This window comes from Danio aesculapii, chromosome 11 (genome assembly GCF_903798145.1).
Source record: "Danio aesculapii chromosome 11, fDanAes4.1, whole genome shotgun sequence".
Taxonomy (NCBI): domain Eukaryota; kingdom Metazoa; phylum Chordata; class Actinopteri; order Cypriniformes; family Danionidae; genus Danio; species Danio aesculapii.
In genome coordinates, this window is record NC_079445.1 from 28924362 (window position 1) to 28996450 (window position 72089).

The 72089-nt window shown below is 35.6% G+C and overlaps 5 protein-coding genes across 7 annotated transcripts in view; 2 read left to right on the top strand and 3 right to left on the bottom strand.

Annotated features, from left to right (window-relative positions):
* Window positions 1-5978: 5978 nt before the first annotated feature.
* On the bottom strand, window positions 5979-23127 carry dhrs3b (dehydrogenase/reductase (SDR family) member 3b). The gene is made up of 6 exons (XM_056468625.1): window positions 22467-23127; window positions 12762-12905; window positions 10510-10629; window positions 9683-9921; window positions 7768-7893; window positions 5979-7669 (listed from the first exon to the last, which is right to left on the bottom strand). Exons 1-6 carry the CDS (start codon window positions 22659-22661, stop codon window positions 7585-7587), a joined length of 909 nt encoding a protein of 302 aa, XP_056324600.1. The 5' UTR covers window positions 22662-23127; the 3' UTR covers window positions 5979-7584.
* Window positions 23128-26669: 3542 nt separating this feature from the next.
* aadacl4 (arylacetamide deacetylase-like 4) lies at window positions 26670-29490 on the top strand. The gene is made up of 4 exons (XM_056468318.1): window positions 26670-26849; window positions 27367-27592; window positions 27671-27734; window positions 27826-29490. The coding sequence occupies exons 1-4, from the start codon at window positions 26685-26687 to the stop codon at window positions 28607-28609; spliced, it is 1239 nt and encodes a 412-aa protein (XP_056324293.1). The 5' UTR covers window positions 26670-26684; the 3' UTR covers window positions 28610-29490.
* Window positions 29491-32439: 2949 nt separating this feature from the next.
* cfap107 (cilia and flagella associated protein 107) lies at window positions 32440-45356 on the top strand. 2 transcript variants are annotated; one of them, XM_056468513.1, is made up of 4 exons: window positions 32440-32639; window positions 37238-37348; window positions 41267-41441; window positions 44374-45356. In XM_056468513.1, the coding sequence occupies exons 1-4, from the start codon at window positions 32529-32531 to the stop codon at window positions 44628-44630; spliced, it is 654 nt and encodes a 217-aa protein (XP_056324488.1). In that variant the 5' UTR covers window positions 32440-32528; the 3' UTR covers window positions 44631-45356. The 2 variants fall into 2 exon arrangements, with proteins under 2 accessions (XP_056324488.1, XP_056324489.1); XM_056468514.1 differs by lacking the exon at window positions 37238-37348.
* Window positions 45357-46284: 928 nt separating this feature from the next.
* Window positions 46285-50905, bottom strand: klhdc7a (kelch domain containing 7A). Its single transcript, XM_056468786.1, has one exon. The coding sequence runs from the start codon at window positions 50786-50788 to the stop codon at window positions 48506-48508; it is 2283 nt and encodes a 760-aa protein (XP_056324761.1). The 5' UTR covers window positions 50789-50905; the 3' UTR covers window positions 46285-48505.
* A 5998-nt stretch (window positions 50906-56903) lies between these two features.
* igsf21a (immunoglobin superfamily, member 21a) overlaps window positions 56904-72089 on the bottom strand; it is a 473697-nt gene continuing 458511 nt past the window's right edge. For both annotated transcript variants that reach the window (XM_056467746.1, XM_056467745.1), the window contains exons 9-10: window positions 66839-66877; window positions 56904-58221 (exon numbers count right to left, since the gene is read on the bottom strand). In XM_056467746.1, the coding sequence (XP_056323721.1) occupies window positions 58145-58221; window positions 66839-66877 (116 nt within the window). In that variant the 3' untranslated portion in view covers window positions 56904-58144. The remainder of the gene's footprint in view (window positions 58222-66838; window positions 66878-72089) is intronic.

Below are 72089 nucleotides of genomic sequence, written 5' to 3' on the forward strand. Positions count from 1 at the left end.
TCTCGCTGGAAGTCATCCGGGTACTTCTCACATATGGTTTTCGAATTCTCTGAATTCGGACTTACTACTTGGCTCGCATACTGTTTTTAGAGAACTATATAGTATGGAAGTATGCGATTTCAGATGCAGCTTGAATATTAAGTAGGAGGTGAGTCTTTCTTTTTTGCAAGCACAAGAGGGGCATGGTTAATATTGTGGCTAAACTGATTGTGGCTAATAAAGTTGTTAAACTGACATTAACAAAAGGAATTTGATTGAAGATTACCAAAACAAACATTTTTTTTTCCAGTGGATTAACTTGCACAGATTAATTGTTCACTAACAACAGTCATTTTTTTATTCACATGGTCTTTAGAATGTTGAAAGTTTTTAAAAGGTTTCAGTTTGCCTCTGTGGTTTGTGTGGTTTTCCCTTATTCCATCAACCATGACATTCCCCTTTCAAACCACATTTTTAGGATTTCTGTGGCTTTTAGAATTTCCTCACAAGCCTTTTTGATCCACGAGCCAGGAAATATGGATTCAAAGAAGAAAAAAATGGGTTTATAGACTAATATGGAAAACAGATTCAGCAGAATAAAGTATCGCCATCATAAATGCATAACCGCAGACCTGCAACATTAAGATTCCCACTGGTGAATCCGCAGGGATTGAGGAGATCGGAGACATCATGAAGCGTGTACCAAAGCTCTGAAGTGAATTATCGGCATTATTACTCTCACTGTGATGGTTTATGAGGCTTCTCCACATATGAGGAGTAATTAATAAGTAATGCGTTTTGTGAAGTATGCCTTGTCTGTGTTTGGGAATAATAAATTCAACTGCGGGTGGATGAAAAAGTCATTTTCTTTTGTGTTGCTTTGTTTTTCTGTTCCACATATGCCTTTTTTCCAGCTCACAGGGACCCTGATCAAAGTCTGATCACTGAGGATGGATTGCAAACATGGTTTAATGATTTCAAGCAGGCTTTGTTAAGTATGAATAGTCGTAACTGTCTATGATTTTTGTTGTGGTGTGATTTACCTTGTATTTTAGCATCCTTGTTCTCTTGCTCAGTTCCCAAATTTCACGACCCTCCGTTGACTCTTGCAGTATTTCAAAAGGCTCACTTCGGAGCAATGAAAACTAGTCGCCACAAGAGACTCCTAATTTTTTCCTCGAATGAAGCTTGTTCTAATTTATTTTCTACTCAAATCAGGATATGTGGCGTTGTTGCAATTGCAGAGGAAGGTGCTTGTGGTTCACTGTGATTCATATGAACGCTCATGTGGTTTATCTGGCAGCCAGAGGTCAGACAGATCCCACATATTTATTTATTTTTCATTGTAAAGACTCGCACAGAGTTGAACTTGGGTTTTAAGCTTCAGATGTGGGTGAGTTCATGTGCTGTCTTGTTAAAGTATGTATTGATGTTTGCACAGTACTTAAAATGTTAAGAGAAGAGCTGACAATCAAAGTGTTATTTTAGCATTCTTTATATTTAGAATTACCTGACACACACATTTTCATTTTTTAGTTTTAGAAATTTATGTGCTTTAGCCTTTTTATTTTAAAATAACTGCATATTTAAAGTCAAAATTTTTAGCCCTTCCAAGTTACAAGAAATTTAACACATTTGTAAACATATTTGATAACTAATTTGTTCTGCATTTGCCATGTTGACAATAAATAATAATAATATCTATTTTTTATTATTTTATTCTATTATTATTTTGTACTGGTATTAAGCTTAAAGTGCCATAGGCTTAACTAGGATAACTAGGCAACAGTTAACAGTTGTTTGTTCTGTAGCCAATTGGAAAAAAGAAGTTATACTTCTCGAATCTGATTGGCTGATAGCCGTGCAATATTCTGCAATAACAACACTTGTACAGCCTCCTCACCCTTCAGTATTACTCCGCCCACAGTGACAGCAGATCAATAAACTCATTACAGTTTGACAAATAATGCAGCTGTTGGACAACATAAAGTACTTTTGAGGCTCTTTTAGGCGAGAATGTTGTTTAGATTGCAACTATGCAGTTTATTTATTAAGACAGTAGCTGTTATAAGTTATAAAATATTTATTATTTCTGAGATTCACCGCATTGGCCTGGGGCAATTTTAGGGGGGCTCAGCTCCATATGAGGAAAAAAAATATATATAAAAAAATTATATATATATATATAAATATAAGACCCTAATATATTTATAAGTAATAATTTAATAGTAATTTAATACTGTAGTAGAAGCCACTTTATATGTTAAATTACAATTTTTGTTTCCATGTATTTAATAAATGAAACTGTCACTTTTCTAATTAAATGGCATATAAAAATATATATTTTTAACCTACAGGCTAATTCACATATTTCACGAACTGAATCACATTATTAAAATAGGAAATATTTTTAATACAAGACAGCACATGATGTTTCTATCTCTGTCAGTGACTCTGACAGTTAAAATGAGTACATTCACTAAGTGGTTCTGTCACTGTGGTATAGATAATGCCTCATGCACTGTAATGTGTTTTATTATTGTAGTTCATTTTGAAATAAAAATAGTAAAATGTTCGTTAAGAGTTACATTTTCGCTGGAGGAAACATCTGTGATTATGAGGTGAACACTGAGGAAACAGTAGATTGGAAACCCGATTGCTCCTATCTGACATTGGGGTACAAGTGATACAAGTGTATCCATAGCAAAAACTGCAAATAAGCATATTTTATAACAATTTATCAAAAAAACCCATGTTCTCTCACTCGGCACAGCTGTGGTTTGCTGATCAAATGAAAGTCAGGGAGGAGCCGAATTCTGCTGCCATCTTCATATCAAATTTAAACGGGACAGAGACGATAATTTGGTCTTCAGTTTATGATTTAATCTGAAAAGTTTTAGGGGGCTAAGTAGAAATATAGGGGGCTACAGCCCCCTCTAAAATAGGCCTAGCGACGCCCATGGCATTGGCGTCCATCAGCCTTTCTTACTTAAAAAGGAGACTTATGCTTGTTTTTCTTTTTTATGTATACGAATATGTTGTATAAACTTGTAGCAGTGCAATATAGCTGTATATCGTCTCTGGTGGGACACTAAGGCAATGCACGCCTCCCACCAGTGCTGATATACAGCCATATTGCACTGCTACTTGAGTGATATTGCTCATATATATTAAATATTTAATACTTAAATATTTTTTAAAAACTGCTTTTACTCCAGACTAACAGAACAGAAGACTTTCTGCAGAGATATAAATATGAAATAGGAAATACTGTGAAAATGTCCTTACTCTGTTATCAATCAACAAGATATAAAAAAAGATAGAAATTTCATGAGCGGTATTCATTTTGCCTTGTATTAACCTTTGTATTTGCATGTATTAACCATATATATTGTTAGATATAAAGATTTACACACACACACACACACACACACACACACACACACACACACACACACACACACACACACACACACACACACACACACACACACACACACAGATATTATAAACATATTTAAACATTTACTAAAAAAAATTTACTTTTTTGTTTTTTGCAAGGCACTTGTATTTTATGTATAACATAAGAGTAACTGTGGGATGGATCTGTGGTTAAATATTTCCAACTTTCCATAAAATAAATCACAGGAAAGCCTGGATTCCCCTGCTCTCCCTGTGTAACTGTTTTCAGAACAAAGTACTCACTTCTGAAAGCAATCGGGCCAAAACGTCACTTTAAAAGAGGTTAAAGAAGGTTTGCAGTAACTTGAGCCCCGCTCTTGAAAAGTAAACTGAGCTCACATCTTTGTTGTATCTTCTCAAAAGAGTCCAGACCAAAAAATATGACGTAAAGTAGATCCGGCTGATTTAATTTGGTGAATGTTTGTGATGGGAGAGCGAGTCTGCCCACATGCTGGAGCTTCAGGTCAGGTCTGTTGTGTTGGTGAGTAGAAGTGCTGATGAGGCATTTTACTGCTGTTGACCTCGTGATACAATCCAAATACAGCTTTACTCTGTTAGCCTAGAATTCGCTGATTGTAAGGGTGTTTTCACACGTGGTCCAATCGGCAGGTCTGAAAGCAAACTCCAGTTTTATCTGGTATTAAGATACGTTTTAGTCGATCAGATCACAAGTAGACATTGGAGACACATTTCTGTTTGAGTTTTTTATGTCTCATAACTCTTCTTTTAACCATTTTCTGGTGGGCAAGTGTATATGTATAGGCTTTTTCTAATCTTTCAGTCAAATGTTGAGATGCAGGTCTGCACAATTCAAATATTCTGTACATTTGGAAAGAATTTTTTTTTTTTCTGTAGATTTTTAGTGTAATTTAAGTAAAAATATGCTTTATTCTAAACTTATGTTTTTACTTCTATTCCTGTTGAGTTCCGTATACAGCTATCACAATTTAACATGTGAATACATTAGATTAATGAATAAAAATCAATCAGACATTTACCTCTAAAACACAACTGCATATTCATGATTTTCACATCAAATCAAACTTTCAATTTTTTTCAAATCTAATTTGTAGTCAAATAGTAATTTATCATCGTGAAAATAATTTCTTAACAAAATTAACTGTTGGATTATTATATTTTTAACCAAAAATTTTATTAAGGTTTTTGTAAAAATGTGTACTGGTAAGCAAACATCTTTTAAAACTGTTTCACCTTCAAACTAAACTTAAATTTATAGATGACAAATGTGAAATCCCATCCGACTAGTGCACTTCAACAAAGTTGTCATGAACTGTACCCCAGACCATCCGTTTTAGGCAAAAATATAATATAAATATAAAAATAAGATTGAAGGAGTGTTTATGCAAGGCAATCTTAAGGTGGCCTGGAAAGGGATTAAAAGTATAGCTAAAGTTAGTACACATGTAGCAAATCAATGATAGTGATAATTTGTGCTTGACTAATAAATATAGTGATAATTTTTTTCTCGATTTGATACATTTTCAACTGATGATGAGATCGGATTATTTAAAGATAGTTTAAGTATTCTTGATCATTTTAAATTGAACCCATTTAATATATTAAAGCAGCTGAAGGCCACACCATCCGATAAGGCCCCTGGACCTGATGGTATATGTGGCAACATTAAGTCATGTGCTGAACAGCTAAGTGGAGTTCTCCATTCACTTTTTCAATCATCCTTCGATCTAGGGGAGGTTTCAGAATTTTGGAAGAGCTCAATTATTGTACCAATGCCTAAAAAAGCTAAGCCAGAATCTTTAAATGATTACCGCCCTATTGCCTTGACCTCTTTGGTCATGAAGGCTCTTGAAAAACAGATAAAAAGTTACATAATGACGGTTGCTGGACCGCTTTTAGACGCAGTGCAGTTTGCATATCACGCCAAGAGAGGTGTAGAGGATGCAAAACTGTTTTTGTTGAGTGTTCTTTGTCACCATTTGGATAATAGTAAAGCTTTTGTGCGGCTTTGGTTTGTAGACTTCTCATCTGCTTTTAATTGTTTGCAACCTATTATTTTAGGGGAGAAACTTATCACTCAGTTTAATTTTATCCATAGTCTTATGGATTATGAATTTCTTAACATGTAGGAAACAAAGAGTTAGGGTAAATGGGGCACTATCGGACATCATTAATATTTCTATAGGCTCTCCACAAGGCTGCGTACCTTCTCCTGTTCTTTTTATATTATATATAAATGATTGTCAGAGTACACAGGAAAATAGGTATTTGGTTAAATATGCAGATGATACTGTGCTTTTACTCTTGCTTTCTCACTCAGACCAGGAATATGGTCCAGTCCTGCATGATTTTATTGCATGGTCCAATAAAATGAAACTAGAACTAAATGTCAAAAACCAAAGAAATGCTTATTAACTTTGGCAAAAAAACACCTGCTCTTCAAAGGGGGGTTATAAATGACACACATACCTAGGAACAATTATTGACAACAGGTTGAATCAAAACACACATACAATTATTAATAATGCTCATCAAAAGCTGTTTTTATTGTGGAAAATCAACTCTTTTAATGTAAAGAAAGTTATTCTCAAGACCTTTTACAATTCATTTATTGAAAGTATTTTGTCCTTTTCTTTTATTTGCTGGTTCTCTTCACTCTCTATAAAAAACAGGAATCGTCTTCAAGGCATTGCTAATTTGTGCTCAAATTTTAAGAGTTTCCCTGTGAAGTCTTGCATACTGTTACAAACTGCAGGTGTTGAGGATAGCACATAAAATACTAGGAGACAGCACACACCCCTTGAGCAAATATTTTGAGTGGATGCCCCTTGGGCGACGTCTAAGAACAATAAAATGTTCCATAAATCATTATAAATTTACTTTTGTGCCTGAATCAATTCGGTTACGTAATAAATGTAGTTAATTGATAGATTATTATTAGTTATTATTATCTACCATTGTTATTGATTTTTTTCTTTTTTTTTGGTGTGTGTACTTGATGGTAAGTGTTGGTGTTTTATGTGTTACATGTGTCATTTTTGTTAAATGTGAAGCACCACCATGTCAGAATGAATTGCCCCAAGGGGATTAATAAAGTTTTTAACTAAACTAAAATGGGGCGTTTTTAAAAAGATCTTGTTTTAGTTTGGAAAATGGTGCTCCATTTCAGTATAGACGAATTGAAATGCAAACATTTGAAAATGGAGGCATGGCTATCCACAATCACACTCTGGACTATCGTACATTGTTCCCTGACCTGTCAAGCCCATCTTATATGACCATTAAGCAACAGGTAGACAGCAAGTACTGATGCAGACAGTCTATGCCAGGGGTGACCAACCCTATTCCTGGAGATCTACCTTCGGGCATATATTAGTTGCGACCCATATCAAACACACCTGCATGTAATTATCAAGTGCTGTTCAGGTTTTAATTAATTGGTTCAGGTGTGTTTGATCAGGACTGGAGCTGAACTCTGCAGGCAGGTAGATCTCCAGGAACAGGGTTGAGTACCGCTGATCTATGTGGATGCTCAGTGAGCTAAATAGTCATGTAGAGTATCATGCATTTTAAGCTGTTTATTGTGGATGGTAACAGTTTTTCTGGAACACATTAAAAACTGGACGAGAAGTATTTTCATTCTAAAATGCATTTCTAAACTAAAATGTGGCCTTTAGCTTTTTCAAAATGTTTTTTTGCAGGTTGAAGATGCAAGGGTAGCTTGAAAGGCATGTGTAACACCAACAAAATATGCCTTTTAAATCGAAAACACAGTGTAAATGGCACCTAAAACCAAAGTGTTAGGCTGAAACCCCCCTAAAGACATCCAACTGGAAGGCTTTTTCCTTTAAAACACTTTTTTTCTTTTTAATTCAGATGCAGAATTTACAGTGACAGTAGTTAAAAGGTGATTGTTAAAAAACATTAAAGTACACATACAGTACAGCACAGCGATCGACTGAGGCTTCTTTTTTTCCTTCCATTCTGTGTTTGTCCAACAACGCAACACAAAGGTCAGTGCTGACCTGCAAACAGTCCTGGAAATGCGTTCTGGATCTCAATGCCCGTGGAAGAACAACTCCACAGCCGTTGTTTAATAAAAAAAAAAAACAGTCTGTTTAAAAATATGTAACACTTGAAACTCCTGTGTTATTCCTAAATTTCTCATGTCCGCCCCTTGAAAGTATTCATGCAGGTGTAGGTTCCTGAGAATCTGTGGATTTCCTCCAGTGCACTCTGTGGTAGCATGCTAAAGTAAAGCCAGAAAAGATCATGAATGAGAATTGCATATTTGCTGAAACATTTAGATCTGAAATGAAACTGTGTTTATAAATGATAACACTGTACCTTTTGAGGATAACGAGTGCGTTCATGGTCCAGGGTAAGTAAACAAAGGCTGTGTTTGTCCGAACAGCATCTACTGTTCTCTGTGCTACAACCTCTGGCTTTAGAGGAGGAAAAAGTTGCGGAAACCTGTAGAAAGATGTAATTGTTTAAAACTGCCTGTTGTTGCGCAATACCACAAGGCATTTAAGACTATTGCCGTCTATGGAGGATGAGAGAGCTCTTGGATTTCTCGGATTTTCAAGATGCATTCTGGTTGACCGTATGACAAATAGACAAAGAATACACATTCCTGTTTACACCTGCAGCTTTAATCTCTATTTTTTCCACTTTCTAGATTTCTTGCTAAGATTTTTGTACAGTTGAAGTCAGAAATATTAGCCCCTCTGTTTATTTTTTTCCTCAATTTCTGTTTAACGGAGAGAAGATTTTTTTCAACACATTTCTTAACATAATAGTTTTAATATCGGGTGGATGTTTACCCCATCTTTCTAATATTGCCAAATAAGCTCATCAATGTACATATGAATGTGCCAGAAGGTAACAAGAAGGTAAGCTTTTGCTTTGCTTCTAATAGCTACAAAACTTGGACAAATATTGTGTGTTTCAGTTAGAATCAGAAATGGTTAGAGAACATTGTGCATTTTGTGTTTTTTTTCCCCTTTTAAACCAAGCCTATGATTTCAGACAGCAAAGTTTAAGTGCTATTTGGCATGTGTGATTCACCAACACGACTCTAAGGTTTAAAAACATGGTCAGTAGGTGGAAAGGAGGCAGACTTTTGTGGTGGCTCGAATGCACCTAAACTTATCCATGTCATGTCAAGCAATCAGGTCAAATGTGTTTGCCATGTCTTCTGAAAAATGTGTCTTTATATCAGGTGTCAACAAGACAAATAAGAAAAATGCTTTTCAAAAATATACACATTTTTGGTTAAATATATTGCAGACCTTATAATATTTATGAATCGAAATACCTCCTCATAAGCCATAGAATCACACACACACACATATATAAATATATATATAGTGGCAAATTGGTCTTTTTTTGTAGCTATGTGTCTCAGGACTAATCCATTGACAATTGAATGGATCATGGAAGAATCGAGCCAGATCTAATATGAGTTTGCAAAAACAACTAGCTTATTAACAATCTGCTTATTGATTGATATTATACCAAAAAAAGAGTTTATTGATGCAAAGTGAGTGTGCGTTCTGATGAAATATTATGAGAAAATAGTTGCAATGTTGAGTCTGAATTATAGTTGAGCAGGAGCTACAAAATTGGATGAAATCACTGTATTTATATGGAATTTATATGATTTATGCAAAAAAAATGTCTTAGAATTTTTGTCTTGTTTCTAGTACAAATATCTACATTTCAAAGCGAAAACAAGATAATTTATCTATTTTTAACTTATTTCTAAAACTAATTTTGACTTATTTCTTCTGATGATGAAAACAATGCTTTATTTTTACTTGATCTAAGTGTTTTTTGATATTTGGACTAGAAACGAGACAAAACTAAGTAAGAAAATATATATATTTTTTTTGCATTGTGATTATTACACCTGAATACTGTTAGACTCCCTAGAAGACCATCAAATAGAGCGATTCAAAATACCTTGTGAAACTGCATTCATATCGCAATATTTATTCACAGAAAATTTTTACATCACAATATTAGATTTTTCCAAAATCATGCAGCTCTAATCTCAACCATGCATTAACAAAGCAGAGTCAATTTTAATCCCACACTGATATAATAGTCTTCATAATGATGTTCTAACTCAATGGAAACCGTTAATGTGACTTTCTTCCAATTGAAGCTGAATAATCAGGAAATCTAGAGTGGAATTTGATTTGGTCCTTATAGATATGTGTGTCTGTGTTTTCTAGGATTCAAAACATCATCTCACCTGACTCTCATGCCCTGAAACATTTCAGTGTTGGTGTGGAACGGGAGGACGGTGGTGCAGGCTACACCTGGACAGTCCAGCAGCCCCAGAGTGAGGCTCTCCATGAAGGCCAGTGAAGAAGCTTTAGATGTGCAGTAATCTATGGCACCAGGGATCGGGGACAAAGACAGGATGGAGTTGACACATACAACATGGCCGTTTTGCAGTTCCAGCATACGAGGCAGGAAGGCTTTCGTGGTCTGTGGATGAAAGGATTATTAAAAGGTGAGTTCAAGTAGGAATTAGGAACCTGGAAAGCAGATGATGAAAGTTAGTTATTTTATGTAATATTTGTAAAATATGTTTATAATACTATAAAATGTTTAATATTCTATATAAATGTTTTCTTGAGGTGCTTTTATATCATTGGATTGTTTTAGTGTACAAAAAGTCTGACTGTTTGTTTCAGCAAAAGCAGATTGGTAATGTATTTTATTTTTTAAATAATTTTATATATATTTTTATTAATATTATAATATTTTATTAATATATTTTTTCTTTTTTCTAGCAATGTTCTTAGAATTAACTCTATAACAATTTTAATAATAGTTATTATATAGTAATTATATAAAAATAAACTTAAAACTTATTTATATCAGTTAGTTGATAAGAAATATAAAATTTAAAATGAAATAACACAAGCTAAAACTAACAGAAAAAAAAGAAATACATAAAAAACTACAATAGTTAGTCAGTCATACCAAAAATTATATATATATATATATATATAATTTTTATTTTTATTTATTTATTTTTTTTTAACTGGAGCACCACATTTCTGTACTTACCCAAAACTGTCCCATTGTATTGATGTGTTGTGACTTGAGAAGAGCATCATCATCACTGTCCAGCAAACTCTTCCCATGCACCACTGCAGCATTATTCACCAGAATAGTCACATCTCCCACCTAGCATAAAAATCAAAGACCCACTGCTAGTTATTCTCCTTTCCATAACAGATTACTTGTTCTCTCTTTTTTTTATAGCCAGTCAGCGTCGCCATACTGCTGGGTCTTATCTAACCCAGACATTTTAAGTGAGCTATAATCTCTACCCAGGCTATGGGGGTGGAAGGCAAAACAGCTGTGATAAAGCCAGTGCTTGGGTTATTAGAGGTTAGAGCCAACTACATTATTTATAATAATGTGCACACTGATTTTGAAATTCGCATCCAACATTAGAACATTAGAAAATAAATATATATATCATATTGTCAATCACATTTACACACTGCCTCTGTCACCTTTATTCATTATTAAAAAATTAATTATCTGCGCTTTGAGCATTTTGAGAGGTGTTTTAACAATTGTCACCATTCAAGTGAATGCCAAAATCCAGATCTGATTTGATTCATTTTCCACCAAATACGTGATATATTTGTATATCTTCTGGATATATTCTTTCTCTTTTTTTTTTTTTTAGAAAAGAAAGGCCACCAAAAAGATCATCTACACTGATTGAAAACTCTTTATTATAATAACATAATTAATTCATATTCTTAGTGAGTGACACATTTTAGGAGGATATTTTAACATTTCATTTTTACAGAATGTTATTCAAGCTTTATTAATATGCAATTAATATATAATCTGTATTTATAAAGTCACTTTTCTAAATTTTATTTGATGCAAACACCAAATTTCCTAGTAGTAATTTTTTGGAGGATGGATACATACAGTTAAAGTAAGAATTATTAGCCCCCCTGAATTTTTAGCCCCCCTGTTTATTTTTCCCCCAATTTCTGTTTAATAGAGAGAAGATTTTTTCAACATATTTCTAAACATAATAGTTTTAATAACTCATTTCTAATAACTGATTTATTTTATCTTTGCCATGATGACAGTAAATAATATTTTACTTGTTATTTTTCAAGACACTTCTATACAGCTTAAAGTGACATTTAAAGCCTTAACTAGGTTAATTAGGTTAACTAGGCAGGTTAGGGTAATTAGGCAAGCTATTGCGATGGTTTGTTCGCAATAACTATAACCATGGTTTGCTCTATAGACTATCGAAAAAAAAAATAGCTTAAAGGGGCTAATAATTTTGACCTTAAAATGGTTCATAAAAAATTAAAAACTGCTTTTATTCTAGACGAAATAACAAATAAGACTTTCTCCAGAAGAAAGGATATTATCAGACATATTGTGAAAATTTCCTTGCTCTGTTAAACGTCATTTGGGAAATATTTAAAAAAGAAAAAAAAAACATGAAAAGGGGGGCTAATAATTCTGACTTCAACTGTATGTTACAAAGTGGGGCGCTGACAAAAGACTTGTGGATCCAAATGCAGTTTATCATGCCGAGGTCGTACAGGCAGAGGTCAAGAACAGGAGCAAAACAGAAGCACAGAGGTAATCCAAAAGACGGGATCAAAATACAGGCGAGAGGTCAGACTAGGCGGCAAAGGATCAAAACAGCAAACAAAGAGAGAGAACGCTTTGTAAAGTTCATGAAAGAAACGAGACTTGGCAATGTGTGAGTGAAGGTGAGGTGTTCTTATTGAGGATGTCCGGATCCAATCACGTAGTTTCAGACTCGATCGGAATTGGAAGTTTCCTTCCGATCAGGAATCAAATATATATATTCTTATGATTTTTTAACACGCCTATCGTTATGTGGAGGCACAGAGTTAGACCTCTGTCTTGACGCTCTTTTTTTCTTGATGCTATTGGTTAAAAGTAGAACACGGAAGCAGCTTGAAGCGGAAAGCGTGAGTATGTCTGCGGTCTGGAGGTATTATAAAGTTGATGACGACAACATTGCCATAGCAAACTGATGTTTGTTGAATGTAAGAGAGAGAGATACTATGAAGAATTTTGGTAATCAGTAGCCACATAAATACAAAAATAAATACTATACTACTAATACAGCCAACATTCCCTAAAATATCTTCTTTTGTTTTCAACAAAAGAAACTCAAACACGATTGTAACCATTTGAGGGAGAGTAAATGATAACATAATTCATTTTTATTTTGAGTGAACTATCACTTTAATCAGGTAACTCATCAGAGTATGATATTATGGCGCATACTGTACCTTTTCTCTGACAACCTTGGCTTGCTTGTAGACTTCTTCCCTGTTGGCCACATCGCAAACAAAATAATGGCACTCTGTCCCCATGAGGGTGATCTCCTCACACGTCTCCTTCAGACATTTTTCCGTCCGGCCCCACAGGATTAGCTGTTAAGAAACAAAATGGAACAAAATATAAAACTAGCCAGACAAAAATATAAAACCAGCCAGATATATGTAATACTTACTGGCCATACATCAACTTTCCAGAAAGCTAAAGCAAAATACGTCACCGTTCAAGTCTTTAGTCATAAATTAGAGTCTCAGAGTAGATTTAATTTGTCAGTTGTTGTGTTTTAACGGTCTTTGCTAATTTATTATGACTTGTATTCTTCATTGTAGGTGTTTACTTGTAAACACAAGAGACTACGTGACCTACAATTCATGCCAAATGTTTGACACGAAAAGAATGAGTCAGAAGATAATCTGTTTTCGCATTTTAGTATGTCCTTTTTAAATCGAAAACATTTGCTTGGAATGATATATGAACAGTTCTAATCCTTGATTACACAATCGGTTCGATTCAGTGTAAGTACCATGTTCATGAGATTATAACTTTTAAAAAGCGTCTAGGGCTGGCCGATAAATGATATTATATTGAATCGCGATAAAACTGATGTCAATAACAATAAGTTCTGGACTTTTTTTTTACTATAAATTGATCTAAGAGCCAATCACACTGCAGAAATGTGCAACAATGGGAATCTAAAAGTGTGTTAATATTAGAGATGTACCGAATTTTTGGCCACGGAAAATTTATCGGCTGAAAATGTTATACTATTTAATGGACCCTCTAATTTCTGTGGCTTCAGTCATTGCTGGGGTACTCTTTTAAATCTGGAAGCATAAACAACTTATATTCAACTTATAAAATATTAAATTATATCAAAATATATATCGTTATCATTCAATATGGACAATAATTATCGAGATTGCATTTTTGCCAGATCGCCCAGCCCTATTTGCATCCTTTTAGAACTAATTACAACTTATGAATGTGATTTTTGAACAAATACAGTACGACTTGTACCATGTGACCACTGCTTAGTCATATTTATTTAGGTGCTTGTTTACACTAATTCCTAGTTAATTCTAATTATTAGTCAATTCCAAACCACTCCAAAACAAACATAACAAATCCCATAATTTGAAAATGAATGTTAATTACAACATAAACAAAGTATTAATGCGTCAATGTGACTGTTTGGCTCCATTGTTTTTCAGTAAAATTAACTATTCATTATTTAATTAAGTCTTAGTAACTTCAAAGCTGTCCTAAATTTTTTATCATATGTTCAAAATTCACTGTAAACCACAGTGTGTTAGGTCTCATTGGTTTATTTTATGCCAGTTTAACAACACATATTCGTATGAAAACTAGTAGCAAGCATTGTAGGAACAGAAGCAAGAGTGAGGCTGTTTGTTAAGAGAGAAGGATTAAGAGAGATGACTGTGTGAATGGATTGGCTGGGACAGGGAACATGGGGGGCAGTGATTGGTCAATTAGATTTATCAGTCTGAGAGGTCAAAGAAAGGTAATGAAATCAGTGATGCTGCCTCATCATCTCTCGCAGACAAATTCTCATAGAGATTACACAGCCTGCTGGGCATACAGACCCAGCCATTTTCTGCTTCAACAACCTCATGATAATGTGTGTGTGTGTGTGTATGTGTGTGCGGGGATTCATTTGGCCGCAGAATTTAGCCTAATAGGAGAAAACCACCCTTTGAGATTGGAGAAAACATTCATAAATAGATTTGTATTTATTATTTTAGCTCAGTTATGGTTTGTTTACGCCAGTTTTATTTTGGTTGTATTAATGTATGGGTCAAAAATGATTTTTTTTTTAAGAATCACAACAATAAAAGAGTAATGCAGCTTTAAATTTAATGTTTTTTCCCACATACATTAGAACATATCCTGTTCACATGTTTAACATTATTGATTATATGACTATTACAGATTTTTGGAATGATTTACAGAATATATACGCTAAAAAGTACCTATACATTTAATGCCAAACATATCATCAAGCATATTTAAAACAAGAATCTGTTTAAAGTATTATTTAAAAAATATTTTGACATTTCATTTTCGCAAAAAACATTACACAATTTGCTAGCAATTAATAAGTAATCTATATTTATAAAGTCACATTTCTAAATTTCAGTTGATACAAGCACCAAATCTCCTAATTGTAATTTCATTTGACAATATATACTATTGCTAACTGTAATCATATAATTAATAAACTGATATAAAATGATTATTTTTATTATTATTAAATTATTATTTTATTATATTGTTCATATTCTGATTTCTAAAGTAAATATATGTCAAAATGTCAATCACAAACTAGTGAGAGCAAACATTTTAAGACTTTATAATTATGGCTAGGGATGCAACGATTAACCGATTTCACTATTAACCGCACTTTAAGTCATTACGCTTAATTAATCGTAAAGGCTTCTCAACACTGTGTTTCTGCATGGAACAAAACATTAAACAACGTTATGCCAACTATGCGCTGGTTTAAAGTTCCGAGATTGTACACCTAGGCAAATACCCACGCACACTGGATTAAAGGCTGATTTTAACTATGGCTAAGGCTATTAACTAAGGGCTGTTCACATATCGCGTGCAAGTTCATTATTTCCAATGAAGATGCACGGCTTGCGCACATACAATATTTTGTTTTGCTGCGATATGAAAACAATTTTACCAGATGGCTTGAATAGCTATATTTGTGAAAAATCATTCATTTAGATTGGTTGGGTTGATTTTGAAAACATGTGAATCATGTATAAAAATACAATTGCGAGAAAAATTACAATAGAGTAAAGAAAAAAAGTAAATAAACAATTCTTTATGGTTTTCTGGAGAGTCAAACAGTATTCAATGAAGAAATTTAGTAATGTAAAATACCACTGTATAGTCTTTATTGTTTTAATAAATCAGTAAAAAAAAATATATATTAAAGTTACAAATGTTTACGTTATTGTGCCTGCATGCTTTACACTTTCTTGAAATTGTGATATCCGTGCCGAACCGATATATTGTGCAGCCCTACTTTAAAGTTTAGGGACTTTCCATGTGATTTTCTAAACTAGTATTGTTTTGAAATGAATGAATGCATAATAATTGTGATAACCGTGATTATTCCTCAGACTATAATCAAACAATCAAATATTATAATCGTTGCATCACTAATTATGACCAGTGATAGCCATGTCCATAAAGCTGATTTATACTTCTGCATCAAGCGCACGCGTATGCTCCTACTCAGCCTATGCGTGGTCGCATAGCCCTCGCTGTGGCCGTCGGTGACTATGACGGTGACTATGACACGCACCTCTCAAAAAATGTAACTACATGTCGCAACAACGCGTAGCGTAAGCTCTGTGATTGGCTGGCTTGGTAACGTAGAATAACTATGTTCCATACACTTTCCGCTCTTCCACTCAAACACCACTCCTTCGTCATTAAAAGCCAGATAAACATGTTTTTGTGATCATTCTCTGGGTGAATACCTACTGCACAATACACATTTTGATTGATGTCTTTTGGACCGGTAGTTTTTGAGAAAAGAGGGGAAAAGTACCACCTCCACATGTGTACGGAAGATGACTACATAATTTAAAATAGAGTTCCGTACAGGAAGCACATCTTTAATTCACCGGCAAAAGAGGTTGCTTATTAAAAACTTATGTCAGAATACACTATTATTGTGTTTAACTTGAAGTTAATGTGATATTTTATATCTTTTTATGGAAGTTTGCAATGAAAGAATCTTACATACATTTAAGTTTCATGACTTGAGATCAAGATCATGCTTATTTTATTACAGCGTGGCAATATAAATATTAAAACATTAAATTCATGCAAGTTAACGCTAACTTAACTGACCTTTAATGAATATAAATATCATTAATGTACAAAAATGATGGGCAAATATCGTTTGAAGCCCGTCATTCTGGCTCTCTCTGGTGGAGTTGCGCCGTGGTTATCATCACTCACAAATGACTTTTAAATATGGCCATTGCAAAACATTTATTAAAGAAAAGGTAACTTACTTAACAATTTGTGATAACATGATATTCATTTCAAAAACACTCTAATACTGTAATATGCACAAATTAAATTCAAATGATCAATATTTTCCTTGCTCTAAATGTCTCCCCTCCCAAGCGACACTCGCACCTTAAGCTTGCCCACTGTTCATTTTCAAGTGCAATGGGTGGACGTAGCAAACTTACTGATTTTTTTCAGAAATATTTGGTAGGAGAGTCTCTGTTGTGATCGGGGATGGAAGAGTGAAATACAAAATTTACACAGATATATAGCTTGTCTATAACTCATAAGTATTTATTCTGAGATTGGTTTTAAAATGTAATCAGTAAGGAACATCGTTGTGTGCGGAATATGGTTAGTCTACGTTAGCGCTGACCAGTGTGGACGGAGAGCTATGTGATAGAGCGAGTGTTTACAAGTGTTGAGACCCGTGAAGGAGGTCCAGATGGAAACTGTTGTTTTGTTTTTACCTGATAATTAAAATTGTTGCACATCTGCCTCAAAATGAGCGAGTTTGAGCCACTTGTTCATTAAGGTAACATTCAGAAAAAACAAAACGCCCACAAAGAAACTCGACACAGAGGAACACAAAAATCTGCTGCCAGCTAGAGTTTCGGAAGTGCTATTGCAGAGCAACACAAACAGTGCGCAGAAGTATAAATGCACGGCTACGCATGCACCGTGGGTCACGCCGATCACTCAACAAAGTAGTATAAACCAGGCTTAAATGTTCAATTTTACTGAAGCAAACATGTTGTTAGGTAAATCCAGGGTCTGGTTTGAGATTTTAACTCTCACAAACCTTGAAAACGGACTGCAAAATACTCAAGTCCAGTAACCTTACTCAGATAGCTGAATGTTTGTCACTGAAGAATGGTTCACATTTATTGGCCATGGCTGCTTGTAATTGGTCCAATTACTTCTCTTTTTGGGAAAGGATTTGTGGAAATTTCCAGCCTCTGAGCAAGTGGTGTTTTCATTTTGTTAAGAATTCATTTCAGCCGACTTCATGGAAAAGTGGAGTCATTACTGGGGTCAGTCTGAAATGTGAAGAAACTTTACGCACCAAAAATTAAAGATGGTGGATTTCTGGTTAAATGCATTATGTCCAGATAAATATTTAAAGTGACCTATGTTAATTAACCTAAACCAATATATGCGTATATCCCTATCATTGAAGAATTAGGCAAAAGATGGTCTGATCTGCATGTGGTTTCACTTTGCAGGCCTAATGGATGCCTGTGTGTTTTAGTATGGGCTTGTTTTATATTCATGGCCCTTTGAGCTAATTACTGAGAAGGTCTTGATTAAGCTTATAATAGGATTTCACAACAATCTTGATATTTCTGTCAGAGAACAAGAGCTCACAAGGTGGTCTCCCATACAATCCCACTATGAGCTTCATCTGCACACATCACATTAGCAAGTCTTATCATTCAAGTCCTTAGAGTAGCAATGGCTGAGTGCACCGCATTAGCATACAATATGCGAAAATAAGGAGCAAACAAACCGTGCTTAATCCAGTCCTGTGAGGACGCACATTGTGTTTCCTTAAAGATAAACACACAAATAATCAGTGCTCTGTGTGTGAAGCTCTTATGACTAGCTTTGTAATCTGGGGCTTCATTTATAAAATGTTGCGCAGAAAACGTTTTAAATTTGTTCTTACATAATTTCGCAGAAGGGTGTAAGTGCGATTCAGAGAAAATGTACAAAAGCCTGTGAGTATGCCTCTTCTCCAGATGTGGCATTTATAAATAGAAAATGATCTTGAAATTGTGTGAAATTGACTGCTGTCAGATCTACATCTTGAAATGCCTCCCAATTAATGTCATTACCATATAAAAGACCACTCACCTATATCCGAAAGAGAAAAAAAATGTATTAGAAACTTTTTTGAGTTAGAAATTGTGGCAGAAATACAGGCTCCACATAGAACATTTTAGAAAGAAAATATGGACCTTTTATATAATAAAATCAATATTATTACCTGATTATGGTCACTGGTTTAAAAAAACTGCATGTGATTTGGCATTTCTTTATACTAAAGTTTACTAATGTTATAAGTTAAACAATTATTACATTATATAACAGTAGGTCAGCAAAAAGTGTTCAAATCAGTCCAGTCAATATTTAAGTTTTTCTTAAGTTTGATGGGGAAAAAATATTTTATTTTTTTGGAGAAACTGAGTGAACATAACAAAAATCTTGTATAGTTTGTAAGTTACTAAATAACAATTAGTTGCAGCTGTTTTTCAATATTGTTGCAAGACCTGCAGTATAATTTGCCTCATTGCACACAAAAGATACACTAGTGGTCAAAAGTTTGGGGTCAGTAGGATTTTTAAATGTTTTAAAATAAGCTTCTCCTGCTCGACAAGGCTGCATTTATTTCACCAAAAATACAGTACAAATTGTCACATGTTATTGCACTATAAAATAACAGTTAAAATGTAGTTTATAATTTAATTTAATAATTTATTGCAGTGATTTTAAAGATGAATTTTCAGCTTCATTACTCCAGTCTTCAGAATCACATGATCCTTTAGAAATCACTATAATATTAATTATTATTATTATTATTATTATTATTATTATTAATGGTAATAGTAATAAAAACAATAATGACTGGAGTAATAGTTTCATTTGAAACTATATACAAAAAGAAAGCAGTTATTTAAAAATGTTATAAATATTTAACAATTTAACTATGTTTTTTTTACGTTTAAAAAATGCCGCCTTGATTAACAGAATCATTTTCTTAAAAAAATAATTACATAAAAAAAAACTGACTCCAAACCATTGACCGGAAGTGTAGGTCTACATTAATGTGTATACATTTTAAAAATGGTCTTTGTCAATACACACATAGTTTTTCCAAACGCTTCTCATCCAACATGAAATATTCTAAAAAATGTTTTGCAAACTCCTTCACTTGGAACACAATTGCTGTCTTAGATCGTGTTGACACTTGCTGTTCAGCTGTTTTAGCATTCCCACTGTCATACTTAAGACTGAACCTAAATCTGAACTGATTTGAATGTGCTGGTTGTATGTGCACATACACACGATGGTATTTCTATTATCTGGGAACTCATGAAGAGGTTATAAAATGTGTAAATAGTCAAAACAGAGCTTGGAATTCCTCAAACAAAAAATTGGCTGCAATGAGGCAGCATTTCCTATGCCTGCAGTGCACCAAACTGTAAAAGGCAGCCTTTCTCCTATAATGATCAAGAATGATTGAGTATGCTTGATTAGTCAATTTTTACAGTTGCATCTTGTGAATTCACACCCTGTTTTGTCTGGTCGACATTCACATTTCGGTCAAAATGGACCAGTTTGTTTGGAGGTGGACCAAGACTCATCTTTTCAGAAGCATTGATCTGCTTTTTGGGTCCAAGTGTATTCACGCTTATTCTACTTGACAGCAGTAATCAAAATGAAGTTTGTTTTAATCAAACTAAACCTCTTTGTGCTCAAGTCTGAACACAATCTTAGTGTGGACAGTAGTCTTAAAACAGAGAGAAAAAGATAGCCTCTTCAAATATATCTAGATAAGTGTAAACGCAGCCCAAGTAATCCACTTTACTCCCTACTGAATGGGTCTGTATGTGGACGGGGGCGCAAGAAGTTCAGGAGGCAGTCGCCTGCCGCTGTCTAATTAGTGTGGAGACAGAAGGGTCAGTCACAGGGCACTGCCCAGCTGGGAGCTGTATGGTCCCTGCCACCCTCCCCCCAGCCCATACACATGCAGAAAGCAATTTACATAGGGCTCACTTCCTTCACACTTCCTTAAGCCATCAGCCATGAGACCACATGGATGGTCACAGGTGACGGTGCTTCTGTAACTTCCAGAAGTTCTTTTCTTGGTTCTTCAAATCACTGTTAAGGGTTTGGCTAGTGGTTAATGACACAACTCTTGCAAGATATTTCCAGTGTTAAATTGCCATGCAGAGAGGACTTGCTGACTTCTTTGACCCCATAATAACAGCCTGCTTTCTGTAAAATTACAACCTCCACTTAGAGGCGAGAGTGGTCAGGTTAACTCTGAGCCTGTGCATTTATGATTCATGGCTGTTTAGCATTCCTTAAGAATGGGCTAACTGTGAAGACAGCGACTGCAGGTGTCTCTTCCAAAGCTTTCACACCTTGACAATGGCTAACAATGGGGTGTTGACAAGCACGGTGGCTTCCTTTAACATACTGCTGCAAATCTGGTTCTTTCAAAGACCTTTGCCCCATGATGATGTAAAAGGTGAGTTGTGTCATTGAGCATTCAGGGATCTAAGGTCTGAGAGTGGTAAGGTTTGCGCTAAAACTTTTATGATGGGCTTTATTTAGTCTCGTACACGCAACCTTCTCAGGGGGAAAACGTTTGTAAATCAAAGTAAAGCCTTGGGTGTAATGCCGCCAAACACTGGGGCCCCTGTCACTGTGGTTACAGAAGTTATTAAGCCCTGTTTATTACAGTTGGGCCACTGGGTCTATTTATAATGCAATGTCTTGGGTGGGTGAGGCAGCTGAGACATTTCTTCCCAGCTCTTGACTTTCAGCACACAGTCGCGTTTCATTAGAATCTGACTGCTGAGACAAAAAATAAATAAATATATTACACCACTGCCAATGTGAGATTTAATATAGGCATTCAATACTCCAGATAATGTCTGCAATGGAATAAAGATTCATAAGGAAAGGCAGATGCCTAACATTCCAAAATATTTGCCAAGGTCAAAGTTTTTGGCATCATGAACTTCTTGGGCCACTGGTCCCTCTACAGGTTTTTCAACTGGATTACTGTAATAATTTGAACATAAGAGCTGTCAAAGTTTGAAAGATGGGTGTTTTCCATCAAATAGCTGTTTAAATGACCCAGTTGAACAAGACATTGGGTTCCAGGTCTACATTTTGATTGGTCTGTTGACCGTAGAGGTCATGACCTATGCACTGTTGAGACAATGGGTTTATGAACAGCACATGTAATGTCCCTAGGGAGAGGAATAGGGCATACAGGGTGATATTTTGCACAACAAAACAAACTCATCCATTATTATTGTTGATGTGGATTATCTTCCACAAATTACCACATCTATAACTTTGCAATTATAGATACCAATATCACAGTTGGTATTATTGCAAAAAAGACAGAGTCAACATGTTTTTATCATTGTTAAACTACTGTTTCCACTCATTCATTTGAAAATATTGGAAAGAAAATCATAAAAATAAAGCAATTGAGAAAATGCTATAAATTTGTAGCATTTAGGTTTTAAATGTTTACTTTTATGTCTACAATTTCAACAAGATTTGAAAGGATTTTCATACCAAATGTTTTTTTTCAAGAGTGGAAAAGATGCGTAACGTTTTAAGATAGCGACATTATTATGTGGCTAAATTATTGTTTACATTAATAACAGTTATTTACTTCTTTGGTATGTGCCAAAAAGAGCCATGAATGTGTTATTAAAGTTTAAGACTATGGGAACTATACTATAACTATTAGAACACCACATTGGCACGGTTTAAATAAAGTGCTTTTAAGCTTAAATATTATACATATAGAGGCATATGGCAAAGTAATTTTACAAAAGGCTTACCTTTTTAGCTCCACGCACGGCGAACTCCTTAGCCAGGTGACGGCCGATGCCCCGTCCGCCACCCGTGATAAGCACTACATCTCCGCTCAGATCTCTCCGCCTGCTCGGTAAGAACCAGCACACGGTCGCCTTGACAGTGTAGTAGAGTATCTGAATAGGTAAGAGCACTGCGCAGCCCAACGCCTTCAGATCCATTTCACTCCGTCTCAGTGTCCGCTTATCTCAGTTCTCGCCAGGAACAATTGCCGAACTAATTGAATCCTTGCTCGGAACGATCACCTTTACTCCTATTTATAGGAGTGAATAAGGCAATTCGCCTTATTTTGCAGAGCTGACGCACTCTTGATAGAGTGAAACGCAGTCCAAGGCAGTTCATGTGCACCTCTGAGGAATATCTGTCATTTTGCGCACCTTTATTCCGATATAAACTCTTGATCCACGGAGCTCTCGCTGCGACAAGTGTGCGCTGCTGTTTTCTACCGGAGACTGAGTCCTGTCGCTACTGACAGCGGCCAGAGTCCAGCTATGACGATACGTCTGGTCTGATAGGGGTTTTAAAGAGACTATTTATCTTGATTGACAGCTGGAGGACTGACAGAAGTATTGCTTTATCAACGGTTGGCGTGAGGGTTTCTTTATGACGGCTGAGTCTCCTCCCCCAGAAGTGGTGCCACAGGCAATTTCGCTGCCTTTCAACCTGTGCTTATCGTGCTGGCTAGAGTATTTTGATTCAATCCAGTGATTCGAATCTTTTGAATCAGTTCGCTATGATTTGTTTACATTACTGCAAAGTTGCAATGAGTCCTTGAATTAATGATCAGTCGACTTAAATGTGTACAAAACAAAATTATGAATGACTTTAACTTAGTTTTATTAAATAACAATACATAACAGACGTTTTACAACACAAATCAAGGCTATTTTTTTCCTCTATTTTCAACTTTTTTATTGTATATGGTCAGGCATTTAGATGCATTATTCTTTAACCGTCTTTCTTTCTTTTTTTTCTGTGAATTGGATTAAATTGATGTTAGTATGCTAAACTAAAAGATCATGCTTAAAATTTGTGTTTAAAAAAAAAGATTAATTCTAAAACAAAAGTCAAGTTTATCATTCCATCCAGCCTTCTTGCATGACGTTTTGTATTGGACTGACATTTTTTGGTTTATCAACCAAGTTGTGTAAATGCTTTATTCTTTTTTGACCAAATTTGTGAGAGCGAATCAGAATCTGCAGACTTTTTTTTTGCTATTTTTGCTTAGCATTTTGTAAAAAAAAAAATCTGCAGATTTACGTGGAATGATTTTAGGAATATCATAACTAAAAACCTCATATACGACATAAAAAATAATACATTATGCAACTTTTTTTTATGCTTTAAAATGCAAATCCAATTAGATCCATTTATTTGGTTAACAAAGCTAGTCTCCCATATAATGTAACATCTAAAAGACAGAAATATTACTTTACAAACTGTATTGTAAATAAATCATATGAACATTTTAATATTACTGTTATTATATCACAATAATATTAGTGAAATTCATTAAAAAACTGAATAAATATAAATTTACACAAGTCTAAATGATGGGCTAAAAATCTGTGGAAATATGCAGATTTCTAGCAATAAGCTACCAAGTAACTTGTGTCAATATTCATTATATCCATAGTCAATATTTTGTTGATATATATATATATATATATATATATATATATATATATATATATATATATATATATATATATATATATATATATATATATATATATATATATATATATATATATATATTGAACTGAGGTTAACACACTGTAACTTTTTGGCATTTTTTTTTCTGCCTCATTGCAAACTTCTAAATTTTACAATATATGCTCAGCACAACAACTACACCTCTCACAGACCTCTCTTATAAATTAATATATTCTATAGGATGCTTTACAATAATATACATGTGCATATACATTAGATCAGTCAGTACCAAAGCCAAAACTGGTTTCAATCTAACAAAAACAAACAAAAAATACTTAATATCAGAGTCTGGGTATGTTGGGGGAAAAATAATAAATAAAATGTTAATAAACTGCTTAAAAATATTAAATAAAATGTTGATACAAAGAAAAAAACGGAGAAAAAAAAAACAATTTAGTTGATTTATTTATTTATTTTTTTGTGTGTTTTTTGCAATAACTCATTTAAATTCGCATGTAAATTTATCTTTCTATTCGTGAAGATTTTAGGTGACCAAACTCTCATTTTAATATAGTGTGAGATTTGTCTAAATGAGCAAATTCTGTGTGTCCTAAATGTGGTTACTCTCCTTTTCCTGTTGCTTATGTCAGTCAATGCAAAGAAGTATTCCACCGCCAGAACATGCAGACCTTTGTAAATGACTCTTAAACTCACAGTAAACCCAGGAGCCGCTGTGGAGATTCCAGACTGTGATTTTTGGCCTGGCCTCTGCTTCTCCTGCTTAAAAGCTGAATGGAGGGCTGCTCAGACTGGACTGGGTCGAAATGCAGCCTCACAAAGACTGCATTGTGCTATGCTGTGCCTCTTAGTAATGGCCCAGCAACTCTCAGAGAAGGCTTAATGGTTGTCTGGTGGACTAAAAAGCATGTTCCACTTCAATTTACCCATTTCTGGATATGGTGATCAAACACAGACAATGAAACTTAATTTTTAGTATTTCAAAATAACATAAAGCCATTATCCTCTATTTTGTGTTCACTCGTGAGGCCTTTTCTATCTTCTTGTTTATGAAGCATAATGATGCTAAACACAAAGGATTTTTTTTCTTTCAGTTAGAGTGTCACTGCCATCTACAGATCAACAGTGAAATTTCACAAGCAGTGAAACAAATCAGACTTTTCAGTGATAGCCACTTCACAAACATTTACTGTCATGAAAGATAGCGTTAATGTGAATTTGCATAGTAATAGGATTAAAAGAACTAAGTTAATTTCCAACTAATGAATATGCAGAGTTTTGTCTTATAAAGCCATTCCACTATCAATTATCTCTATGTAAACATTCAACCATATTATCATGTGTGTTGTTATTATTGTTAATTAGATTTTAATTAGCTGTCTCGTTAGTTAGAATATACCGTAGCTTTTGATGATAAGCCATTTGTCAGGATTTCTTTCATTTGTATACTGATCAGGGCTGTAATTTGCTTTGATAGTAGGCTATAGGTGAATTATCTGTTTGTAAACATTCATGATGCGCACGCATCGAGGTTGCAGGAAAAAACGGGATCGCTAGCATTTGCAGCAAGGGAATGACATCCGATGCGGTACAGACAGAGTTTGTTGTTATATTAGAGATAAGGTATATTGACTGTACAAGGCCTGGGTAACAACAAGCAAAATAACTGCATTCTGATAGCGAACTGCACCTGTACGGCAGGGTATGTGAGCTTCCATTTTAACATTTCATTCTTAGCATTCAGTGTCCGCAGTTTAATTAATCATATTTATCAGTTTTTGCCGAAAACATTGCTTCAAAATGTATGATTTGTATGATCCAAGCGTGAACTTACCTGATATAAAATGAGAACTGCAGAGTCGAGCATTTTTAATTAGGTCCTCTCTCCATTCATCTCTTTTGATGGCTGTTAGCCAAAGATGTCTGCGGTTGGCATTAAAAGCAGTGTGGTGTATGGTAAAATTTAAGTTTTTATTTTTGATTTTGGCATCCTACTGCACAACACGACATGTTTGCTATTGCAACCGGTCTTTTTTAGCAACCGATATGCACGGTTGAATCCGTGTGACGTCACGTGTGACTTACAGGAGGTTCGTAATTCCCCTGTTGATAAGGACAGTGCCCTTATACGTTACTCTGAGCCTGTTACCCATAGTTACCATATTTCTGCTGACACTGTTTCATAAACTCACTGTATTGTAGTCATTTTCACCTCTAGCCTGCTATAGATAGTGCATAATAGTCTGTACTCCACCATATTTAGAATCAAATTAATAAACCAAGGTCTTTGAAAGGTAATTAGATGTTTTACTTTTGCTTATGTCTGTTTTAATCCATAGAGGGTGGGATTTTTATATACTTCAGCCTTCCACCAGGGTTTTTTAAAAGGTTTTGGATTTCTTGTCATGAGGTAACTGCCGAGTCACACATTGACCTTGCACCTGTATATAAGGGGTGGGAACATGTATTTTGAACTGTCATTGTGGTTTGTGCAGCAAGCTGAAGCAGTCATGAACACAGCAACTGCAATTCTTATCAGTGTATTTGCAGCACTTTTAGCTGCTTTTTGTTTATTGTTGTACTTTGAGCTGAGAAATTTACATATTCCTCATGGAGTTGACAGTCCTGCAAAACTGCGAGTGATTCATTTCACATTTGTGGGGATAAGTAGTGTGGTGAGTGTTCATGTTATTTGTGTGTATGCTTGTGTGCTTTTTTTCTGGCATATCCAATCCTTTAGGAAAATTTCTTGTTAATTTCTCATCTTCACTGCAGTCTAAAAATACTAAAGCTTGAATGTTTAATTTTCCAAATGTTTTCCAAATTGCAAGATGATAATGTCTCTTTTTTGGAGTGGTAAATTAAATTATATTCTGTGATTCAGAATGCTTAGGACAATAGCACTCAAAAGAGTTATTTAATAACCCTTCAGTGGTGCGCAATTTATTAAAAATGGGAATAAACCAGACATAGAGCGAGCACAGAGTGTTTTTCAACCACTTGATTCATATTCTCTCAAGGGCACAATATAAAGAGATTTGAGCTTTTCTGCTTATCTCAGAATATGACTACGGAATTCAAATGCCCAAGAAACTGCTTTACCCACTAAATGGCACATTTAATCACGACGTAAGTTTTATGAATTGGCCAATCATTGTCAATGAGTCTCTTTTGTATTCTAATCACCTTTAGGGCTATATTCTGGAGCGACTGGGCCTGTGCCATCAGTATAATTTTGTGCGATGGTGCAGATGTCATATCATGACCCGCAAAAGGTCAGTACCCCACGGGCTCCGTATTAAGGACTTGACCTTCAGTGCAGTTCCAGTGAGGGTGTATGAGCCTACAGCTGCCTCGGGAGAGAAAAAAAGGGGACTGGTTTACTTTCATGGTGGCGGATGGATGTTTGGCTGCATTGGTAATAAGCGCTCATTTAAACAGTGAACCACTTTTCTGTTGATACTTTAACTTGTCTTTATTGTTTCTTCCTCCGCAGATGATTATGATGAAGTGTGTCAGCATATATCACTGAAGAGTGACACCACAGTTGTGTCTGTTGGGTTAGCTGACTTTTGACATTCTCACTTTTACTGTTCAGTTCTAGCCTGTTTAGTTTGATGCTTTATTCCATCTCTGTTTCCCATTGTTTAGTTATCGCCTGGCCCCCGAGCACAGGTATCCTGCCCACCTGGATGACTGTGAGGTCGCGACTCGCCACTTTCTTTCAATAGCAGCGACTGATTTTGGAGTAGATCCACGCAGGGTGGCAGTTGGTGGCGACAGCGCAGGGGCGAACCTGGCAGCCGCTCTCTGCCAGAGGCTGTCGAAGACACAGGATGGTCATCTGCCATCTCCCTGTGCCCAGGTTCTCATCTACCCGGCACTGCAGATGGCAGATTTCCACCTGCCCTCATACCAGCAGAACCACTCTGTGCCCATATTGTTCAGAGGCCGAACGGTGTTTTATTTCCTGCAGTACCTCAACGGGAATACGTCCGTGAGCCAACAGATTCTGGAAGGCAGGCATGTTCCAACTGAGCTAAAACTTCGCTATAAGAAATGGCTGGATCCGAATAGTCTTCCACCTCAGTTCAAAAAACAAGCAAGATGTCGGCAGGTTGTCTCAAGCCATGATGCTGATGCATATCACATCATTAAACAAGGCCTTGATCCAGAGATCTCCCCGTTACTAGCTGAGGATGATGTTCTTCGTCTTGTGCCGCCCGCTTTTGTTTTGACCTGTGAGTTTGATGTGCTGAGAGATGATGGTTTTCTGTACCAGAAGCGACTGAGGGATTTAGGAGTGGACGTCACGTGGGAGCATCTACCTGAGGGCTTCCATGGGGTCATCAGCTTCTTCAACCAGGGCTGGTTGACATTTCAGTCATCCCAAAGGGGATTGGACGACATTGTAAGATATGTAAAGACTCTCTGATTGCGAAGGCAAAATATAGTAAAATTTTTCTAAATACAGAAGTCTGCCTGCATAAGTTAGATTTTTACATCATGTTACATTTTTAGAAAATATATATATGATTCTGTAAAGAAATATCAACCAATCAGAAAATGGGGTATATGCACATAGACTTTTATGTTCAGTCGGCCAGACCCAGGGCTTCTGGTTATTGTCATCCCACACAAAGTCGCTGCGTTTAAGATCTGATTTCTTTAAAAAACAGCGACCTTCACTGCCTGGCTGAGATACAATATAAAGTGGGTATCAGACCAAACAAGAAGCACTGCATTAAATTATATTTTTTTGCATTATGTCTTTAAAATATGGAAATAAATTTTATACCAGTGTTTTCAATGGAATTTCTGCGCTAGCCTGCTGCTAATGACGGCGCCTGCATTTAAATGGTCTTTCGTCTCTTTTTACACTTTAACAACCAAATGGATGCTTAAGTCTATTTAACTGATTATATTTTAATTACATTACAACATTAATGGTATAAAAGGATATGAAATGGTATAAATATGAAATTGAAAATAGTCACATTAAGCTTTCAACAGAAGTTCAACATTGGCTGAACAATACAAGCTGTGCATATAGCCCATTGCAACAAGTACACTTTTTCATGACAAGTAGGCATTGGAAAAATTTGTATATTTCTCAAATTTCACAATGACACAATTAAAGCGGACTGTACACAGTTTAAAAGCTATATTTTTGATTTTTTTGTATTAATTAATATTTCATTATAGACATGTTGGCAACATTTACCTTCACACAAAATATGGGTAAAATTACATATGTGTAGATTCTTACTGTGTGCAAAGCAGATGCTTACATCAGAGGGTTTCTTAACCCTTTAACTTCCACTACGATTAAAAAATATATATAAATAAATAAATATATATATATATATATATATATATATATATATATATATATATATATATATATATATATATATATATATATATAAATATCTTTGGTTAAATTGTGTTCCTTAAACCACTTTAAGCTATTTAGCATTTTTGTTTTGTTTTAATAATAAACTAACCTTGAAGAAATGATGCCAACCCTAACAGGAATTGAATAGATGATGCCAACTCTGTGAGGACTTTAAGGACAGTCTTAAGCAATACACAAACTGTTCTTATAAGATTTAATGATATTATATATGTATACACACATAGACAACCTTTAAAAAAAAAACATACCACACATTTGCAGGTTAACTATGTGTATATATATAGCCTATGGACAACATAACTTTTTGTAAAGCTGCTTGAATGAACATTATTGGGAAACAGACAGAGACAGAGAGAGAAGTGCCCAGCACGGCTTATCAACAATTTTGTAGTCAGAGTGCAGAGTGTATGTGTGAGTCCAATGCAGGAGTGCATTAAAGCAATGCAGTTAAACACCAGCATATTGCTCTTTTCTTTTTAATAATATTTTTTTCGGGGTTTTCACCTTTATTGTATATAGAGAGAATTGACAGGAAAGCATGGGGAGAAGAGAGAGGGGAAGGATCGGCATAGGACCGCGAGGCAGAATCAAACTCAGGTCACCATGAGCACTGGAGTGCATGTGTCGACGCACTAACCACTACACCACTGGCGCTTTATTCTTAACCATAAGTAAAAACAATGACACACATTCAGTATTAATCCACACAGTGGCAAAAGCTGAACTAATTTGAAACTTGAAGCTGACAGTGGCCATAGCAACGACAAATGGCAGTGGATAGCGAGCTCACAAACGCATTTAGATTTGTAAACAAAGCGGCATGCGTCATGTTTTCAACGTGGTTTTAGACACGATATGAGAATATAAAGAGTTAACCAGATACAGTACAAGCGGTTACAAGTAACAAAACATAATTTGCAAGCTAGAGAAAACAAGGCGGCAACCATTTTAATCGCACTTACTTAAACTTGTGAAATGGAGGAAGGAACTGATCCATGAACTGTGTATTGTAACGTTCCTGTCAAGCTCTGACAAAGTACATCAATAGTCTTTTCTGATCCTTCCTTTACCAAACAGCCGACAAATCCTCCGTTGTAAGTGTGTAGATTGCTGAAGCACTCATCAGTAAAATGGGAACACAGCACAAGGCTGGGGCTATAATGCTGAGGTATTTTTGCAGAAAAAACTTCAACCACTGACTCTTCACAGCCTAATCTTTGAGCAGGGAAAAAAACACTAACTTTCCCTCACACTTTAGAGCACAGCGTCTATGCGGCTTGATTCAGCCAGGATCTGCTTCAGTGTTTGTCTTCCTCTTTCTTTCTACAGTGTTTTTGGGCGGGGTTTTCAATTTTCCCAGGTCTGCACGTGCAACAACTGGGCGGGGCTTGAGTTCCATATTGAATTCACACCGACGCGTCTAAAGACACGTAAAGCTGTGGTCACACTGGGCTTTTCCTCCCATAGACTTCCATTCATACGCACGCGAATGCGTCAGACCGGAAACGCAGGGTCATGCTTTAAGTTTCGCATGTCGCTGCGGTGCAAAGTTCAAGCTTGGTGAACTCCGACCTGCGAAATCGCATCACTTGACTGCCTGAGACCAATCGAGGATCAAAACATGACCTCTCTGGACAGAAATTTAAAACATGGAGCAATCGCTCGCTTTTTTAATGTCTAATCATCTTGTTTAATCCCGCCCTTTTTCGCAGCGCCATACGACAGAATTTCGCGAACACAAAGCCCAGTGTGACCGTAGCTTTACAGCGGTGGTTCATTCAAACCACTATGAGTCGACTCTTTTATAGATGAATCAATAGTTTTAAACATGATGCACTTTTAATTTAAGCCTTAGCTGGATATTTCACTTCACTTAGAGCTGTTACACAGGCATGGAAGGTCATTTTCAAAAACCCATAACAGGGGCTCTTTAATATCATTATGAAAACAACATTTAAGTTATCAAAATTACTTATATCATGAAATACCTAATTGAGGACAAAACAAATACTTACAAATTATTTAAATGTTGTGTATTTATCTACTTTTTACACTCAAAAACATACTGAAATTAGCAGTGTAAGGGACATGTCAAAATCACATACTTCCAATGAAAGGAAATGGCATAAAATGAGAAAAACATATATCAAGAGACTCATCATTGTACTCTTATGTGTGTACGTCTGCCCGTTTCTATTAAGCCTTAGAATGTCATTATTTTGTTCATATATGACTGACTTAATCTTGTAGGAGCATCAAGGCCCTTTATAGTTATAATGACCTAGTTTGGTTGATTTGGTTCATGTTTTATAACACTTAAAGCCGTTTTAAAAAATCACATTGGAAAAAAATTAATAGAAAAATAACACCGGGAACCAAGCCTGCTAAAAATTAAGCAATGCTCTGCTGCAATCTATTGTAAAACCTTTTTTTTCTAATTCCTTTTAAGAATCATTGACACAGCAGTATTTAGTATTAGATTTACCAGGGATTGTGATTTCAACTATTTTTGATTGACTTTATAAGTTCCAAACTCTTTTGTTAGGTCCAAACAATGCTCAATTTGTCCACTGAATCATGAATGATATTTCAGAGTGCGATACATTAAAAATTCCTTCCACATCTCATGTCCTTTGTACAACCTCATTTGTATGAGACTGCAGTCTTTCCTTTGGTGCTACAAGTAAAGCTAATTATCATCATTCAGAGTGTAGTCAGCATTTGCATGGTGCGTTTAAAGGAATCTGATGAAACTTCTCTTGCTGCAGCTGCTCCATTGCGCCAGCACTAGTGTTTGTTGTGTCCATGGCAACAGAACTCTAGAATGTCTCCTGCTTTGACGGCTATAGAGAGCCGGTGACCTATATCATAAGTGTGTATCTGATCATGCAGGAGGTCTGCAGACTGTGAGGAGTTTGAACTATAACGATACAGCATGTACAAAATGCAAAACCCTTATGACAAGTGGAGCCAGCCTGGTTGGAAAATAGAGCAGAAGTATGGCAACAAAGTGCTCATTGGTAATTGGGTGGAGGAGAAATTACAAGTAGGTACACCATTGCTCTGGAGAATATACTTATATTATCGAAATTATATCACTGTGTGTTCATAATTTGCAGATTGAATTGTGATTGAACTAATACCAAATACATGGACTTGCATGCTATTTTTGCCATAGCAGAAAAAGCACAACTATGCTTTTCGTTTGTTTTAATAATTAAATTAAAACTTGAATTAAAGTTGATACAATTAAAAATGCCTGACAAACTAAGTGACCCAAATTGCATAGTTTTTTTCCGGCTTAAACCAAACTTTGAGTAATAGCAAAACAAAAGTTGTGTTTATTTATATATTGTGGCATATATCTGATAAAAATGGCAACCAATGTTATTATAGTTAACGAAACTAGAATTGAAGAAACATTTTTGTTAAGTGAAAAAAATTAAAAGTTTTTTTTTAAACTAGAACTAACTGAAACTGTTTTGTGTACATACAAATCTAATTGTTCTTTTCGTTTTTGTAAATGTATTTAATTCATACCTACTGTATGCCGTTTAGAAGTAAATCTATTTACTTCAGAGTAATCTATTTACTCAGAGTCTGTAATCCTGCGGACAGATCCAGTCGGTCCTCCTCCAGTCATCCTCGCTGTTGCTCCCGCGACAAAAACGATCGCTGGAAATGACAGCAGCACGGTGAAAACATTAAATACGACCCGAGCAGAATATAACAGATTTATGCCCAAAAATGTATTTTATTTCTGTATTAGTGATCGCGATCGCGAAGTAATCGTTCTTTTTAACCGGATCTTCTAAGTGAACCGGTTCTAGTGAATTAGTTCAACCAATCACCAAATCGAACAGAATCATTTGAAACGATTACATTGATAACGTTAATTACTTATCCCCAAATAACTTACTTTTAACATGCCCGATACCGCCCTCAGACTTGAAATAAACCAATATATACAAATTCATTCAGTTATTAAAACAGTAACGTTACAATGAGGTCAGATTTATGAAGCAGTATACTGCGCATGCGTGATTCAGCAGACGGTGAACCGAACACAAATAGTATGACAGCATGCTGTGACGGAACTGAACTTGAACAACTGCAGCGCGGGTAAACCGAGGGTCTGGCGAAACGTAAGTTTATTTCATAACAGAAAGTCGTGATGGAACTTAAATAAGGGAATCGTGCTTCAGTTGGGTTGCAAAACTTAATTGTAAGACACTTTTCAGATCATGGTGATGTTTTAACTGACTGAAATTATGATTGCTGACTACATATTTTTGATATGTTGAGTCCAAACCTGGGAATATTGTTTCAAAGGATCCGGTTCGAGTTAAAGATCCGAACTTCCCATCACTACTGTATTTAACCTCAGAAGCAGGCTGCTATCTTGTGGGCTGGTGTTGTATTTGAATTTGAGGAATGATAAATGTAGTGTTCTTGTGTCAAAAAAAGTAGCCTATCTTTGTTTGTTTTTTTAGACAATATTTATTCTGATGATTTTGAATCTTGCACAAATATCCCAATTTACAAAAAGAAAAAAACAAACAAACATAAAACTAACACTGAAACTAACAGAAACAATTCAACAATTTCAAAATATAAAAACTAATAAAAACGAGTAAATCTACCTCTGAAAACTAATTAAAGCTAACTGAATTTGAAAACAAAAAGTAAAAACTAAATAAAAATAAAAAACTAATGAAAAACAATGTATTTTTTTTTAAAATAACTATGTAAAACTTGTATTTTGGCATTGAACATTTATTGTATCATTGTTTAATTTCTGTGCTATTGTGGTTAGCTCAGTGGTTAGCACTGTTGCCTTTCAGCAAGAAGGTTGCCGGTTCAAGTCCCGGCCGGGTTAGTTGGCATTTCTGTGTGGAGTTTGCATGTTGGTGTGGGTTTCCTCCACAGTCCAAAGACATGTGGTACAGGTGAATTGAATGAACTAAATTGGCCGTAGTGTAGTGTACATGGAAGGGCATGTAAAACATATGCTGGATAAGTTGGCGGTTCATTCCACTGTGGTGACCCCAGATGAATAAAGGGACTAAGCTGAAGGTAAATGAATGAATGAAGTTGAGATAAAGTCTAGTTCAATTAAATTTTCATGATTAGTATACAGTTAAAGTCAGAATTATTAGCCCCCCCTGAATTGTTAGCCCTCTTGTTTATTTTTTCCCCCAATTTCTGTTTAACGGAGAGAAGATTTTTTTCAACACATTTCTAAACATAATAGTTTTAATAGCTCATTTATAATAAATGATTTGTTTTTTCATTGTCATGATGACAGTAAATAATATTTTACTAGATATTTGTCAAGACACGTCTATACAGCTTAAAGTGACATTTAAAGGCTTAACTAGGTTAAATAGGTTAACTAGGCAAGTTAGTGTAATTAGGCAAGTTATTGTATAATGATGGTTTGTTCTGTAGACAGTCGAAAAAAAATTGCTTAAAGGGGCTAATAATTTTGACCTTAAAATGGTTCATAAAAAAATAAAAAACTGCTTTTATTCTAGCCAAAATGAAACAAATAAGACTTTCTCCAGAAGAAAAAATATTTTCAGACATACTGTGAAAATGTCCTTGCTCTGTTAAACATCATTTGGGAAATATTTAAAAATAAAAATAAAATTCAAAGGGGGGGGGGGGGCTAATAATTCTGACCTTAACTGTACTTTATTCTTATTAAAATACTTAGAATGACTTAAAAATACAAATAATGAATATATTGTAACAAACATATATTTTCTTCATTTTTTTACCAATTTATCCATTTCTGTCATCTTCACCTTCCGCTGGTATATAAAATTCCTGATTCATGCATTTGAGAATGTGAGTTTGGATAACAAAAACAGTCATGTGTTAATATTTTGAAACTAAGATTAATCTGAAAGCTGAATAAATAAGCATTTGTTATGTTAAGATAGGACAATATTTGGCCAAGATTTAAATATCTGAGGGTTCAAAAAAGGTGAATATCACCTTAATATTGTCAAAATTTCAGTCTTAGCAATGCATACTACTAATCAATATTAAGTTATGCTAGATTTACAGAACAAATTTTAAAAATGTCTTTATGGAACACGATTTTTACTTAATATTCAAATGATTTTTGTAATAAAATAAAAATGATTTTATATATGAAATAAAATATACATAATATATTATTTGTTTTATTTCGGCTAGAATAAAAGCAGTTTAAAATTTTTTAAAACCATTTTAAGGTCAAAATTATTAGGCCCTTTCAGCTATATTTATTTCAGTAGTCTACAGAACAAACCACTGTAATAACCTAACCTAATTAACCCAGTTAAGCCTTTAAATGTCACTTTAAGCTGTATAGAAGTGTCTTGATAAATATCTAGTAAAATATTATTTACTGTCATCATGGCCAAGATAAAATAAATCAGTTATTAGAAATGAGTTATTAAAACTATTATGATTAGAAATGTGTTGAAAAAAAATCTTCTCTCCGTTATACAGAAATAAGGGGAAAAAAATAAACGGGGGCTAATAATTCAGGGGGCTAATAATTCTGACTTCAACTATATATATATATATATATATATATATATATATATATATATATATATATATATATATATATATATATATAATTTTGACATATTTTTGGTTATTCCCCCTAAAGGAATGGTTTTATGATCCAGGGTAATGTTTGCTTTTAACTCATTTACATATCAAAACAAATGATTTATCAAGTTTTCAAAGCTTTGCAAACCATTTTAGTTGTCCAAAGCATATCAAAGATCAACCCTCAATTTTTGTTTGCCACATACATCACCAATTTTTCATTATGCTTGCAAATAGTTTAGTAAATATGTAATAAAAACCATCGGCCAAGTCCAAAAAATACTGTACATTTGGGTTATCTAATCCATTCAAGTCAAACGCCACTGAATTCAAAACTGCGGATTATTCTATTTTCACTCACTCACTTTCCTTTGGCTTAGTCCCTGCTTTATCAGGAGTCGCCACAGCAGCATGAACCACCAATTATTCTGGCATATGTGTTTTTTTATGCGGTGGATGTCCTTGCAGCCGCAACCCAGCACTGAGAGTACACTAACTCATGAACCCCCAGTGCTGGGAAACACTCACTCACACACACTACACCCAGTTTAGTTGATCTAATTCATCTATACAGCATGCCTTTGGACTGTGGGGGGAAACTGGAGCACCTGGAGGAAACCCACTTCGGTCGCAGGCCACCCATTATTCTATATTTCATTAAAAAAAATAGTTTTTCATTTCTAACATGTGTCAGCAACTATTAATTCGAGTCAATTCCTAATTACTCTTGTTTGGAGTAGTTAACACACTACTTAAGCAGTTGTCAGTGTGCAATGTTTAAACCCTGAAAGGGCTTCAGTTGTTCAGAGAGTCCTCAGATCTATGCAAAAGCGATTAGCGCTGCTGATCAGCTTGGTCAGCACAGACTAGAGGCAGACAAATGGGATTGATGCAAGACATGCTGCAGTTCCCGAGTCAGGAACAGACCTGAGAGAGTACATCTGCGATCAATAGGGGACCGCAAGCTCTGCTGAGCGTGGGATTTGTTTGCTGAGTGTTTTTTGTCTTTCTTATGTGTGTGTGGTGAGACAGTTCGCTCGAGAGTGTAAGACAGCAAACAGCTCCAACAGGCTGGACTACATACCGCACATGTTGCACAGGCCTGATGTTGTCATGCGGCGAAAGGCTCTTCGCAGATCAGAGGTTTGGGACAAATCCATCAGTTCATGCATCATTTACCAAACATCACAAACACACCAGCGAGCAAATCATGTTCGGTTTTGATGACAGGCAGCAGGCATATATAGACGGGAAACATGTCATTAAACTCAACATGCTACTAAACTGCTTTGCAAAAAACAGTGGTGGTCCAGCTTGAATTTGGTCGAGCGATTCTTTTCATGCGAATGCAGATTTCTAAGGAAGCTATAGAATTAAGTATGAAAAAGGAAATGACTGTTTATCTGACAATTCAGACTTGTCACCTCTCGGCTGCAGGTTTATTTCTCACAATTTAACACTTAAGTATGGTGGCCGGGAAGTGCAAAACAACATTACAAAGTGTGAAACACTTTTACAAAGCTCTCTTTTTTACAAAGCTCTCACTTTTTACAAAGCTATCTATCATAATACACAATTACATAGGAAAAACGATTTTACCAAGGCACAGGTTAACATGAGTCTACAACTGTAAAAATCATGGTTTGAACAATGGTTTGTCATTTAGAGCTATTCTGAGAAAATATCAGTGTGAGAGTTTGTAGAAACATGTAAACGTGAGTACATGGAAACAAGTTAACACAAAGCACAACATATGTTGACTAATAAAGATATCAAAACGGACCTAATGTGTAGTCTCGAATAGCTCAGTTAGATAGTTGTGCTGAACTTTTTGACTTGGGTTCGAATCCTGTTGATGACATGTTAATTTTAATTATTTTTTAGATTAATTTTGTTTATATACTGTTCTGTCACACAAATATTAAAATCAATAATGTTTACAATGACACTGACACCAGTTAATAAATATATTTATTTGGTATGGGCATGTTTTGTTGCTGTGAAAAAGTGACGAATATGCCAGTCTGAAACATGATTAGTTTACCAGTTAACACGGACACCAGTTAAACCGTAACACCGGCTTCGTTCAGTTTACTTTTAAGAGTCCTCAAGCAGATGTTAACACCCTGTCCACGATTACAGCGAACGAGTGGCCTTCGTGTTTGCACAAAACGGGCAAAACATCCCTCGACCGCAGTCCATGTTTAGTCACCATAAACTTTATTTACACCATGTACTCGAAACGTAACACGAATTTAATGCGCTCACCACCAACCATAGACAACAACACCTTTCACCATGTCACTTTCGGTATGTGGTACATTCCCTTTCCGTAAAGAATCTGTCAGTGTAAATTTGTTTTGGGACTGATAAAAGTGTTTTGCGTCTTGTTAAATTTTTTTCTAAAATGTAAAAATGTTTTCCGAAATGTTCATTTGTTTTGAGCTTCGTAAAAGTGTTTCACACTTTGTAATGTTGTTTTACACTTTCTGGCCACCGTACTTAAGACTTTTTCCAAATCAGAATTTACAATCGCAAATCAGAAGTTGGGACAGTATGGAAAGCACAAATACAAAAGGAAGTAGTGATTTTCAAATTTACTTGACTTGTATTTCATTGCAGACAATATGAACAAAATATTTCATGTTTTGTTTGGTCAACTTCATTTGATTAGTAAATATACATCCTTTCCTGTCATTTAGACCCACAACAGTGTTCAAAAAAGTTGGCACAGGAGCAATTTAGGGTTAGTAATCAGGTATATTGGTCAAATAATGATGTGAATTGAAACAGGTGATGTCAACAGGTGATTGTAATTATGAATTATTGAAATGTTTAAAAAAAATGTTCCTCAAAGAAAGATAGGAAGACATTTTATTGGTAAATACACATCTTTTCCTGTCATTCAGACTTGCAACACATTCCAAATAAGTTGTCACAGGAGCAATTTAGGGCTAGTAATCAGGTAAATTGGTTAAATAATGACGTGATTTGAAACAGGTGACTTCAACATGTGGTTGTGATTATGATTTGGTACAAAAGCAGCATCCAAGAAGAATCTAGTCCAAGGGTGCACAAACGTAGTCTTGCAGAGTCTAGCTCTAACTTGCTTCAATACACCTGTCAGTAGCTTTGTAGAATAGCTGGTAAAAGCTTGATTAGTCGGTTCATGTGTGTCTAATTGTGTTTGGAGTTCAAATCTGCAGGACACCGGCCCTCCAGAACTGAGTTTAGGCACACTTGGTCTAGTCTTTTAGGAGCAAAAATAGGCTAAGGATCGCCGGTTTGTCAACACATATGTGAGAAAATCATTGAAATGTTTAAAAACAATGTTCCTCAAAGAAAGATAGGAAGAAATTTAGATATTTTACCTTCAACAGTGCATAACATCATTAAAAGATTCAAGGAATCTGTAGGAACTTTAGTGCGTAAAGGACAAAGGCACAAACCTAAGCTGAATAACTGTGATCTCTGATCCCTCAGGCGGCACTGCATTAAGAATCAACATTCATCTATAAGCAATATCACCACAAGGGCTCAGGACTGCTTTAAGAAACTTTTGTAAAGTACCACAATATGTAGTTACATTCACAGATGTCAGTTAAAACTGTACTGTGCCGAAAGGAAGCCCTATGTTAACAGTGTCCAGAAGTGCCGTTTTAAAGCAAGGAAAGTGGTAAATGCTATACTGTTCCAATTTTCTTTGAAATGTGTTGCAAGAACCAAAATTGGAATACATGTTTATTTACAAAAAATAATATTTACAAATCATGAGGAACACATTAAATATTGTTTGGTGTGTTGTCTGCAGTGAAATACAAGTCAAAGTAAATTAAGAAATCACTTCTTTCTTTTTTTATTTGCATTTTCCATAATGTCCCTAACTTTTTCTGATTTGGAGTTGTAATTCTTAAGTAATTCAAGTCATTAAAATGCAATTGTGAGAATTATTTTGCTTACATATATTGTAACAATTCTATGGAAGCTCATTTCTGCTTTGAAATAATTAAGAAAAATAAAAAGATAGTTTTTTTTTTAGAATGAATTTAAGAACTCTTAGAAATCTGATAGATATACACTACCGGTCAAAAGTTTGGGGTCAGTAAGATTTTCAAATGCTTTAAAATAAGCTTCCCTGTTTACCAAGGCTGCATTTATTTAATCTAAAATACAGTACAAATTGTAAAATTGTGAAATGTTATTGTACTGTAAATGACTGTTCAAAAATAGTTTATAATTTAATTTAAACATTTATTCCAGTGATTTTAAAGATGATTTTTCAACTTCATTACTCCAGTCTTCAGATTCACATGATCCTTCAGAAATCACTCTAATATTTATTATTATTATTATTATATTAAGAATGGTAATAGTAATAAAAGCATTGATGACTGCTGAAATGAAATGAAATTTTATTTGAAACTACACACAACAAGAAAGCAGTTATTTAAAATTGTAATAAATATTTAACAATTTAACAATTTGTTTACATTTAATAAATGCCGCCTTGATTAACATAATAAACAAACAAAAAAACAACAACAACATACTTTTGACCGGTAGTGTAAACCTCTAATTCTGACTTTGTTTCTCACAATTAAAAGTTTATATCTCACAATTTTGAGTTCATAGAAAATATTTCTTGACATTGTGTAATTCTAACAGTAATTCTAAGTCTGTATCTTACCACAGAATTTACAAAAAAAAAAAAAAAGTCATCGCTCTTTGTAAATATTTATATTTCATATCTGTTTAACACAAAAGAAAATATTTTGAATGAAGCTGAAAACCTGTAACCACTGACTTCCATAGTAGGAAAAACAATGGCTATGAAAGTCAGTGGTTACAGAATTTCCATTTTTGGTTGAACTATCCCTTTAATTATTGACCTCTGAGTTACAAAGTTGATTATTCATTATGACAAAATAACAGATACATTTGCGACATGTTTTATATCATCAATAGCCAACATGCAATTTTTATACCTGTGCCTTATAACAGATCTGTTCTGCCTTTCACTGCTCTGACAAATGGTGTGTATGTGTTTAATCCATACTTTAGGGCGTTCCCTCAAGGCAGTTACTTTCTCATCACGATGTCCCGTCCTCCCACTACCTGGTGTCCCTGTATGATGAGTCTTACGGGCGTCAGACCTCCTCCTCTCTGCCCACACTGCGCTCCTGGCACCCTGACAAACTGGCCTGGGTCCCGGAGAGGTCAGACCACCCAGTCCAAGGTATTAAGCATTCCTTTCACTCCAGATGGCTTTTAATGCAGTCCGGTCTGTGCTTTGAATAATGTTGGAGAATATCCCCTGTTAATCATTATGGATATCAGTTATGTTACAACACACTGGCTTTAATTTCGATTCCAATGCTTTTTATTTATTCTCCATCAGACAACTTTTGCAAATACGCATGAAAGTTGGTGTGTGTTATTTGCCAGAGGGTGATTTACATGATGGTTAGATCAAAAATGAAAATGCAGTCATCATTTACATGCTCTCATGTTGTTCCAGTGAACTTGTACGAACTCCCATTTCTTTTGTGTAAGAAGTGTAGTGTTCAATAGCTCAGCTACTGAGCCTTTCAAGCTTTATGAAAGATGAAATTGCACTAAATTCACATCAAAGGGAATTCTTATGATCCATGCAGTGGCTTTGTGTGAGAAAAAGATTGAAATTTCAAAGTGGTTCACTCCAAATTATTCAAGTTTAAACAGAAAAGGTGATGATCGAGTGATTGAACATATTGTACTTTTGAGTCAGAACTTTATAATGAATCAACTGATCCAGTTCACACATTGTTCTGAATGAGTCACTAATGAATTGAACTGGTAATAGTTTAGGTTGCTGACTTCACTCAGTTGCAGTGATTAATAACACACTATTTTGAGTTATTTACTAGGGGGGTTCAGGTGGGTTGAAAGACCCATACATGAGTTCATTTGTCCTATTTTGACTGCATAAATTGTGAAAATAGCTCATCCAAAGAGGTTTTAAGACCAAGTGGAATCCACTGTTGGCTGTCGCTTCGGTGTGACTTTAGCTAATCAGGTTTGGCCAGTGCACACAATTATTTTTCATGAGTTCAACATCCAGCTGTGCAAAAAAAAACAACAACAAAAAAACAATTTGTATCTGTATTGTTTTTAAATAGAGAAAATATTTTACAAGTAACTTTTATTCTAAATCTTGCACCAATTCTTGAAACAAAAAAAATGGCCAATGAAAATGTGTGAAGCACCAAAAGCGACTGATATTAAGATTAATTTGAATACTATTTTGGCTATTGTTATTATCAATGAATTTTCAAATGTACTTTTTTGGTTATGACGACCATCCGACAGTCTTAAAATAGTGCTTAAAATGTCACTAAAATGCAGTATTTAAATCTCAAAACTAAACAGTAGCCTAAATGAGGCTGCGGCGTAGTGGTAGCACTGTTGCCTCACAGCAAGAAGGTCGCTGGTTCGTAATATAATATATATTATATATAATATTAACGCATATTTGTTTAGCAACAAACAATCTATCCAGGATTCGCCGGTTCGAGTCCTGGCTGGGTCAGCTGCCGATTTTGTGTGGAGTTTGTATGTTCTCCCCGTGTTCACATGGGTATCCTCCGGGTGCTCCAGTTTCCCCCACAGTCCAAAGACATGCACTATAGGTGAATTGAATAAGCTAAATTGGCCGTAGTCTATGGGTGTGTGAATAAGTGTGTATGGGTGTTTCCCAGTGTTGGGTTGTAGCTAGAACAGCGTCCCCTGTGTAAAACATATGCTGGATAAGTTGGCGGTTCATTCCGCTGTGGCGACCCCTGATTAATAAAGGGACTAAGTCAAAAAATAAACGAATTAATGAGTTGAATAACATATTATATTATAATATAATATAATATAATATAATATAATATAATATGATGCCGCAGTGGGTAGCATGATCGCCTTACAGCAATGTCACTGGTTTGAGCCTCGGCTGGGTCAGTTGGCATTTCGTTGTGGAGTTTGCATGTTCTCCCTTTGTTGGCATGGGTTTCCTCCGGGGGCTCCGGTTTCCCCCACAAGTCCAAAGACGTGGTACAGGTGAATTGGGAAGGCTAAATTGGCCGTAGTGTGTGAATGAGTGTGTATGGATGTTTCCCAGAGGTGGGTTGCAGCTGGAAGGCCATCTGCTGTGTAAAACATATGCTGGATAACTTGGCGGTTCATTCTGCTGTGGCGACCTCTGATGAATAAGGGCACTAAGCTGAAAAAAAAAAAAATTGGATTCCACAAAAATCATTCATGCTGTCCTAACACAAATCGATTACGTTTACAAATTTAAGTGGATTGAACATAAAATATTTAAGTTGTCCCAAAAAAATTGTGTTGTTTCCTAATTTTAAATGTATAGTTTGAACAAGCAGCAAAAGTATATATATATTTTTTGTGAATATGTATAATATATAATATTAACGCATATTTGTTTAGCAACAATCAATCCATGCAGGATTTTGCAGGGACATTTTTAAGAATATATTTACAACCTAAAATGACTAATTTTATGGGTTTTTTTTTTTCTCAAAATTATGGCAAAATTAGCAAATCTTTGTGTTCTGTCATGAAATAATACAAGAATCTTGTAAAACATTATTTTCTTCATCTCAAGAACCATTCGACTCAAAATCCTGGCGGGACTGGTAAATAATCCACATAATAACCCATAATATAGTCTTATTTTAGTGATATTTCAGTAATTCTCTGTTATGGTGAATTAGTTTTATTCTTATATTTATTATTGTCATTATATTTGCTGTATCAGTACTATTTTAATTTTAGTTCTATCTATTAGTCTATCTATGTATGTACATCAATAAACTATATAATAATAGAAAAATATAGAATACAAAGTTGAACTAAAACTAAAATAAACCAAAATTGTAATTGAAAACAACATAAAATTTGAAATAAATATAAAACTTTTGGTGATTCCATATTCACATTTATTTCAATCACCAGAAATCTTCCTGCTGTGCTTTGCCCTTTTCAACACAGTTTTTTCTCGAGTCATTACTGCTTCTGTTTGGTGGCAGCGTAGTGACACAGAAGCTTCACTCGTATCCTGTTTGAACATTTTCTTCTTTGTAATGTCTCTCTTACTTTTCATCTCTTGTTTCTTCCACACACAGGCCCCCCTACTAAGTTTGGCTTGGCTGAGTGTTGGCGCACTCGTGTGGAACAACAGCGGGCAGTTGTGCCTGCATTAAGCTTGTATAAGGCTTCATACCCTCTGCACCCCATCAGCTCCTTCTGTCATTCCCGCCACGTCAGCATGCCCAAGCGCTTCTCCAGCAGTCAGCACCCTGCCAACCACAGCAAGCCGGAGCTGGCACTGAAACCTAGACCCTGCAGGCAGGTCTCCAGTAATCCAGCCAGCCCGCTGTGACCCTTAGCCTTTGTCTCAGCACCTTCAACCCTGCAGTACCGCCCCAGTCTCAGTCTGGAGAGAGGGCTTCAATTTCTCACTTTATTGATCAATATGGCACTTAAAAACAGGAGCATTTTGGTGTGTTTGTGGCTAGACAAATAAAAGAGACACTGTACTGACCCGCGGTTATGGAGTGGTCTAACTGTTTGTTGACAGCACTTCAAATGTTTAGCATATAATGTTTGTAAATGTATGAGTTCATTCAATCATTTTCTTATCAGCTTAGTCCCTTTATTAATCAGGGGTCACCACAGCGGAATGAACCGCCAACTTATCCAGCACTTGTTTTACGCAGCGGATGCCCTTCCAGCCGCAACCCAACACTGGGAAACACCCATACACTCTCATTCACACACATACACTAGGGACAATTTAGCTAACCCAATTCACCTATAGCATGTCCTTGGGCTGTGGGGGAAACCGGAGCACCCATGAGGAAACCCACGCCAACACAGGAAGAACATGCGTACTTCACACAGAAATGCCAACTGACCCAGTTGGGGCTTGAACCAGCGACCTTCTTGCTGTGAGGCGATTGTGCTACCCACTGCACCACCGTGCTGCCCAATGTATGTAAGTTTTAAATTATATTAGAGATAGGATTAACATAATTCAAATCAAAGCTAAATCAATATGTTGGGTTTTATATTCTATTCCAGTTTGCTGTTGATATATAATGTGTCATTCATAACCATATTTGTTAAATAAATAAGAAAATTAACAATAAATATGACAAAAAATACTATGCTAATGTTAATGGCTGTTTTTTTATTCAATATTTCTCCTTTGTGTTTAACAGAAGAAAGTCAGACAGGTTTGAAAAATGTGGAGCATGTTTAAATGATGGCAGAAATTTCGTTTGGGTGAACTTTTGTTTTTATGGCTTTCCTGAGGTAAGTTACATGACAAGCTGTTTTTTTTATTGACTCTGATTCAGTGATAAATGGGTTACGATACTTCAGTCATACTTTTTCAACATACCTGTTAATTCATACTGTTATCCTGATTTTATTTTGCATCCAATTTGATTTCTATATCCTCAGCAATGATGCGAGATGACGAAGGTCCCCACCTTCACTAAATGCAAGTTAATCGATTTGGAAATATCATTTCATTTTGGTCTTTAAAATATATTGGCTACCTTGATTTTTTATTTATTTATTTTTGGAAGAGCGATGAAATATGGGACTGTTAACTATCCACAAAAATAGTAAACTATAAATATAAAAGTTGAACTGACAATTCATATTTCTTCCTTTCTTTTTTTTTTTTTTTTAAACTGCACTTTTTTTGCCATGTTTATATGGTGGCCAGGAGAGCTTAACGTACTGCAATTAAAAAAAAGCTCTTTGCAGCTCGTGTCTTAATGATTTAATTTGCTGACTTTTTTGTAATTGAATGTGTTTTCTTAAATTGCAGCACGTTAAGCTCTTGGCCACTATATTTCATAATTTATTCTAATTTATTTATGTACATCATTCAAATCCTCAAATAACAGTGATGCAATGATCCAATCAATAACTTGAAGAAAATCAAGTCCCGCGCATTTATTTATGTTTTTGTCTGAGAAGGCATTTCATTTGGATATATGACAATAGGAAAGAGTATCACGACCTCCTTTTTATGCCAACATACATTTTCCAAGCACATCACTGTCGTCTCTGCATAAACTTCAAAAAGACATTTTGTAAAAACACGATGACATGTGCATGCATATTACATGCTACAGACTTTTGCAAGTGCTTGAAATCCAAACCAACAATGTATTACAGGAGTAGAAGTGAGCAAGCACATAATGTTTCTTTTCAAAGTGACATCACCCTCTAATGGCCCGGCATGCATAATGCAGCATTTTGTTGTTCTATAAATCCATGTGAATGGGGACTGTTCTGACAATGTTGCAGAACATTTCAAAAATGCAAGTTGTTGGTTACAAAAGTACACTTAGTATTTAGCTTGTCGCATTTTGTCCTTGACATTTGCATGAACTCCACAAAAGTTACTGAAATACCTAATCATGTTCTTCAGCATGATTTGACAGTGATCCAAAAAGTAGCCTAGCTTGTGCTTCAGTGAAAAATAAATAAATAAATAAATGAACTACGCACGCACGCACACACCTGAGTTTACAAGGTCTCAAACTTTTGAACCCAGCTGCAGAAATAATGGTCTATCAATATTTAAGAGCTATGTTGTTGTTTTTTTTATATTTCCATTTGACAGACTTTCCTTTTTATTTGTTTGCTCTATGCAGGTCTATTTTTAAGCACACTCTAGTGCAATTTAATGTGCCTGTAACCAAAAGATGACCAGCAAAATCTCTTCCTCGGGTAATGACGTCCTTCATTACCGCACTAAAATAGCACTGCAAGCAGAATCAACAGTTCATACGGACCACAGTGCTAGTTTAGATACCCGAGTCATTCATAGACAGATTCGAAGGGGACTTTCCTAACTCCCATCCCATTAAGCGTTTAATTATGTTGAATCCAAGTGTTTAATTAGAAGCAAACGGACGTTATATTTGACGTCCAACCATCTGTGTTCACACTTCTCCTGCTGGGGTGTTTTTTTATCCCACTGTGTTCTTCTGCTAGCCTTTGGAACGCTCAGGCTATGTGTCTTTTTGCGTTCGTCACCGCCGTTCAGTGCAGCATATTAGTTGTGTACGGATTCCATCATCAGACCTTGATATCATCTCCCCCCACATGATGGTGCTAGAGTTACACAGAGAGCAAGGATACGTCACTGGGAATTGCATCACAGCACACCCTCCTCTGCACGCCTGCTTTCTTTGATCACATATGCATACGCGATTGTCACGGTGATTGTATTGTATACTTTCATTAACATAAATTGATTATGTGATTGCTTTGGTTTTGACAGCGTAATTGCGTTTAAATTTAATTAAGATCTTGGTCACACGAATGTCTCTTGCTGCAACCACACATTTTGTCAGAACTCATTATTTATTGAAGTCTAACACAAGAACCAAGACTCACTTATAATAGATGAGAGGATTTTTATTCCCAGCTCTTCAGAAGATAGAGACAGAAATGTGCACGAAGAGGCAAAGCATCCCATTAAGTCATTAGTTCTTTCTATAATGTGGAATGGTATATACAAGGAGAAGATAAACTTCTGCCTCTGGACTCCCCAAAGTGATTCAGTGATGTAAAAGAAGTTCTTTGAAAAGAGTTCAAAGATTTAACATAAAATTAAATATCATGCATTAAACAAAATCCCATCCTGGTGTCAAGACTTGGCGTCATGAAAAATGCATACAAATATATTTAAATATTTAAATGACACGTAATACATATTTAAAAATGCTGGTAGATTAATTGTATGTGATATGCAAAATAATAATAATAAAGATTATGAAAGAAAGAGGCTATGAATATAATTTGCCAGCTCACATAAATTGTGGTAATGGCAGCCATTTATGTTGTTTATGATGCCAGCTCTGCAATTACAATTCGGCTTTATTCTACACACAGTATTGATTGGTTAACATTATCCACACAGTGTTTCAAAAGCTGTATATTTACTGAAACATTTTAAGCACTTGTGTAAGACATTTCCAGGATTTAACGGCTGATTTAGACATCTGAGTGGTTGAAAGGTCCAAACAAATAAATAGCCTTCACTGCGACAACAGATTTATTTATCAGTAAGTGCTGTGTAATTGTGTACTAGCTTTAAAATAATTGGATGTAATGGCCTTGATATTTCATCTCGATTGCCACTAATTAAGAAAAGGTACATTCCTTTAACATGTGCATAATGTGCTCCTGAGTGTTTTTGTTCTAACCAGAAAACCTTGACCTTAGTTAAACACAAGTTTGTTGAGTGGTCCTTTCGGGCAGCACAAGGACAAATGGAAATAAAATGCCTTTAACCGGGGATAGTACTTTCAAATCCTGTGCAACAAAGCTTGGAGATACCTCATCTGCAAGGAACCTCAAGGTAAATTGACGGCTCACGCAGTAGATAATATTGTCCATAGGCACACATTGAAAGGCAGTGCAATAGGGGAGGCGTATCGAGGAGCATTCATACCAAAGTCTTGCCACTGCATGGAAGCGATACACGCTGATGCCAAGGGGATTGACATCAAAACGGTATAAAAAGTTCTTTACTGCCAACAGTTCTGCAGTCTTGTCTTTGCTGCCGACAATCATGCTTTCTCGCCATGTGTTGGTTTTGGGGTTGTAGCGCAAGAGGGTGTATCTTAATGTGCCCCCTGCGACAAACAGTTCACCGTTGCAAGCTGTGGCACGGTGAGCTACGGCGAATGTTTCATTAGGAAGAGGTGCCACAAAAGTCCATCGGTTAGTCCTGGGGTCATATCGCTCAACCGTTGATAGGCATTCCCCTCCAATGGCATAAAGATGGCCTTGCAGAGCTACAAGTTTGCAGTGAGGCCTTGCCTCATTCATGGGGCTTATTTCACTCCAAATTGAAGTCACTGGGTTGTAACAGTAAACTTTCTTTGAAGGGGTTGCTTCACGGTCCTGGCCTTGGAAACCCACAGCGATAAATAGATAATTATCCATGGTGCACATGGCACAACCTTTAGATAACACTTCCTGGGGAATGTGGGAATGAAGGTGCCATGTGTCCTTATAATCATCATAGTAATACATACCGTTAGATGTCTTAACTGATTCAGACTCCAAATCTGTAGACTGTGACAGACGTCTACTCCAGTCCGGGGACTCCATATCTGCGACCACTAACCACTTCCTTCCTCTCATGCGTTGTGTTTGGATGTGATCACGCTCCCCTGCTTTCAGCCTGCCAAAGAGGCCTGGGTCTCTGAGGACCTGGAGGTAATTATCAGACATGACACGGAGAGCAGCTTGCTGAAGGGCGGTGTGGCCGTGTTTTTTAGCAAGTGTTAAAGCCTCCAAGCAGTTGCCTAAATCGAGCTTCCCTGTTAGACTCTCCAGTTCTGCGTTCCCCAAGTTCTCTGGAAAATGTATGAATTTTGCTCCGGCTAGAGTTTCCACTTGTGGTTCCTCAGGGTCGTCAAGGTTTGCTATGTCAGACTCTAATGGGCTCGAAGGGGTGTCACTGGGTCGAGCTGGAGAAAAGCTGCGAGGAGTTAAAGTCCTCTGTGTGGGCAAGGGGATTGGAAGCTCTGAGTCAATAGCAGCGGAAAGATAGCTGTCCTGACGGATGACTACTTGTCTGCTGTATCTCACTGTCTCTGGTTTGAAAGTTGAGGGAGGCTCATTAGTAAATCTCGGAGTAATGTTGAGGTCTCTCATTAAGAATCTAGAAGGCTGTGGACTTGGCGATCTGGAGCGTTCCTTGAAATGAGATAAATCCAGTGATTGGGATTTAAACAAAGAGCTTTCATTTTGACCATAGGCTGGACTCACAGAGCGGGTGGGGCTTAAATCTGAGATGAAATGAGAAGATGACTCCACATAGTACTCATAGATCTTCCCGTGAACACCTGGTCTACCATCCCCTGGCCCATCCAGGATAAGGTCAGCATTCTCTACTTTGATTTCTGCTTTTGATTGAAAACTTGAGTACATGCCTTGATGACCAACATCTTGTCTTAACTCCCTGCCAACACCTGTACCACCTGTTAGCTTCTTTACCATGCATGGCGATCGCCGACCACTTGGACTTCCGGGTCCTTTTTCAGTCACATCAGGAAGTTGTAAGGTCAATCTTGGTTTGTTTTTTGTTGCCTCAGGTATATTATCAACTGTGTTCATTTTACATGTAGTTTCCCCATTTGGACAACTGTCCACGTCCATAGTTTCCGGTTGACCTTCCAATGCAGCACCAGCATTTTTCACGCTTTCCTCCAAGAGTTTCACTGAAGATTTTTGAATATAATTTTCCTCCTCTGCATCTTCGCTCTGTTGTTTTTGCTCTCTATTGCAGGCACCGTTGCTTCCTTGGGTTGCTTGTGCACCCCGTTGAATCCTTTCTTGCCTTCTGTTTCGTGCCCTGGAGTTGTAGAATCTGAAAACCAAGGAAACAAACAGCATGGTGGCCACAGACAAGGTCAGTTTACCCAGGAGCTGCATGTCAAAGTGCACTCCGAGCAGTTCCGCAATTGGCATCTCTGTAGTGAAATCTATGGTCATCTGCTGGACATTGGATTTTATTTGGAGCCTTTTCCCTTGAGTGTCTCAGCCAGTGTAGGTTTGTCTTTTAGTATCTGCAAGTAGAAGCACACTGTCAGCTGCCTCTCCTCCCACAGGGTGACTAAAACCTGATATGTACAACAACAGCATTTGCATCCTGTGTTCTCTGAGGGCGGGGACCGGGATCATTCCACCTGGTGCAGGTGATCACTAAGAAAACACATAACACCAGGGCTTTAAATGCTTATGTAACACTCCTCAGAGAACTAAGAATTTATTTTAATCATGAAAATAGCTTACATTTTATTATATATGAAGCTGACCTTTTCCAGTGTAAAGAAAGCACAGTCCATAATAGATAAGGCATGCAAATTGAGCATTGTCCACCAGATTACCTTGTTTTAAATTATGATATGTCTATTTAACTATGAAAATAGTTTGACTATTGCAAATATAGTCGGTGAGAATTGAGAAAGTATAATTTACTTAAGAGGTGGTGTTTGCTGATATACTACATAAATTACACAAATATGAATGTATGACCAGGATGCTACTGTTTGCACAGTAAATGCAGAGGATCAAAGTTCTTTCCCATGAACACAGTGTTGTTGATTAGCAAGGGTTTAAAAGATGACATGAGGTAGCTTTGCATTTGCCAAAAGCATTATTTGCATAGCTTCAAAAGAGGACACTGTGTGAAAAGCAAGATAAATTCTAACACCTTTAATATGGTATATTTGCCATCAGTGAAAATGATCAGAAGGGCCATAAACACTTTGCCAGGCTGAATGCTGGCCTTTTAGGACACAGACATTGTTTTGCTATGTGATAGCCTGTCTTGTAGCTGCACTAAGGAAACCTGAACCTGCAAGCTTACTCCTGAATAATTGACAGAAGAGTCATGAAGGTCTACTACCCCTCTGCTCCACATATCATGTGTCAAATGAGGAGTTTTGGATCCAGAAACAACAGATTTGGCAACATGTTGTGAAAAAAAATTGTGAAATTTATAATAGACTGAATCTTATAGTGTGTCAAAGTAACAAGTTAAAGTCCTACCAAAATATTCCATATGAGCTTTAGCCATGGTTGGCATTGGTTTATGGTACAGCATAACTAAAGCAACCTAAACATACAGTTGAAGTCAGAATTATTAGCCCCCCTTTTGAATTTCTTTTTTAAATATTTCCCAAATGATGTTTAACAGAGCAAAGTAATTTTCACAGTATGTCTGATAATATTTTTTCTTCTGGGGAAAGTCTTATTTGTTTTATTTTGGCAAGAATAAAAGCAGTTTTAATTTTTTTAAACTCATTTTAAGGTCAAAATTATTAGCCTCTTTAAGCTATATATTTTGATAATCTACAGGACAAACCATCATTATACAATAACTTGCCTAATTACCCTAACCTGTCTAGTTAACCGAACCTAGATAAACCTTTAAATGTCACTTTAAGCTGTATAGAAGTGTCTTGAAAAATATCTTGTAAAATATTATGTACTGTCTTCATGGCAAAGATAAAATAAATCAGTTATTAGAAATGAGTTATTAAAACTATTATGTTTAGAAATGTGCAAACAGAAATTGGGGGGGAAAACAGGGGCTAATAATTCAGACTTCAACTGTATGAGTTACAAAAGATATAATAGATTAGACCTCTGTAATGGGTTCCTGGTGGTTTAATTTTCAGAGAGGATCCAAACTAAATAAATCACTACTATTGCGTTCTGATAAGATAACAGGCTATTTCTGCACGTATATAATGAGGTTTCTTTCTACACTTATGGTAACTTATCACTGGTAAAATCTGCACACACACACTTTATTATTAATCCCATTAAGTAAGACTAAAGTATAAAACAGCATTGTTTGAGAAAGTTGTTTAAAGAGCAATTTAACTTGTAGTGAATTTGTAGTTAATATAATGTATAAAGTTAATGTATAAAATATAAAGTTTCAATGTAAACATTTCTGTCAGTATGAGAATGAGTTGATACACATTAGTAGCATTCATTGTTTGTTGTACTAACCTTAAGACTTCTAAAGATCATTAAATGCACATAAATAGCAGCTGAATCTGAATATGTAATATTTTACTTATTAAAGTTTGTGTACAAAGAGTGCCTGCCATAATCAATAAAGCAAAAAGTTTTCAAAGTAGCGTGTTTATATATTTTCTTCTTTGAGTATTGGAAGTGAGACCTGAAATGGCAAGGGGCCTATCTTCCAGATTTTATTAAGCCCATAAAAACCACCTCTCCCACCTAGGCTTTAGACCTAATCCTTTAATACATGAAAAGCTTTAACTGCAATTCATGTGAATGTAAAAAAAAGAAAAGAGATTACTTTGCATGAGGGCATCCAGGGTGAGCCTGAGTGGCAGAGGACAAACCTAAACAAGACCATCATGGGCTAAGCTGCATTCATAGCTGAAATATTGTTTAATGACTGCCATCCTATGAACCAATTCGGTAGGGGAAAGGTTTTTGGTTTTATAAAGGCATTCTAGATTATTTAGAACTGCATGTTACATAAAAGCATTTTGCTAGTTCTCCACTGTGTTAAAAAGGTAGATAACAGAATAGGAGTGAAGGATGCACAGTGTTATGTGATAAAGCCAGCCAGAGCCACAATTGAAAGCATATTTTTCTTTCCTTTTTCCCCTGTACCATTCACTTTATATGAAATCGTTATTGTGCAAACAAGTGACTTATTTCAGCTGCAGTGCTTTAGATACTAGAGAGCATTTGATCAAACAGAACATCTGATAAGACGTTGAAGTGCAAAATTATATAATCAAAATCATTGCTCCATATCGACAGAAGTGAGATACGAAGAGTTCAGATGCAAAAACCTCTAAATGCCATCTGAAATTTTCTCCTAAAATGAGCATTCGTCTCAGCCTCCTACAGTATGTTTCTGTTCAGTTACTTTACTTTAAAGGCAATGGAAAGAACTTTTCTGTCATCATAAAAAGTTACATTTCAGACCTTACACACAAGAGTCAGAGAAAAATGCTAAAATATCAAGCAGCATTTAGAAGTTTTTGCATCTGAACTCTTTATATTGTTCATTTGGAATGCCATTGTTTTGGAACATACTAGCTTATAGACAACCTTGATGTATACCAAATAAAATCCCAAAACTTTGAGAGGATTTTCAAAAAGGACTAGTTCTATAACTCTATTGGGACCTCTGTTGGCAAATACTCATACTGTTGGTCTGCTCTGCCTCTATTTTAAAATAAAACACAGACAACAGACACCTAAACATAGATGCCCCATTAGCCATCCTTGTGTTTTCACTGTAGTATGGTGGTTGTTCCAAGATGGTTTGGGTTGTATCATATTCCTTGCAATGCAAGGGTAAATTAAGCACTATGATAGAGTTTTATTTACAAAAACATTACACCTGATGTTTTAGCATTTACTATCTAGCCCTAGCCAAGACTTTCCTAAATCAACAGTTCATCCACAAATGGAAATTTCTGTTTATTTACACACCATTGGGTCATTGAAATACGTAAGCAACAATTTTCCTCAGTAGTAGCCTTACACAATGCACCAAAAAAAAAAAAAAATTCTTGCTTAGAAGTCTCATATCTAGCCCAAATACCTAAAAGATTCTTCAATCAAGATGGATTTTTCTTTTGTACACAAGATATATTATTTTGTTTTCAGAAATAATGTCAATATTAGGGGTCTCAAACTGTCTCAATATTATTTATTTTGCCCCGTTCTCTGAGGTTCACTAATGTTATCAATTATTAATAACCAATTCATTGATTGAGGATAAACCTACTTTTGTCAACCTTGATTGAAGTATGTAAGGTGCTATATAAAAAAGGTTGATTAATTGACTGATTGAATATTTTTACATGAAAAAAAAAATCAATTTCAGCACCAAATATAAATAATTGGATCTTTTCTGTCCTGTTTTTGACCCCTCATGGGCATGGTGGAAAGTAGATTCTGAAGTAAATGCCCAGTGCTCTGATTGACTGCAAAAAAAAAGAGTAGTGTAACAACAACAAGTTTTGAACTCCACAGTACAGCATGCTTTTATACACACAAAAAAGATATCTGCAAAACTGTTGCAAATAATTTATACTGGCTTAATTTAAACAAATTTAATTTAATAATTTTATACTTAATTTGTTTAAATTCAGCCCAAATAAATTGTTTGCAAACACTTTCCAAAAAATAATTTAGTAAATCAAGTAAACCAGATTTACTCTGTTATTTTTAAGGTAAGTGGTTGCAAACAATTTATTTGGGCTGACTCTAAGCTGAAAATGACTTAATTTAATTTGTTTGTTTAAATCAAATTTTCAGTGTAGTACTATAACCTTTTTTGTCAAAAGATCAAGGAAATATTGCTTTTATGACCTAAAATAATAAACAATCTGCAACGGGGCAGGTAAAACAATCTTACTTTAAAAAAAAAAAAAAGATTATTTTACTTACCCTCCCACAAATTATTTAGCTTGTTTTAAGAAGAAAAAAAACCCCACTTAATTTAGACTGATTCAAAAATATATATATATATATATATATTTTACTTGCCTTGAAAATCCTTGATTTAAGAATTTTTAGATATTTGTACTAGAAACAAAACAAAACCTGTCTCCTGCACTTGATGCTATTTGTACTAGAAACAAAACAAAACCTGTATCCTGCACTTGCTGCTGTTGCACTGCTGGTTAGACCTAAACTGCATTTCGTTGCCTTGTACTTGTACATGTGTAATGACAATAAAGTTCAATCTAATCTAATCTAATCTAAAAAAAAAAACTAGTAAGAAAAGTACATAGAAAAAGCACTTTCAAAAGTAAGAAAAGCATTTTTTGAGCGCATTATTATTATTTTTTATTTAGCCATGGTCAGAGCAACAGTACATTCTGTAAGCAGAAGAAAATGTAATGTGTTATGACCGCTCTAATTTTGTTGTGTTATTTTGACAAAATGTAAATCATATATTTACAGTGATGATACTATATAAGATTTTTTTTCAGTCTGTATGCTTAAATGCAAAATACGACATAATCTGTTTATATAAAGTAGCAGTTATAGAGAGCATGGGCTCCAAAGCTGCATAGAAGTATATTTAAAACCTTGGCTAAGGAAGGTATTAGTTACTGCATTTGGGTTAATATAGAAAGTGGGGTGCATAAAGTCTACTTATAAAATAATAACTTGATTTCTAGTTGATCACCTGAAATAGTGGCAGAAGGTAGGTTTTTCCAATGAATCATCTGTTGAACTGCTTCTCAATCATCCCAAATACAGCAGAAGACATACTGGAACCGACATGGACCCAAGATTCTCACATAAATCAGTCAAGTTTGGTGAAGGAAAAATCATGGTTTTGGGTTACATTCAGTATGGTGGTGTGCGAGAGATCTGCAGAGGGGATGGCAACATCAACAGCCTGAGATATCAAGACATTTGTACTGCCCATTACATCACAAACCACAGGAGAGGGCAAATTCTTCAGCAGGACAGCGCTCCTCATACTTCAGCCTTCACGTCAGAGTTCCTGAAAGCAAAGAAGGTCAATGTGCTCCAGGATTGGACAGCCCAGTCACCAGACATGAACATTACTGAGCATATCTGGGGTAAGAAGGAGGAGGCATTGAAGATGAATCCAAAGAGTCTTGATGAACTGGGAATCCTGCAAGAATGCTTTCTTTGCCATTCCAGATGACTTTATTAATAAGTTATTTGAGTTATTTGTCGTCCAAGCTCAAGTGAGTCATACACAATATTAATTCTTTTTCCACTGACTTTATATTCTATACTGTACACTATTTCTGCTAAGTGACAAGACTTTTGTCTAAGCAAGGTCTTTTGATTTACCAAATTTTACTATGGTAAAATAATCTAGAGGCCTTTGACTTTCATATTAGCCTCTTCTGATACCAAATGATCATCTAGAAGTCAAGTTATTATTTGTCGTTCCTAAAACTTGAATATATCTTCACAATGCACCTATTGAAAGGCCCCAAGTCAAACATAAGATTCTATGTGAACCTGATATGAACAAACCACAGTATTGTTCAAAATTCAGCACGTTGTTAGCTAGCATCAAAAGGACAGTCAAACTCCAGTCACGTTAAGTTGATCATCTCCATTTTTTAATACAGGTGATATGAAACAAATGCAACAACCCTGTTTACACTTGGCTTCACTTGAGCTTCCTTTCGGGGATGGAGGGGTGATAATGGTGGCTAACATGATCCTAGCAGTAACTGTTAGATTAGAGAGAAGGACTGTACACGATGCAGGTCACTGAATATGCGACGAAAACAACTTAAGGACAGGTCGGTGACAAACAGATGAGGAGGGGAAATCATCGTCGAACGTCACATGCACCAACAACCCCGGAGAAAAGCTGCCGTCTTTCCTCTGCGGTTGACAAACAATCACACGGATGGTCATCATAGATACTGAACACATGAAATCAGATCGTAGAAAGGCCACTGATTTCACCGTTTCTCTAAAAGCCTGGGTTGGATTTGGGTTGGGGATGACCAGACACGCAATAAAGCCATTATCTGCTATTCCCTCCCACCTCCTTTGCATCTTTCCCCCCAAACCTCTATTAATTATTATTTTTTGTTTTCTGCTCTGTAATATACTTCTCAATATTTACAGGGATGTACACAAAATACACTTAAAAAGAGGATCTTCCATTTCTTTGCAATAAAATGTCACAGGACGTTTAGTATTGTCTCTTTTTTTTTGTTACATTCCAGCCGAGAGCCATTCAAGAAAACAAAAACGGAAAAAAATACTGTGATCAAAAAACACAAATGGCGTAAAACATGTTCTTTAAAGAAAGGGCGCATTTGAGTCCTGTTGTGCCAGTGTGTGGTATAAGGGAATTCCAGGATAGCTAGTCGGAGTCGAAAGGAAAGTCTGCATTGTCAGCGAGCCACAGTTCCTTAATGTCTGTTCTCCAATACCCAGCGCTCGACATTTAAGTTCAGCTCGATCCCCAAACGCCTATGCTTTTCTGAATAAACAGGTCTCCTTTAAATGGCAGGCAAGTATAATAATTAAAATCAAAACAAAAACTGTCTGTTGAAAAGGGGTTGACAATAAGGAGGTGCTTGTTCTCATATTCAGCATGGTTTTTTCATATTATTATTATTATTATATTTTTATCAGCAGATCATTTTTTGTTCACAAAAAAGGGCGGTGCGCCCCCTGTTGGGGGGGTGGGAGGTGTTCAGGATGTCCCACAGATGATAGCAAGGTAGGTTTAGTCACGGTCTGGAAAGGCTTGTGTGTGTCTGTGTGTGTGTCTGATTGGAGAGGAAGTGTGTTTGTGTGTGGTTGAATGGAGGATATTCACGTCAGCTCAACAGTCACTGTGAGAATAAGTGGCAGGCATATCAGTCCAAGCTTGTGCAAACCAGGAGCTCCATCTGAAAGAAAAAAACAAACAAAACAATAAAAGGATTCAGTGTTTAATCATTCATTCATTTTCTTTTCGACTTAGTCCCTTTTTTAATCTGGGGGTCACCACAGCGGAATGAAATGGCAACTTATCCAGAATATGTTTTACGCAGAGGATGCCCTTCCAGCTGCAACCTATGACTGGGAAACACCTATACACACTCATTCACAGACACACGTACTACAGACACTAGCTTACCCAATTCACCTATAACGCATGTCTTTGGAGTTGTGGGGGAAACCGGAGGAAACCCACGCTAACATTGGGAGAACATGCAAACTCTACACAGAAATGCCATCTGACCAAGCTGAGGCTCGAACCAAGTGACCTTCTTGCTGTGAGGCGATACTGCTGATACTGTTTAGTAACATAATTTAGTGTTTCGGACACTCATCGCACTTTGGTTTTAATCCAGTTTGTCAGGTTTGAAACACACTCAAACGCTGTCCTAAAGGAATAGTTCACCCAAAAATGAAATTGACTCAACCTTGAGTGGTTCAAAGCTTTGAGTTTTTTTCTGTAGAACATAAAAGAAGATATTGTGAGGAATGTTGCAAACTGCCACTGACACCCTATAGTAGGAGTAAGAAAAACAACACAATGAAAGGCAATGGGTTCCAGTCTCTAAGAATCTTCAACATATCTTCTTTTGTTTCAAACAGGTTTGATACAAGTGTACAGTGAGTAAATAATAACAGAAGTAGTGAACTAACCCTTTAAATCTCACCTCAAATGCCTTACAATGCATATCTTTGTTCAGTGTGTGACAATTGTAACTGAATACATGTCAGGACATATACTGTACTGCAGCTTCTCTTTTAAAACAAAAAACAAACCTAAAATAGCGTGTTGTTTCATGTACGGGGGGGGGATGGGGGGGGGGGGGGGGGGGGGGGCATTTATATGAATACACCTTAATGAACTTATTGGGAATTTCAAAAGAAAAAACAATGGTGTGCTTGGTTTTATTCCTTCATGAGTTATTTACAAGCCCCCTCACATATACTAATGTGCCACAAACAGGACATTAATATCACCAACCATTCCCATTTTATTAAGGTGTATCCATATAAATGGCCCACCCTGTATATGAACAACTTGGCCTACCAAAAGCCCATCTGATTAGCAGCTACTGCTGACTGTATTTTTTACACTTCAGACATAAAGATTTTATTTTAAGTTTTAGAGTTTAAAAGACTTTCATTTATGCTCTCGTTACAGAACGAGTGTTTTATTGCTGTTAAAAAGTATTATGATCTACTCTAAAGGGAAAAATTTACTTGTTATGATTGATCAAAACATGTCTTCTCATCATATATTTGTCATATGAGCTCAAAGATCTTTACTTTAGCTTTATGTGTGTGCATATGTTTTAATGTGCTGCCATTTTGGTCAGGACTTCCTGGAAGAACAGATTCTGTATCTCAATTGGACTATCTTGGTAAAATAAAATAAAAATTAAGTAATAAAAGAGCAATTGATTGGTCAGAAGTTGTGAGGTGATGTCACAAAGAATTACTAATCCATGTTGACAAAAGTAAGAAACTCTAAGTTTAGTACGTTTATATCTCTGACAGTAAATACCAGCCTGATCTCACGAGGAAACGCAAGTATTTTACATTTTGTCAGTTTAGTGGTCAATTCGTACAAATTTGTACGAGTTCAGTCGTACGAAAATATACGATTTTAAAAAGGAGGCGTGGCACCTAACCCCACCCCTAAGCCCAACCGTCATTGGGTGATGAGCAAATCGTACTAAATTGTACGAATTAGATCATACAAATTCATACGAATTAGCCACTAAATCAAAAAGTTACGAATTGCCATGAGATTGCGTTGTAAATCCATGTTTATCTTTTGCTTTGGAGCAGAGCTTACAGATTAACCTTAAGGTACTAATACTAATACTAACACCCTAAATTTAGCTTTTTCTCTGGGTCTTCAGCAAAATGTTGGATGTCATAATAGTTATCATTACTGAATATTTGATTTGAGAGATTCATATACAAATTCACAACTTTGTAAACTGTCAGGAACAATTGTTTTGTGTCTCATAGGAACAACATGACGGCAAGTAAACACTGTCATGCTTTTCATCATTGGATGATTTATTCCAAATGCCAAGATTCTGGCTAATAAAGGAGCAAACAGAATCTTCTGCTTTTCTACTTAATGTACAGTACAGTGAGCACAAGAGCTTTATGAGAGTTTTTTTTCTCGGGTGCTTCACTGCAATTGTCTAATTCCCTCTAAAAGCTCTGAATGAGCTTTATAGTGATGTTGGATCACCGGGGTCTGAACTTCCATGCATACTATACAGTGTTCAATAAGCACTAAATGATGATGGCTGTCATAAGTATTATGCGCGATGCTTCTTCAGTGCTAAAGTAATTTTATCACCATCTCTTTCATCTTCAGTGACAAAACAAGCGGTAATATATAACATTACTTCTACTTTTATGGCTTATATTGGTTTTAGCGCTATAATTAATATAACATAAGCACCACTCCATATCCAAAAGATGAAAACATTTCTCCCCGTTTTCTTTTTTTTAGAACCCGAATACTTTCAAACAGCAGCACAGCATACAGTACACTTACTGCAGCTTAAAGAAAATTATTTAAAGAGACTGCCTCTTTAAACACTCAAGCTCATTATATTTATAATTCATCCACTGGACAAAATCTTTCCAAAAGTGGATCTTATAATAATAATAATAATAATAATAATAATAATAATAATAATAATAATAATAATAATAATAATAATAATAATAATTATTATTATTAATATTATTATTATTAAATTATTATTATTATTTACATTTATACAGTGCTTTTCCTGACACCACCACCATATATAGATATATATATATATATAAATATAGATATTATTTTGAGCAACTTTTTACAATTAACTTCATTGTTATCATTATAGATATTGTCCTTGGTGAATAGCCATACTTATGAAATAACAATAAAATAATAATAACAACAACAATAATAATAATACATATATTTAAGAAAATATATGCATTTTAAAATATTATTTTAGAATTACATTAAATATAAATAAATGTTTAAAAAATGGTGTATAATCTTTTATATTGTCGCAGTTTAATCAGTTATTTATAAAATAATATTTGTTAAATTTTATATTTAAAAACATTTAATAAATTATATTATATTACTTATAGTTTATAACTTTTGAAACATTTCTAGTAGTCATTTTTAAAAGATTCAATATGTAACTCAGGACAACACTTTAAGAGTTTTCTTAAGAGTTAGCGTTTTGGAATTGAGAATTATACATAATCTGAAAACTGAATAAATAAGCTTTCCATTGAGGTATGGTTTGTTAGGATATGACAATATTTGGAAATATGGAATTGGATGGTTAAAAAAACGAAACTAAACTAATTACCGGAAAAAAATCATCTTATGCTTACGCGCGAATATTATAACAACATTGTGTGTGACTGATCATTGCAGAAAGGCTTAAATTAACTTGAATTAACAACAAACACATTAAATAACAGTTGAGAAAGTTCTTATTGTAGTAGAAAAAATCTACTTCATCCTTGTCTGTCACTGGGCTGTTTATCTACGAGAAGGCTACACATTTCAGAGCAATACAGACAGATCTCAATGGCTCTGAAAGGCACATGAGAACGGTGGGCAGGGAGAACTAGCTCATTTGCATTAAAGGCACAGGCTACAAAAACATTTACAATATCTTACAGTTCAAATAAAAGATTTAAAAAGGTATAACAAGTCATCTGATGAGTATTTTGAGCTGAACTTTTACAGGAGACACAAAAGACTTATCTTGTATCTTGAAAAAGGAGTAAAATAGGTGCCCTTTAAAGCTCTCTAAATGAAGTATTACCATTGTATATGTATAAAAATGATTTATGGAATATGATTTTTACTCGATATTTTAATGATTTTTTTGGAATAAAAGAAAAACAATTCATTTTGACACATACAATGTATCTTCTGCTATCATCTGTGCGACATAGGACTTGTTTTGTGGTCCAGGGTCACGCATTTGAAAATTTCTATTGCATTTTTGGTCAAATGTATTAAGCCGTCTGCTTAACCATCTGAAATGAACATACTCTGCATGAAAAAGGCACGTAGAGTACAATGTTAGTTAGCCATTCCAAACATACCCAGTGTTATTTTCTGTGAAAAAAACAATTCCAGACTCCAGGCCATTTGTGAGCAGAGGAGACAGTCTTTAGGGTGTTATTTTGCGAGTGGAGAGGGTGTTTGAGATTCAGACACATGTCAGACATGCTGACCTCCCGAGGCCTTGCTCTACAAGCCATTTGACTTGCATACGAGGGGCATCTGAGGCTCGACGCGAGATCGGCGCTCAGACTGACCTGATTCTGTCCTTGCTCTCACACACCTGCCCTGACGCATTTACATATTCAAATTCACATCCGTACATGCGGCGGCGCAGAGGAAAGAGTTGCGATGAGGGATTTCGGCTGAGTCCGGCGAGAGAGAATACATGAAAAACATTACAAAAAAAGGCCTCCTTCAGCCCTTCTGCCTGACACTTCTTCATCTTTACATATGAGTCTCAGAGAAACTGTAAATGAGCCAGCACTGAATGTATAAAACAACTGTAATCTATCACTGAATTATATTTACTGTGGACGCGCTGGTGCATTGGTAAGTGATGGCTCACTTCTCCACTCGGAAAATGATGAAAGAAGAAAGCCTTGGGAAGACACGTGGGCTCTGGAGATGATCAAGGGACACAAGAGACAATAAAAAACATAGTATTCCACTTTGAATAAGTCTCAGAGGGAAAGAATTTTTAGTTATGACATAGATTATTATTCATTCATTCATTTTCCTTTGGCTTAGTCCCTTTATTCATCAACGGTTGCCACAGCGGAATGAAACACCAACTTTTCCAGCATATATTTTACACAGCGGATGGCCTTTCAGCTGCAACCCGGTACTGGGAAATTTATACTGCATGTCTTTGGACTGTGGGGAAAACCAGAGCACCCAGAGGAAACCCACACGAACATGAGAACATGCAAACTTCACACAAAAATGCCAACTGACCCAGCTGGGACTCGAACTAGCGACCTTCTTGCTGTGAGGTGACAGTGCTAACTACTGAGACACCGTGCCACCCTGGATAATTATTATTATTTATTTATTTTTTATTTTAATATGCACCTTAAAGTTCATTTTAATGCTAGTATCATAACATTTTCACATTGAAAACATATTTGTGACCCTGGACCACAAAACCAGTCTCAACTTGCACAAGTATATTTCTGAGAAATGCAAAAATACAGGTCAAAATAATAGATTTACCATTTATACCAAAAATTATTGCAGAGAGAAATCTGCAGGCAGTTTTTATGAAGTGTGATTATAAAATATATAATTAACTACATTTTATCATTGGAAACTGGCTATATTTACACACTGTTGCCACACAAATGTGTTTAAACCTCATATGAAAATGATTTCTGCATAATAGGTCTCCTTTAAATTGTCTTAATGATCATTTTTGTACAGTGATTTCTCCACAACACTGTAACAAATCCAGTCAGAGTCTCTAAAATAATCATAAAATTCTCTAAAATCATCAGCGAAACTGTTCATAAACCATTCACTTGTTCTTAATACTGATATTCTCCTGCAGTCTGTACGGAAATGCAAACCAGCTGTTTAAAGTGTGCACATCAATGACCTCATAATATTTATAACACAGAGCTCAAGAAGTGGTTATTTTCTTATGCCATGACCCTTAGAAGAATAGAGGAAATGGCAAACTAAACAAAACTGTACAATTATGGTATTTGCCTGGATTGTATGTGAATAGAAGTGGTCATTCAATCTACAGAATAGCTGCTTATTGAATCTTTGTATTTTCCTGTCCTTAGAGAAAAATGTTAGAAATGCAAGCATATACTTTCACTTATAACTGTAATTTATCAAACCACAGTTTAGCCTTTTGCAATTATACTATGTGTATGAAGCAAACAGTGTTTTAGAAACCTATTCCATTCCATGAGAGCAGCTCCACACTGTGTACTGCACTTACAGTAAATACAGTATATTCTCAGGTTTCAGCTTATGGTATGTACTTTTTTATATCCTATAGTCATAATTCTATAGTCATTTAAATTGACACACATACCAAATTAAAATAATTCAATTAAATAAATAAATTCTCAAACTTGTTTATAACATGCAATTGCAAGATATAAACTCACAAAATGAAAAAAAAACACTAAAATTACTATTTAACTTTTTTAATAAACACTAAATTAGTCAAAAATTAAGTGAAGTTTTACAAACTAATTTCAAGAGGAGCATGTGATATGACTGATAGCAGCTGGTCTCTCATCTGTAATCAGCAATAATCCAATCAGATTGATCCAAGCCTACAATAAATAGATCGATTTCACCCTACTGCCTTATCTTTGTTTTGGAAGAATCCCCCCTTCCACCCCATCTCCTCCTTTTCCTGCATTTACCATTGGGAGCTCTCGAGACCTACCTGATCTCAGACCCCCTTATCAAATATTACTGGGCTCAATTTCCGAGCTCAGAGTTCTCTCTCAGGACAGCATGCCAAACCTGCTAATGTCATCAAGCAATATCTAAGTGTGAACTCTTGAAACAAAAATAAAGATGAAAAAAAAACTAAAATATACAAAAGCTTTACAATTTAAAATAATAAATGCTATAGTAGTTCAATAGTATACTTGACAATAATATTGCATTAGTTAATGTTAGTGATTAAATTTACTAACATGAAGAAAGAATGATCAATTTCAGCAATACCTAATCCTAGTTCAACATTTACTAATGCATAATTAAAAATTGTGCAAGCAAAGATGCTAAGAACACCTTATTTTCCATTACCTAATGATAATAAATATTAATTAATACAGTTATAAACTCAGTGGCCAATTTGTTAGGTACACCTGTCCAACTGCTTGTTAACACAAATTTCTAATCGGCCAATAACATGGCAGAAACTCAAGATGATCTGCTGCAGTTCAATTGAGCATCAGAATGGGGAAGAAAGGAGATTTAAGTGACTTTGAATCTGGCATGGTTGTTGGTGCCAGAGGGGCTGGTCTGAGTATTTCAGAAACTGCTGAAATCTACTGGAATTTTCATGCACAACCATCTCTAGGGTTTACAGAAAATGGTCCAAAAAAGATAAAAATATCCAGTGAGCGGCAGTTCTGTGGGTGCAAATGCCTTGTTGATGCTAGAGGACAGGGGAGAATGGCCAGACTCATTCGAGTTGATAGAAAGGCAACAGAAACTCAAATAACCACTCATTACTACAGAAGTATGCAGAAGAGCATCTCTGAATGCACAGCACATCCAACCTTGAGGCGGATATGCTACAGCAGCAGAAGACCACACCGGGTGCCACTCCTGTCAGGTAAGAACAGGAAACTGAGGCTACACTTTACACAGGCTCACCAAAATTGGACAATGGAAGATTGAAAAAAACATTGTCTGGTCTGATGAGTCTCGATTCCTGCTGCGACATTCAGGGCCAGGGCCACAATTTGGCACCAACAACATGAAAGCATGGATCCATCCTGTCCTGTATTAATGGTTCAGGCTGGTGGTGGTGGTATAATGTTGTGGGGGATATTTTCTTGGCACGCTTTGGGCCCATTAGTACCAATTGAGCATCATGTCAATGCCACAGCCTACCTGAGTATTGTTGCTGACCATGTCCATCCCTATATGACCACAGTGTACCCATCTTCTGATGGCTTCTTCCAGCAGGATAATGCACCATGCCATAAAACGCGAATCATCTTAGGCTGGTTTCTTGAACATGATTGTGAGTTCACTGTACTCAAATGGTCTCCACAATCACCAGACCTCAATCCAATAGAGCACCTTTGGGATGTGGTGGAATGGCAGATTCACATCATGGATGTGCAGCGGACAAAATCTGCAGCAACTGCGTGTTGCTATCATGCCAATATGGACCAAAATCTCTTATATATCTGGATATTTCCAGTACCTTGTTGAATTTATGCAACAAAGGATTTAGGCAGTTCTGTAAGGTGTACCTAATAAAGTGGCCGGTGAGTGTAAATGTACCATTCATTATTTCTTCATGTTAGTAAATAAATAGATTAACTAATACGTAACCTTACTTTAAAGTCTTAACATAAAAACATTACTAAACTAATACTGCACATGATCGTTCGATGTTCAGCGAGTGATCCTACACTAGTTGCTATTTCAGAAATCAATAGCAGTTTGAGAAATGTAGTCCAGTTAATAAAAAAAAACAAAAACAAAACACATTCAGTCACTGAGATATACTTCAAGTTGAGTGCAGTGTGGAAAACAGAGTTCTGACCTTGCCTTACTGCATCTCTGTAATTTTTTGAAAACTTTAGTTGTGCAATTTAGCAATTACACCACCCGTAGGAAGAAAACACTGTGGAACTGCTCTCTTGTAATTCTCAAATCATTAAGGAGCCTCTCAAACAAGAGTCAGCAAAAAGGCTCACAGCCAAGAAACCTAATCATTGAGGCGTTCAAATACTTACTGTTCGGATTCTGTGTGTTTTTCATCATACTCGGGTTTTCTGCAGAACAGAGGAAGAGAAGAGGGAGTTGAAGAAAGAGAGAGAGAGAAAGAGAGAGAGAATTAGTGGATAAAACACAAGGTAACCATCATAGGTTTGTGGTTAAATGATGCATAAAAAACACAAGGCTCTCAGAAACAAGAGTAATACAAGAGAAGAGCTGTATCGGCTGCCAAAGTTCACAAGTTCACTCCTATTCTTGGCAGGCTTCAATGTAAAATCCACCAAAGACTGGAACCTTTTGAACCCTGAGCACGCTGTAAACCCAGCAAAAATATTTTCCAAGATTCGCCAACCGCCTGCACAACTAATAACACAGCAGCAAAAAATCTATTAACAAGACCTGATGCTGCAAGCTTCCTTACTCCCAAATGCTCGTCTTTGCTCTTTAATGCAGCTGATGGGCTCTAATGAATGACTATTGAGATGGGTCAATAGTAGACGAGTTCAAAGGCTCTTAATCATCACTCTGCCCTCTGTGACACCAGCATTCAGACTCAAAAACATGAGGATGTATTGAATAATGCAGATGATGATGATCATGATGATGATGATGCAGGGCATGAACAATTCCCCTGGTGACACCATTCCTAAATAACCACTTCAAACTAAATTGAACCCCGTGTAAAGATTTGGAAAAGAGGCCTTTGGAAAGGAGGTATGAACAGCCTGTACTTGTTTACAGGAACAGTTTTGGAACACATAAAGTGGGTACTTTCATAGGCGGAGGGTGAACAAACTCCAGGGTAAGGCTTATATATGTGCTGCCCTTTAATGCATTTAAAAAGATTTTGCGACCGACCAAGAAGAGGTTTTAACAAAAGCAACGCCTGTCAACAAACGTCTATTATATTCAACATGCACATTAAATTATTTTATTATCTAACCCACTGATCTACACTCAAAAGTTTGGGGTCAGTTTGTTTATTTTTTATTATTATTACTTTTATTTAAAAATCAAATTAAAATTATTCTTTTCATCAAGACGGCATTAATTAAATATTTAAAAATTGTTAAATATTTATTAAATATTTATTTATTACTTACTGTATGCAGTTTCAAATGAAATTATTACTTCTTGTTGCTTTAATTACTATTACCAAAAGTAATAATAATAATAATAATAATAATAATAATAATAATAATAATAATTAATATTAGAGAGGATGCAGCCCTCACTATTCTGCCGCCCTAGGCGGCCACCTAGATCGCTTCTGGACGCGCCGGCCATAAGAATACGAAATCATTCTCTTTTTCACGAGGCCAATCGAAAACCGAACTTGTAATTCAGCAATAAATATTTGACCTTTAAAATGTAAAACTCCAAACGATTGCCTAAACAAGATTACTACACTATAGGCTAGACCAGTGTTTCCCAACCCTGTTTCTGAAGGCACACCAACAGTACATATTTTCAATGTCTCCCTAATCAAACACACCTGAATCACCTAATTAGAACATAAGAAAAGACTCCAAAACCTGAAGTTAATCAGTCAGGTAAGGGAGACATCCAAAATATGTACTGTTGGTGTGCCTCCAGGAAAAGGGTTGGGAAACACTGGGCTAGACTATGCTACATTGAAACTACCAATTTCATTTATTGCTGAAAACTTAAGTTAAAAAGTTAAACCAGTGTAATATATTATTATACCCCTCTCGTAATACTCATTTGTCATTTTATTACTTATATCCTTGACCAGAAAATTAGAATAGTCTGCTGGCCAGCACTTTTGGTTTGGTTTTTAGAGTAGCTGTGAACTCCAATAATAAACAGCGCTCATCAGTGCAACGTGCGGGGTTGGACAGTTCCCTTTCTGTGCGGAGGGGGACTTTAAATTTGATTGACAAACTTATAATAGCTAAAGTGTTGTGTTAATCATCAACATTAAACTACATTCATATTACGCCTTACACCTGTTACGTGTTTTTAATACATTTTTTTCTTTGCTGCTATCTCAGTGGTCTCTGGCCAGGGAGAGGCTAAGCCCTCCCCAGCCTTACACATGCTCCGCCTAAGGGCACTTTTATCTTAAAGGGATAGTTTTCCCCAAACTTTAAATTTACTTACTAATTACTTACCATCAAATAGTTTAAAATATTTATGAGTTTCTTAAACACAACACATATACAGCTGAAGTTTGAGTTAATAGCCTTCCTGAATTATTATCCCCCCTGTATATTTTTCCACAGTTTCTGTTTTCAACACATTTTTAAACATAGTAGTTTTAAAAACGAATTTCTAATAATTGATTTCTTTTATCTTTGCCATGATGACAGCATATAATACTTTACTAGATATTTTTTTAAGACACTAGTATTCTGTTAGGGTAATTAGGCATGTCATTGTAACAGTGGTTTGTTCTGTGGACAATTGAAAAAATATTGGTCAAGGGGGCTAATAATATTGACCATAAAATGTTTTTTTTTTAATTAAAAACTGCTTTTATTTTAGCCGAAATAAAACAAATAAGACTTTCTCCAGAAGAAAAAATATCATAGGAAATACTGTAAAAAATTCTTTGCTCTGTTAAAGAGCTCTTATTATAGGTTTTTGAAAATGACCTTACATGAATGAAAACATATATCTGAAAGTGCACTGTGTTTAAAACTATTGATTCTTTAACAAAACAGTCGACTCAGAGTCAAAATAAATGAATCGAGATGAGTTTGGATCTTTTGCTTGAACGCGTCTACGTTGATACGGTACATCACCAAATATGAAGTGCCGGTTCTGGTAAAATGTAAACGCACCTTTCCCTTCAGACACTAGCGGAGCGTGAAAGATCACGGGACTGATCATGACACAAAGATGACAAGCACTGACATGGAGATTCGGCTGCGGAAAAATAAACGGTTAAAGTTCATTTTCACAACAACACCACAGTATAGCCAACCTAGTCATTATTCTGGTGATTGATACAATAACCTATGCTGCAACCCGGGATTTGCTGGCCGTTTGGTATTAAAGGAGCAGCAAAGACTATTATGTATGTGACATTGTCAGACGTTGACAGGGACTTTGTCAGTAGCTGTTACAGTTCAAATGTACCAGTTTCTTCTTCCTTCAGATCATAACATTAAGTGTTATTAAAATGGCTGCCTCGTTTAGTGTAGTTTGCAAAATATGTATTTAATTGTGTGTTGTAACTTGTAATCGCTCTACACGGCTTGTAATCACTTTAGTATTATAGATCAGTGCTTGTACTGTATCTCTCAGGTTAGGTCTGTGTGGTCAATTTTCATGGCGTGGTCAATTTTCAAAATAGTTAAACTTTTGCAACTGTGTGGTTTAACACTGAATGTGTGTTGTTGTTATTACTTGGGGTTAGGGTTAAGTGAAGTAATATGCTGGTGGTTTAACTGCATTGCTTTATTGCATTCCTGCATTGGGCTCACACATATACTCTGTGTGCTACTTCATAGTCTTGTTGGCATTTGTCTTGCACTAAACTCAGTCAACCAATCACAACAGACTAGGTCTATCGGACCAATCATAGCAGAGTAGCCTCAAGCAAAGGAAGGGTTCAGGAACAAATCATACGGGAGTTGTTGGGATAATTAAATAAAAATAAATGCACATTAGCTTGTTGTTGAAGACCCCCAAAACCAAAATATGACCTTTTATAATGCAAAATATGAGCTTTTTAATAATTATTTGGAAAATATAAAAAAAAAAGAAAAACATTTACAGCAGAGCAAATAATTGTGACTTCAGTTGTATATTGAAGAATGCTGAAAACCTGTAAATATTGACTTTCATAGAAGAAAAAACAATACCAAAGAAGTTAATGGCTACATGTTTTCAGCTTTCTTTAAATATCTTCTATTTGTGTTTGACAGAAGAAAAAAAAACTCAGGATTGAGTAAATGATTGACAATTTTTTTTTTTTTTTTACTTTTGGGGAAACTATTCCTTTTACGAAAAGAGAGTTACTGTGTGTTTAAAAGCAATAGTGCATCCGAAATTTAACATTAAGCATCAGGATTAAATTAGCTTGAGGCAGCAATCTTCTAAACGCATTATGCGAGTGATTTTACTGACAGTGTTCAAATTAAAGAACACAGCCACAGCCGCTCATTTCTATTACTACAAATGTAATCTACAAAGAGCAGCACAAATTAGGACACAAACAGGGAGAGGTAATCAAGTGTGTTTTATCTATTAACAACACAGATGCAAAATGGGTCTAGAAATCTTCTTATGAACATTAAATAATGTATTTTATTTTTTGATAAAGCATAAAATGATACATAATACACACAGTAGAAGGGAAAATTATTGTGAAATGTGAATTTTCCAAGTGATGTTTAACAGAGCAAGGACATTTTTAGAGTATGTCCTATAATAATTTTTTTCTTCTTCTTGAGAAAATCTTATTTCTTTTATTTTGGCTGGAATAAAAGCTATTATACATTTTTTAACATAAATTTAAGTAAAAGAACCCCTATTATGCATTATACAATGTCATATTTTGGTTTTGGGGGTCTCCAGCAGGAGATTGTGAGCATGAAGATTTAACCTAAGAGATATATTACAAGCACTGACCTATAATAGATAAGTGATTACAAGCCGTGCGGAGCAATTACAAATTACAACACATAATTAAGTACATATTTTGCAAACTACAGAAAACAAGGCAACCATTTTAATCACACCTTAAGTTGTGTAGGAAGGAGAAACACTTACAGGATCTGAAGGAAGAAGAAACTGGTTCATACAAACTGTGTAACAGTTACTGACAAAGTCCCATACATTAGTAGTCTTTGCTGATCCTTTCTTTAATAACAAACAGCCGGCGAATCCTGTGCTGCAGGGTAGGTTATTATATCAATCATCAGAAAAATGACAGGAACAAACACAACACATTGTTGGCTATACCAGGGGTTCCCAAACTTTTCAGCCCACAGCACCCAAAATAACAATGCCAGTGACTCGTGACCCCCACTATCCTGTGATGTGATTATAAATACACAAATTTTGCATGTTACTTCATTCTCGGTTTAATTTTGGAGACCATCCTCCATGTTCAGTCATGGCCTGTATTTATTTTTAATGTACATGAGTGCTGTAAAGGTATCTGAAAGTTTAACATGCAGCATCTGATGCTATTGCTGTGTCTTTAATAAAATGTAATCACCCCAAGAGTTCAGTTGGAAAAAAATCTTATTAATAATAATAATCGAAAGGCTGAACAATTAACTACTATTTGTT

What these genes read in the sequence shown, in the direction of transcription:
- dhrs3b (XM_056468625.1), bottom strand. Translation starts at nt 22,661, where the DNA reads ATGGATCTGAAGGCGTTGGGCTGCGCAGTGCTCTTACCTATTCAGATA. An exon ending in CCGTGCGTGGAGCTAAAAAG is followed by an intron (nt 12,906 to 22,466) that starts GTAAGCCTTTTG and finishes GTTTCTTAACAG; the next exon opens with CTAATCCTGTGGGGCCGGAC. An exon ending in TTTCAGGGCATGAGAGTCAG is followed by an intron (nt 7,894 to 9,682) that starts GTGAGATGATGT and finishes ATCTTTCTACAG; the next exon opens with GTTTCCGCAACTTTTTCCTC.
- aadacl4 (XM_056468318.1), top strand. Translation starts at nt 26,685, where the DNA reads ATGAACACAGCAACTGCAATTCTTATCAGTGTATTTGCAGCACTTTTA. An exon ending in ATGGATGTTTGGCTGCATTG is followed by an intron (nt 27,593 to 27,670) that starts GTAATAAGCGCT and finishes CTTCCTCCGCAG; the next exon opens with ATGATTATGATGAAGTGTGT. An exon ending in ACCACAGTTGTGTCTGTTGG is followed by an intron (nt 27,735 to 27,825) that starts GTTAGCTGACTT and finishes CCCATTGTTTAG; the next exon opens with TTATCGCCTGGCCCCCGAGC.
- cfap107 (XM_056468513.1), top strand. Translation starts at nt 32,529, where the DNA reads ATGTACAAAATGCAAAACCCTTATGACAAGTGGAGCCAGCCTGGTTGG. An exon ending in GGGTGGAGGAGAAATTACAA is followed by an intron (nt 32,640 to 37,237) that starts GTAGGTACACCA and finishes GTGGTGAGACAG; the next exon opens with TTCGCTCGAGAGTGTAAGAC. An exon ending in AGGCTCTTCGCAGATCAGAG is followed by an intron (nt 37,349 to 41,266) that starts GTTTGGGACAAA and finishes TCCATACTTTAG; the next exon opens with GGCGTTCCCTCAAGGCAGTT.
- klhdc7a (XM_056468786.1), bottom strand. Translation starts at nt 50,788, where the DNA reads ATGACCATAGATTTCACTACAGAGATGCCAATTGCGGAACTGCTCGGA.